This window comes from Silene latifolia, chromosome 2 (assembly GCF_048544455.1).
Source record: "Silene latifolia isolate original U9 population chromosome 2, ASM4854445v1, whole genome shotgun sequence".
Classification (NCBI taxonomy): Eukaryota; Viridiplantae; Streptophyta; class Magnoliopsida; order Caryophyllales; family Caryophyllaceae; genus Silene; species Silene latifolia.
In genome coordinates this window covers 13,364,027-13,436,115 of record NC_133527.1, presented here as the reverse complement: position 1 = coordinate 13,436,115, position 72,089 = coordinate 13,364,027, and the positions used below count along the sequence as shown (strand labels likewise).

At 38.9% G+C, this 72,089-nt stretch overlaps 2 protein-coding genes across 2 annotated transcripts; both read left to right on the top strand.

Annotated features, from left to right (window-relative positions):
* The first annotated feature begins 16,950 nt into the window (after positions 1-16,950).
* LOC141642297 (mavicyanin) lies at positions 16,951-19,877 on the top strand. The gene is made up of 2 exons (XM_074451069.1): positions 16,951-17,356; positions 19,247-19,877. The coding sequence occupies exons 1-2, from the start codon at positions 17,173-17,175 to the stop codon at positions 19,639-19,641; spliced, it is 579 nt and encodes a 192-aa protein (XP_074307170.1). The 5' UTR covers positions 16,951-17,172; the 3' UTR covers positions 19,642-19,877.
* An 11,617-nt stretch (positions 19,878-31,494) lies between these two features.
* On the top strand, positions 31,495-57,710 carry LOC141642296 (vacuolar sorting protein 18). Its single transcript, XM_074451068.1, has 23 exons — positions 31,495-32,018; positions 33,248-33,460; positions 34,714-34,853; positions 35,917-36,012; positions 36,755-36,822; positions 38,102-38,203; positions 38,601-38,745; positions 39,129-39,272; positions 40,268-40,387; positions 41,136-41,192; positions 42,151-42,210; positions 43,353-43,460; positions 44,069-44,208; positions 47,125-47,203; positions 48,902-48,964; positions 49,161-49,291; positions 50,819-50,924; positions 53,051-53,239; positions 53,589-53,816; positions 53,922-54,077; positions 55,878-56,039; positions 56,599-56,718; positions 57,325-57,710. The coding sequence occupies exons 1-23, from the start codon at positions 31,856-31,858 to the stop codon at positions 57,496-57,498; spliced, it is 2,964 nt and encodes a 987-aa protein (XP_074307169.1). The 5' UTR covers positions 31,495-31,855; the 3' UTR covers positions 57,499-57,710.
* Positions 57,711-72,089: the final 14,379 nt, after the last annotated feature.

The window sequence follows — 72,089 nt, the reverse complement described above, 5'->3', positions numbered from 1 at the left end:
TACTTTCTGCAAAGACTGGAAAGATCGGTGGGTGTACGTTGAGGTGCCGGATGACTATCCGCTGCCCCGGTCCTTTCAGCACCAAGTTAATTTGCGGTGCGAGACTAAGGCGGAGCATGACGGATGGGTCACCGGAATAAGCTCAAGATGGACGCCGACAAGGTCCCTCTTAATGCGGATGAGAAGCTGGCGATGAGGCTTTTTGAGGTGGACAAGAGTGGGCTGCCGAAAAGATGGATTCCCCCGACGCAGATCATTCTTCAGAATGAGCTGCTCTGCCATGTCGGCCTCATACCGGCCCTAGCACAGGGTGAGTGGGGTCGGTGTGAGGCCCATCTCGGCTCTCAATGTTTCTGCTTCTTGAACTTTGATTTATTTCTACTTAACTCTTGCTTTGTTTCCTTTGCAGACCACTTTGGACCGGACACATCGAGGATATCCTCCGGAGAATGGGGCGCACAAGGACAAGACCGTTGGTCTTGATTTGCATCCTAAGGCTCGGCCCGTGATCGCAGAACGTCGCCGAATGATCTCATGGATCAGCAGCTGAAAGGTTTGAATGTGGAGGCGGCCCAAGCGAAGGTTGCTAGTAACATGCCGCGCCGGACGCGCAAAGCGAAGTCTTCGGCGGCGACGACGTCGACATCAGTTCCACCTCTCATCCCTTCAGTCCAGAAGGAGACGGTGGTGATTGTTGACATTACCAATGGGGAGGACTCCGATGCGGAGGGATCTCCCCTTGTCCTTAAAAGGAAGAAGTCTACCCCTGCTGCTGCTGCTGCTACCGAGGGCGGCAAGGAAATGGGCCCTCCGACCAAGAAGTCCAAGCCTGTGCGATCTATCCTATGGCTCGGACTTAGCCGGTTCATTGGGCGTTCGATGACAGGGCTCTGGTTTGTCCATGAATGTTGACATGGATGATTTGATTGAATTTTTTGTAGATCAACCGCTGCCGTCCACCGGACACAATGTTGAACGGCGTGCCGAGGGGAAAGCTGCGCAAGCAAGTGGTCAAGATGCCACCATTGTCACCTCCTTCCCGAAGCCTACCCCCCTCCAAATTAAGTCGGAGGGTCTAAGTTTGATCAGGTTATTGGCGAAGTGGGCTGATACGGCCGGTGCTCTTATTATGGAGCAAGAGAAGACCATGGCTGAAGCTGCCCCACAGCTCGAGCGGCTAAGGCTTGAACTCGACGCAGCCAATAAGGAGGCTAAGAGGGCCAAGGCTGAGGCCGAGGAGGCAGTCCGTGCCGAGAGAAAACTCAGGGAGGACGCTGAAAAGGAGGTCCTTGCTGAGAGAGCCAAGACCGAGGCTGCGGCGGCTGAAGTTGCTAAGCTGCTGGAGGGGCGTGACCTTGTTCAGAAGCACGCCGACCTTTACCGTACGCAGAGGGACGAATTTAGGGGCTTGTTCCAGGCCCAGGGGAAGGTGGTCCGGAACAAGGATGCTATCATCGCCCAAAGGGAGGAGGACATTGAGACACTCCAAACCGTTCTCCTCCCTAACATGTGCGCCCAATACCGGGACCTGGCCGAAGAAGCTGCTAGGGAAGTGATTGGGGAGCTCTTCCCTCTTGATGGCTCCTTTCCGTGGGACAAATTTGACGAGCTGTTTGATGACAAGCTCAAAGCTAAGGAGGAAGCCGCGAAGGAGAAGGCCAAGGAGGAGCTGAGGGTGAAGAAGGAGGAAGAGGTGGCCGCGGAGAAGGCAGCCCTTGCTGAAAAGACTAAGGCGGCCAAGGAGGAAGCCGAGATGGCAAGGGCAAATGAGGTCACCGAGGCCGAGGCCGCCAAGAAAGCCGAGGCCGAGGCCGCTGAGAAAGCCGAGACTACCAAGACGACACGGGTCGCCCATCAAAGATGATGCTTTGCTAACGCTGCTGCGATGGCAAGCAAGAACGGGCATAGGGAGACGGGCGGTCGTCACCGAGCTCACCCGGCGTCTCGGATAGCTTCACTGTCGGGGCCAATTATTAAGCCTTTCCTCCCTGCCATCTTTTGGCGCTTAAATGATATGTCTGTAACCTTTTGCTTTTCTTTTCCTTTTATTTTGTACAAATTTGGTAGGTTGTGTTTTGGCTTATCCTTATGGGGACGGCCGTCGTCTGTATTTTCCCCACTTTGTAACCTGTTATCATTTTTAATAAGAGTTTGCTTATTCTACCTCCGGCTTGGCCGAGGTCTTTTCTTGTCTTCGTCTGAGTTGTCTTCTTACGTCATTAATTGAGCGCTTCTTTTGTTTCTACCTCGGCCTTGACCGAAGCGGTTAGAATGCGTATCTCAACCGTGTTTAACGTTCCTAGGGCGTCTTGATCGCTTTCGCGAGTATCAACCGCTACCGGGTAGTGACTTGTCATGAAATCTGCTTCCTTATAGTGATTGCCGTGGTGTCTACCTCTTGGAGTGAGCTGCTGCGGCGTCTACCTCTTGGGTTGATCTAGTAGCGTCTACTTCTTGGGGTGATGCGACGGCGCCTATTTCTTGATGGTGACTAGCCGTGGCGTCTACCTCTTGGAGTGATCTAACTGCGGCGTCTACCTCTTGGGGTGACTGCCGTAGCGTCTACTTCTTGGGGTGACTGCGACGGTGCCTATTTCTTGATGGTGATCTAGCCGTGGCGTCTACCTCTTGGAGTGATCTAACTGCGGCGTCTACCTCTTGGGGTGATCGCCGTAGCGTCTACTTCTTGGGGTGATCTGCGACGGTGCCTATTTCTTGATGGTGAATGCCGTGGCGTCTACCTCTTGGAGTGACTGCTGCGGCGTCTACCTCTTGGGGTGATCGCCGTAGCGTCTACTTCTTGGGGTGATCTGCGACAGTGTCGCTTCTTGATAGTGACCATGGGGAAAATGAACACTTTGATGGAAAACTTGGACGATTCTTCATTAGATAAAAACGTGGGTCGGGGTGCCCACAGTTGTCTTGGGCACCTCCGCCGCTTATACAAAATTTTCCCGAGATTGTCGGTGCCCTAATGGCTCATCAAAGGTGCACCCTCCATGTCCGTCGGGTGTGTCTTGAGGATCGTCGGACACAGGAATGTACCGTATCCGGAAGGACTTCAATTTGGCGGTGTCGGCTTTCACCCTTTCCAGGTATCTTACCATCCCGTCATCTCGAGCCTCATACTCTCCACTGATTTGGTTGGCCACCAATAGTGAGCATGTTTTCACCACGACGTGCTCCGCCCCGGCAGCCCTAGCTAACTCGACTCCATTTATCACCGCCTCGTATTCGGATTCGTTGTTTGAGGACGAGAGGGTAAGTTTCAAGGCGTGCTCAAACACGTCCCCGTTTGGGCTGGTGATAAGAATGGCGCTCTCCCGAGCCGTTCGCCGTGGGGACCCGTCGATGAGTTATTTCCCATACGCCGGGATGCGGCTCTTCTTGGTCGGTCGGGGTTCCTTCAACCATGCCGACGTCGGTATTCATCGGGTCGCCCTCCCCGCTGCAAGGATGGGCTCTTCCCCTTCCCGACTTCTTTGCCACTTTGAGGGATTGCATGTTGCACCCTCGGCGGATATCCGGGTGTTGACCACCTCGTCCTTCTCGTCCTTGGAGACGATCTTATGCGCTTCCCCCCGGTCCGAGACATACATCAGTGTCAGGGCCCGGATGGACATTACAGCATCAGCCTCGCTCAGAGTGACGCGGCCTATGAGGACGTTGTAGGCGGACGAGCCGTCAATGACTACGAACTCAGATAGGACATTCTTCGCCGCATTCCCCTCGCCGAACATCACCGGCAGTCTGATCAACCCCAGGGATACCAGGCCGGCCCCGGAAAAGCTGTACAACGGATTGGTGCAGGGGCTCAAGTCTTCAACCTTCAGACCGAGGTTGAGAAAGCACTCCCTGAACATGATGTTCGTGTAGGCGCCTGTGTCAATCAGGCACCTCTTGACCAGGTGGTTGGATATGTCCAAGTGGACTACAAGTGGGTCGCTGTGGGGGGCGATGACTCCCTCGTAGTCCTTCATCCCAATAGTCATGTCGGGGATGTTGGCAGCGGGGGCCGCTGTTTTGGGCACAAAGTTGATGGCCTGATACAGCTCGTTCAGGTGCCGTTTGTGCCCATGAGCGGACCCACCGTTCTCGTTGCCCCCGATGACAACATGGATCACTCCTATCCGTGCAAAGATGGATTTCTTATTTGAACCGCCGGCCTCAGCCTTTTGGCCTTTGGCAACATACTTGCCGAGGCTCCCCTTCCGGATTAGCTCTTCAATGGCATTCTTCGGATGCCGCGAGTTGTCGATAAGGTGACCGGTGTGGCCGTGGTACTCACAGTACTGGATCGTGTCACCGTCTCCCTTCGGCTTGGGGGGCCTTTCCCACTTCTGGCCCTCGCCCTTGCTCAGGGCGAAGACCTCGGCGGCAGATACAACCAGGGGGGTGTGATCATTGTACCGCCTTTGGTGGTACGTTCCCGAACTCCCCCCGGCGCCCACCGAGCGCTGCTTCCTGGTGGACCTGTCAGACCGTGACCTATTATTGTCACGGCGTCTTTCATCCGGGTTGTCCTCCCGGCGGCCTTTTCTTTCGAGTGCTCGGCCTCGCCGGGCCTACCCGGGTTTTGTGGTAGTCCTCCACTTTTATGGCTTGATCGGCCATCTTCCCGGCGGACTCCGAGTTCGAGCCGCCGCACTTGATGAGCTCATTTTTAGGTCTCCTCTCGGGAGGCCTTTCATCGCCGAAAGGTCGCCGGTTCATTGCTTCGGCTCACGAATCTGCTGAACCTTGGCGTCGAACCTCTTCACATAACCCGGAGAGATTCGCCTCCTTCCTGTCGATAGTCGGAAGGTCCGAGGTCTCCACGGCCCTCCTCTTGTTGCGGGAATACTTGGGCTAGGAACGTGTCCTTTAGATCGGCGTAACAAAGATATCCGACCCGTCGGGTAGCCCCTTGTACCAACTTTGTGCCATCCCATGCAGTGTCGTTGGGAAGACTCGGCACCAAACCTCATCGGGTTGCTCCCATACCGACATGTGAGACTCGTAAGCCTCGACGTGGTCGGTTGGGTCACCTTCTCCTTTGTATGTTATAGGTGGCAACTTGACTTAGTCGGCACCGGGGTATCTAGGACGTGGCGTTGAGGGGTCTGTCGACCACGTGTCGAACGACACGCGGCGATCGGCTCCTCACATCCCTAGTCCGGCTCCTCTCCCCGTGGCGGGAAGGGCTTCTTCTCCGACTACGGTGAGTCGGGCTTCTTCTCCGACTCGGTGAGTCGGACTTCTTTCACTCCTCCTGGGGGTGCCTCGTCGGCGGCTGGGCGACGCCGTCCTCCCGCGAGTGCGGGAAGGACTAAGGTCTACCACTAGCGCTCTGGGCTCCCCCGGCGTCTTGACAGAGCCAGCTTCTTCCAGTGCTCCATTCAAGTCTCTTGGAGTCACATTCTGGGCCCTGGTCTCCTGGACGGGTTCCGCCGCTCTTGTCGGTGTGACAGTGTGAGCCGACGTACTACCAATGAGGTCCAGGAGTAGCTTCAGTTTTGCTACATCAACCACATGTCCCATGATGGTGACCTGGTTGGCGGGCAGCGGCGTATCTGGTATTATCGGCATCCCGTACTCCGGTTGAATTACCCGGCCGGTGGAGGGTTGCGCAACCCCAGAGTTGTGGACGGTATCATCTTGGCAGAATTCGGTTTCGTTAGTTACGAATACCTCTTGTTGTTTCGACATCTTCTTAGCTTTTTGGGTGGGTTTTTGTTTTGTTTTTTTTTTGTTTGGGAATGAATGTGACTAGCTTCTAGTATCTTTTCCCCACAGACGGCGCCAATTGTTCCGGGTGTAATTCCAGAGCAGTTATACGTTACCACCCGTGCTTGTAGAATGACGTCTTTAGTTGAATCCTCCTTGCGGTCTCCTGAAACAATGAACAAACTGAGGGCTCGGCTTTGGACCGAGCGAACTCACTCCGACGCTCAAGTCAGTAAACTTAAAGGGATAAGTTGTTGTTACTTGGCGAAGTACGTGTTGTAGAGAGATAAAGAAGATATTACCAGATGAATAGTGTATTTTAGGTTAAATTGTGGATCTCTTCCTCAATGAGAGTTGAGGAGTATTTATAGACTTTCACCTTTTGTCACGTAGTGGCCAAGTGGCTAGCAGGTAGAAAGACTGATCTACCCCTCGGCCGAGGGACCCATGGCAGGCCGTCGGGCCTTGTTGACTCACCGCCGAGGGGTCTTGGATATGAGTTCGCGGATGTGTGCCTCGGCTGGCTAGTTGCCCCAGCCGGGACCCAAGAGACAGGCCGACAGGCTGCGTCGGTTAGGCTGTCTAAGCCGTTGACTTGCTGTGGATATTTTTGACCTTGCTCAATATGTTGACTGGTCAGCGGATGCAGAATATGCCCCATCAAATGAGATTAATAATTTCTAACAAGTACATATCATGTAAGGTATCATCGATAAAGCTCCATCGCAACCGATCATATGCTTTCTCCAAATCGATTTAAATGACCATATAACCTTTTTTCCCTTTACTACGTCGATTGTATGGATAGCTTATTGGAAAACGATATTGTTATCCGTAATCTGACGACCCGGGACAAACCCACTTTGATTCTCTGAGATAAGTCTATGAAGCAGTTTTTTAATTCTATTAGCAAGAACCTTGTTGACGATCTTTTAAGCGGCGACATTACACAAGCTAATAGCAGTGTGTAAAATATACTTATTCCAATTATTTGTTTATCTTTATTTTGGCACAAAGACCTAAAAAAGGGGAGGTGATCAGTTAGAGTGATGTCATTGAGTGACAAGTGGACAATACGTTTTGTGGATGTTTAAATTAGCCTTTCAAAATATTCCTAGTATAGAAGGTAAACAAATAAATAAGATATCTATAAACAGAATAGTTAATTCAACAAGATAATAGCTAAATTGGATGACAACAACGTACCTGGATTAGCTACAGATAATAGAATAAGATATGATATGAACCTCCTTATTATCAGATATAATACAATAAAAATCGATTAGAACCTTTTGATTATCAGATTTAAATTATAGATGATTGTCTGTTTCAATTCGTTTAGAGTCTCGTGCTAATAACGTGAATTATATAATGCAGTAGGTATAAACTATACCTCCTGCATTATATGAGTGATTTTTTTTATAACGAGCTTCATACATTATATCATCAATTATTGTTGATGTTGTATAGAGAGTCGTGCTGATAATGTGCTGTGAAATAAAGAGAAGGGAGAATAGTAGAAAAAAGGTAGAGAGAATAAAAGAGAGACATAACCATATTCTTATTCCATTATGAATGATGTATATACACATACAATATGTAGAGTTTCTATAAGATCATATATTCTATAATCTTATAAGATATAAACATATATATAATAATAATATTTCATAACAGTATGTTATTTGTTTATCTGTAACTAAAATATCTCCAACAAATAATAGAAATTGATGGGGCATATTCTGCACCGCTGACCAAGTCAACACATTGAGCAAGGTCAAAGATATCCACAGCAAGTCAACGACTTAGACAGACTAGCCGATGCATCCCATCGGCCTGTCACCTGGGTATCGGCATGACAGCCTGCCAGCCGGGACACATACCCGCGTACTCATATCCAAGACCCCTCGGCGGCGAGTCAATACGGCCCGCCGGCCTGCCATAGGTATCTCGGCCGAGGGGTAGATCAGTCTTTCCACCTGCTAGCCACTTGGCCACTACGTGACAAAAGGTGAAAGCCTATAAATACTCCTCAACCTTCATTGAGGAAAGGATCCCACAACTAAAACCTAAATATACTATTCATTTGGTAATATCTCCCTTATCTCTCTACAATACGTATCTAGCCAAGTAACACAGCTTAATCCTTTAAGTTTACTGACTTGAGCGTCGGAGTGAGTACGCTTGGCACACAGCCAAGCCCTCAGTTCGTTCATTGTTGCAGGAGAGGCCGAGAGAGACGATAGAAGCAAGAAGGGTTCAACTCAAGACATTATTCTACAAGTCACGGGTGGTAACTAATAACTGCTCTGGAAATTACACCCGGAACAATTGGCGCCGTCTGTGGGGAAGAGACACTAGAAGCTGGTCACATTCATTCCCAAACAAAAAACAACAAATCAACAAAAACCCACTCAAAAAGCTAAGAAAATGTCGAAACAACAAGAGGTATTCGTAACGGACGAAACCGAATTTTACCACGATGATGTCGTCCACAAATCTGGAGTCGAGCAACCCTCCACCGGCGGAGTAATTCAACCAGAATTCGGGATGCCAATAATACCCGACACACCGGTGCCAGCCAACCAGGTCACCATCATGGGACAGGTGGTCGACGTAGCGAAATTGAAAATACTCCTGGACCTAATCAGTAATACGCCCGCTCACACTGTCACGCCGACAAGAGCGGCGGAAACTGTCCAGGAGACTAGGACCCTAAACGTGACTCCAAGAAATTTGAACGGGGCACTAGGAGAAGCCGCCCCAGCCAAGACGCCGGGGGAGCCCAAAGTGGGCGCGGTAGACCTAAGTCCTTCCCACACTCGTGGGAGGACCGCGTCCCCGCCACACGAACGAGGCTCGCCCCGAAGGAGCCAGAGGAGTCCGACTCAGCAGAGTTGGAGAAGAAGTCCAAGTCGAAGAAGGAGCCCCTCCCGCTACGAGGGGAGGAGCCGGGTTAGGGATGCAAGGAGCCGGTCGCCGCGTGTCGTTCGACACGTGGTTAGGCAGCCCCTCAACGCCTACGTCTTGGAAGTCCCGGTGCCACACAAGCTCAAGTTGCCACCTCTGTCATACAAGGGAGATAATGATCCAGCCGACCACGCTGAGGCTTTCGAGTCTTACATGTCGGTATGGGAGCAGCCCGATGAGGTCTGGTGCCGAATTTTCCCAACAACTTTGCATGGGATGGCTCGGAGCGGTACAAAGGGCTTCCCGACGGCTCGGTGTACTATTACGCCGATCTAAAGGATGCCTTCCTAGCCCAATACTCTTGTAACAAGAGAAGAGCCGTAGAGACATCGACCTCCCGACTATCGAGACGGGAGGCGAGTCTCTCCTGAGCTATGTGAAGAGGTTTGATGGAAAGGTCCAGCAGATTCGAGAAATTAATCCCGAGCCGGCGGCCTTCGCGCGATGAAAGGCCTCCCAAGGGGAGCCTTAAAAACGAGCTCATCATGAGCGGGGGCCCTGGTTTAAACGCCGCCAGGAAGTTGGCCGACCAAGCCATCAAGGTAGAAGACTATCACAAGACCTGGGTAGATCCCGGTGAAGCCGAACACTCGAAAAGAAGAGTCACAGCGGGACAATCGGGACGAAGGACGCCGCGACGACAACGGTTCGCGGTCCGATGGAAGACGCCGTGAGAATAATAGATCACGGTCGGACAGGTCCGACCGGAAACAGACTCGGCGGGCGCCGGATGGAACTCGAGAACGTACCATCGGAGGCGGTATAGTGATAAAACCCCTCTCGTCGTATCAGCCGCCGAGGTCTTCGTCCTGAGCAAAAACGAGGGCCAGAAGTGGGAGAGACCCCCAAGCCAAAAAGTGACGGTGACACGAGCCGATCTTGTGAGTACCACGGCCACACCGCCATTTAACCAACGATCGCCGCCATCCGAAGAATGCCATGTAGAACCGATCCGAAAGGGAAGTCTCGGCAAGTACGTTGCAAAAGGTCAAAAGACTAACGCCGGCGCTTCAGACAAGAAGTCCGTCTTCGAGCGGATAGGAGTGATTCACGTTGTCATCGGTGGCAACGAGAACGGAGGGTCCACTCATGGGCACAAACGACACCTAAACGAGCTATACCAGGCCATCAACTTTGTGCCCAACTCGGGATCCCCCGCAAACATCCCCGACATGACTATCGGAAGAAAGGACTACGAAGGGGTCATCGCCCCTCACAAAATGACCCGCTTGTAGTCAATTTGGACATATCCAACCACCTGGTCAAGAGGTGCCCGATTGACACAGGCGCATACACGAACATCATGTTTAGAGAGTGCTTTCTCGGCCTCGGCACGAAGATCAAGGACTTGAGCCCCCGCACCAACCCCCCTATACAGCTTCTCTCCGGAGCCGGCCTGGTGCCGCCGGGATCAATCGACTCCGGTGACGTTCGGCGAAAAGAACGCGGCTAAAAACGTCCTAGCCGAGTTCGTGGTCATTGACGGCTCGTCCGCCTACAACGTTCTCATAGGCCGAGTCACCCCGAGCGAGGCCGACGCAGTGATGTCCATCCGGGCCCTAACACCGCTGTACGTCTCGGACCGGGGAAGCGCGAGCTCGTCTCCAAAGACGAGAAGGACGAGGTGATCAACATCCAGATAGCTGCCCGAGGATGCAACATGCAATCCCTCAAAGAGGCAAGGAAGTCCGAAAAGGAAAAAGCCCGTCCTTACAAAGCAGGAAGGCGACCTCATGGATGCAACTAGTGGTGATGGAGAGGGGTACTGTGATGAGCCATTAGGGCATTGGCAATCTCGTAGGAATTTATGTAGCTGCGGAGGTGCCCAAAATAGCTGTGGACACCCCAACGCATGTTTTTACCTAATGAAAAACCACCAAGCCTTCCATCAAAGCAAAGTTTTCACATCGCTTATCTATCAAGATACCGACGCCGCACACTGTCATACCGACAAGAGCGGCGAGCTCGAAAGAAGACATTAGCGCCGTCGCAGTCACCCCAAGTAGTAGACGCCACGGCAGATCACCCCGAGGTAGACTCCGTCGCAAATCACTCCAAGTGGTAGACGCCACGTAACACGCTATCAAGATACCGACGCCGCCACACCGTCATACCGACAAGAGCGGCGGTCTCCATCAAGACATTAGCGCCGTCGCAGTCACCCCAAGTAGTAGACGCCACTAGTCACCCCAAGAGGTAGACTCCGTCGCAGTCACTCCAAGTGGTAGACGCCACGTAACACGCTATCAAGATACCGACGCCGCTCACACCGTCATACCGACAAGAGCGGCAGCCTCTCCATCAAGACATTAGCGCGCGTCGCAGCTCACCCCAAGTAGTAGACGCCACTAGCGCACCCCAAGAGGTAGACGCCGTCGCAGCCACTCCAAGTGGTAGACGCCACGTAACACGCTATCAAGATACCGACGCCGGCTCACACTGTCATACCGACAAGAGCGGCAGTCTCCATCAAGACATTAGCGCCGTCGCAGTCACCCCAAGTAGTAGACGCCACGGCAGTCACCCCAAGAGGTAGACTCCGTCGCAGTCACTCCAAGTGGTAGACGCCACGTAACACGCTATCAAAATACCGACGCCGGCTCACACTGTCATACCGACAAGAGCGGCAGTCTCCATCAAGACATTAGCGCCGTCGCAGTCACCCCAAGTAGTAGACGCCACGGCAGCCACCCCAAGAGGTAGACTCCGTCGCAGTCACTCCAAGTGGTAGACGCCACGTAACACGCTATCAAGATACCGACGCCGGCTCACACTGTCATACCGACAAGAGCGGCAGTCGTTGCGAAGACATTAGCGCCGTCGCAGTCACCCCAAGTAGTAGACGCCACGGCAGTCACCCCTAGAGGTAGACTCCGTCGCAGTCACCCCCACGGTCATTCCGACAAAAGCGGCAATCTCCCTCGTAAGGCGGATACCGCGACAGTAACGGCCATCGCACACTACACGCAAAAACAAGCGAAGTGTCTTGGAAGCGTTGAAACACAGTTGAGATACGCACTCTAAAACGGCCCCGGCTAAGTCGAGGCGGAAACAAAAGGGGCGCTCAATTGGGAATACAGGAAGACAACTCTGACAAAGATGAGATAAAGACCTCGGCCTGGCCGAAGGCGAAAGAAATGAATTATTATTAGAAGATGTCACAAGGTTACAAGTAAAAAGAATACAGACGGCCGTCCCCACAGGGATAAGCCGAAACGTAGCCTACAAAAGTTGTACAAAAAAAAAAAAAAAAAGAAGAGATAGCGGGGAGGAAGGGCTGAGTAATTGGCTCCCAAACAGCTGAAGCAGATCTGCTGTAAACTTGTTCTCATCAAGCAGCACATGGCAGTATGCGAGGAGCTGAAACAGATCTGCTGTAGGCTTGCTCTCCTAAGCCTGTCGCCGCCGCCGCCGTCGATGTCGGTAGCCGCTTCTTCTTCAAGAGCAACCCAAAGAATGTCTTAGCGCCTCGCCTTCGCCTCGGCATCCTCAGCTGCCCTCATCCTTGCGGCTTCTTCCTTGGCCACCCTAGCCCTCTCAGCCAGAGCTGCTTTCTCCGCGGCCACCTCCCTCTCCATCTTCGCCTTCACCGCCTCCTTGGCCTTCTCCACCGCGGCATTCTCTTTAACCTCGAGCTTGTCATCAAGCAGTGCTTCGAACCTGCCCCACGGGAAGGAACCATCCGAGAGGGAAGAGCTCCCGATAACTTCCCTAGCAAAGCATCTTCGGCCAAATCCGGAATCCCAGGCGCACAGTTTGGGGAGCATGACGGTTTGGAGCATCTCGATGTCCACCTCTTTTTGCTTAATGATGGCCTCTTTGCCCCGAACCACCTCCGCCTGAGCCTTAAAAAGGCCCCTGAACTCATCCCTCTGCTGGAGATAGAGGTCGACACGCCCCTGAACAAGGTCACATTTCCTCAGCAGCTTTGCAACATCGGCCGCCGCAGACTCTGCCTTAGCCCTCTCAGCAAGAACCTCCTTTTTAGCGTCCTCCCTAAGTTTTCTCTCAGCCAGGAGCGCCTTCTCGGCTTCTCCCCTAAGCCTCTGCTCATTGAGGAGCTCAAGCTTCGCCGACGCAGCCACCTGCTTAGTGGCGTTACGCTCATGAACAGCCCGAGCCACGGCCTTCTCTTGCTCCATGAGACGAGCACCGGTAGCCACGTTCCACCTCGCCAGCTCCCTAATCAGCTTCGTGCCCTCCTCTATAAGCTCGGAGACGGAAGCCTTCTGGGATGAAGGGGCGGTGGTCACAATTTGACCACTAGCCCGCGGTTGGGAGACGAAAGCCTTCTGGGATAGAGGGTTGACGGCGGCGCCTTGGTCACCAACCTGCGCAGAGGACCCCACCGCCAGCTGCCCGACGTGAGCAACAGCCGACTGCGGCTGGTCTGCAGAAATTCAATTAAAACATCAGTGTCAACATTGACTTACCAAAAACACCTAATGGCACGGCTAAATTTAAGCCACAAGCTAGATAGGTACCGTGTTTGGCCTTCTTGGCCGGAGGAGGCACTTCCTTGCCGGTGAAAACTCCCCCTCTCCTCTTACGGATAAGGGGAGATCCCTCCGCGTCAGAATCCCCCTCATCGGGAATGTCAACAATCTCCACCTTCTTGGGGGAGGGGTTGGGAGCGGGAACCGCTGTCGACGCCGTTTTCCGCGTCCGACGCACTACGCCGCTAACAACCCTTACCTGCGCCTCCTCCTTGCTCAAGGCCTTCAGCCGCTGTTCCATAAGGTCATTCGGCGACGTCCTGCGATCATGGGATAGAGCCTTGGGATGCAAGTTAGCAACGGTTTTATCTTTGTGCAGCCCCATTCTCCGAAGAAGGTCCTCAGGTAGATCCGGTCCAAAGTGGTCTGCAAAAGAAACGAAGCAAGAGTCAAGTAGAGGAAATAAATCGAGGTCCGAGAAAACAGGAACATTGAGAGCGGTGCTGGGCCTCACACCGACCCCACTCACCCTGCGCCAGGGCCGGTATGAGGCCAACATAGCAAAGCGGCTAGTCCACCTCGAAGAGCCTCATCCCACTCTTGTCCACCTCGAAGAGCCTCATCGCCAGCCTCTCGTCCTCCTTCAGATGGACCCTGCTGGCATCCATTTTCAGATGTTTCCGGGTGACCCATCTGTCATGCTCCGCCCTAGTCTCACACCGCAAATTAACCTGGTCTTTGGAAGGAGCGGGCGGCGGATAGTCGTCCGGCACCTTAACGTACACCCACCGACCCCGCCAATCCTTGCAAGAAGAGAGTTTGTCGACGAGACATAGCCCCGCTCCGTTTGCACACTATACCATCCGACGCGGCCAGAGATCGATGGTTTAAGATGATGAAGTCGGCGGAATAAATTCACCGTCGGAGCCTCTCCCTTAAAGAGACAAAGCCGATTTAAACCGATTATGGTTCTCATGGCCAACGGGTGCAGTTGGGCAACGGCAACGTTCATAGCCCTAATTATAGCCATAACATACTCGTTCAACGGAAACCGGAGCCCGTACTCCAAATGCCGCATGTACACGCCGGTGTGGCCCGGTGGAGGGCAACAGACGGATGACCCTCCCGGGGACAACAATTTCATATCCCCTACCAAAGAAAAAATGGCCCTCGAAAAGTTTCTCGCCGGAACAACTGGCAAACTTATGGGACCAAACACGGTCAAGACCGATCTTACAGACATATAGCCGTGATCCATGACGTCTTGTCTCCCTCACTAGGACGAGATATTTCCTCCTCCTCACCGAAATCATCACCAAAATCACCACAAGAATCTTCATCCTCCCATTCCTCCGAATTTGAGGATCAACTTCAGAGAAGGAGACCTATGACCCTCCGACACGGGCCCACTAGGTCCAAAGATCGCGCGAAAGACATGCTCACAAAGAAATTACTAGCAAGATAAAAGAAGAATTCGTTTGTTTACCTTAAAAGGAAAAAGTGCGCGCCGGATCAAAAACTCTGAAGATTGGAAGAAAAGGAAGCCCTTGAAAGTTTAAGAAAGATGAAGATTTTAGGAAAATTTGAGAAAATAAAATTAGTGACAAAAATCACGGAAAAACGCCTATTTATAGGAAAAAGCCCATAAAGAAGGACCAATCGAGCACGACCCATGGAGCGACAACCAATCGGCGAGCGGACACGTGTCGAGCATGCAACCACGGAATGTCAATCGTCGCAACGGTTAAACGTCAATCAATGCAACAGTGACCAAGCGTCTTGACGCCCATTCACATCTCTTCGACTATTCATCTTCCTCAAACAAATTCCTAGGTATCCGGTCACCGCCGACCACCCGATCAACCAAGCCGGAAGCACGCGGGGGGCAATCAAAATCAACCTAAGACTCTCAAGATTGATCTCGGCCAGCCTCATGTTCTTTTCCACATCGGATGCCCTTTACGCATCCATGTGGAGGGATATGGTATACGGTGCGGCCTAACAAGAGCCACGCCGATGCGAAGAAGAGGCCGATCTGAGAAAAATTTTCGGATAATACTTGTGCGAAATATATGCTCAACGTACATCCGGAGCCCATACCACGGCATAGACTACGGCGGGGGCAAATTGATGGGGCATATTCGCACCGACCGACCAAGTCAACACATTGAGCAAGGTCAAAGATATCCACAAAGAAGTCAACGACTTAGATGCACTAGCCGATGCATCCCATCGGCTGTCACTGGTCTCGGCATGACGACCGCCCGGTAGGGACACATACCGCGTACTCATATCCAAGACCCCTCGGCGGCGAGTCAATACGGCCCGCCGGCCACCATAGGTATCTCGGCGAGGGGTAGATCGGTCTTTCCACCTACTAGCCACTTGGCCACTACGTGACAAAAGGTGAAAGCCTATAAATACTCCTCAACCTTCATTGAGGAAAGGATCCCACAACTAAAACCTAAATATACTATTCATCTGGTAATATCTCCCTTATCTCTCTACAATACGTATCTAGCCAAGTAACACAGCTTAATCCTTTAAGTTTACTGACTTGAGCGTCGGAGTGAGTACGCTTGGCACACGCCAAGCCCTCGCCTCGTTCATTGTTGCGGGAGAGGCCGAGAGAGACGATAGAAGCAAGAAGGGTTCAACTCAAGACATTATTCTACAAGCCACGGGTGGTAACTAATAACTGCTCTGGAAATTACACCCGGAACAGAAAAGATGAATAAATGATTGGAGTGAAGGAAATAAACTACCATTTGGGATGTTTCAGTCAATTGATATCTTTTCTATTTTTAAGATGAGCACTTTAATTATTTATACTCAATTTGGTCAACTTGTCATTTAGTAATTGACCCTTCTCTTTCCGTGATCATTGTGCCAAAATCAAAAGATAACAATTGACCGGGATAAAGAGAGTAAATTGTAATTGTAAAATTGAGTGATAGTATCGTGACATAGTTATTTACTGCAGCAAAAAAATAAAAATAAAAACAGTATAGGGACATACACAACAACTTGAGGACTTGAGAAATGAGTATTATATAGATGAATGACAAAGATTTGGATTAGTTAGAACTTGTTAAAATTGAGAGAATTTTATATAGTCAAACCACTCAAACTATAAAAAAATATCAAAATATGTAAATACGTATAAAAATAGTAGTGCGTAGAATATACTTCTTCGATTATATATTTATATTTAATTTTGACACAGAGACTTATAAAAAGATAAATAACATTTTTGGGTGATGTTATTCTCTGACAAGTTAACAATAAACTATACTCTCTTCTATTTTAATTAACTCTCCCTATTTTTTTTTCGTCTATTCACAATACACCCCATATTTCCTTATTTGATAAACTTTTATACTTATTTTAATCACCCACCCACAACAATACCCCACAATATTCATATTTTATTTTATTTTAATCACATTACCCACAATAATACTTATTTTAATCAATTTGCCTCACAACAATATTTATTTTAATCACACAATACCTTCTTTCTCTCCAATCTCCTAGCCCACTACAATACTTTACCATATAATACTCTCTCCCTTAATTCACGTGCCCTTCCATGAAAGGAGAGGATTATTAAGAATAGGAATGAGTATAAATGATCAAATTACACTTTTAAAATACTCTTAATTTAAAAAGGCAAACAAAAGTTTAAAATAGCTATAAATAAATAAATAAATAAATAAATAAATAAATAACGGGAAAGTAGGGAGTATCGGGGATATATACTATGTGCAATAGTGGCATAGTGCTCGGAATAGGACTGAACAACTAACAAAAGAGGCATTCCTAGAATATTAAAGTCGTTGTCAAAGTTTGAAGCAAGGACTAAGACACCTAACTTTACCTTCTCAAACTTGCAAGCCAATTCTCAAAGTCGTTAGTGTACTCACTCTCAAACTTCACCCAAATCCTCTATAAAAAGCAATATTCTAACCCATACCATACAAATTGATTTAATTCCCAATAAATCATAATCCTTAATTACTTCTCCAATCAAATAGATATACACAATAAGGAGCCAATTATGAGTAAGCTAGTACAAGGCCAAGAAATGGTCGTAGCTGCCATTGCATTGATCATGTTCTTCGCTTCGCCGGCGTATGGTGCGGTTTATAAGGTCGGGGACGCGTCTGGTTGGACTACCATTGGCAATGTTGATTACAAACAGTGGGCTGCTACCAAAACTTTCCATCTTGGTGATGTTGTTGGTATGTTTTGTCGCTTCGATTCGTTTTTTTATTTTTTAAGCTGGACTTATTGTTTGTGTGATTTTCTGGCGTTTTACTAGCATGATTTCCTACCATGTCTGTTCTGTTTCTTCAGTTTTCGAAATGGATTATTTCTATAGTTTTTTTCAACCAAATTTTGGCATTAGGAGTATATTTTTAAATTTCTGAAATTCCGTATCAAGTACTCCGTATGAGATTAACATCGTCTTTTTTTTAAACGGAGTCACAACGGGGTTCTTTTTAAAAAGTACTAGGACGATTTTAAAACTCATCATCGAACTTGTGACTTTAAAAAGTATGATTTTAAAATCCACATAAAGTGTTTCTTTTTAAAATTCTGTTAGGTATGAAATACTCCCTCCTATTCTAGATAAGTGTCTCATTGTGAATATGGCACAAGAATTAAGAAAGTGAGTTTAGACCACATAAAACGGACAATGGGACAATTATGTGAATAGACGAAAATGAAACTGAATTTGGACCACACAACACTTACCAAAAATGGACAATGGGACATTATTGTGAATAGACGAAAATGGACAATGAGACTGTTATTTAGAATAGGAGGGAGTATGGAGTATGTGGTATACATAATTAAAAAATAAAGAAATAAAAAATAAGCCATGTACATAAACTCGACTCTATCGAGTTTTGACATTATCTCCAACTCACTTATTTAAATTTTTTCTTGTCATGAAATTATCTCAATTTTTATATTTTTATATTTGTATTGTAAATTAATCCGTACTTTTTAAGAATTTTTTTTCAAAAGTTATTACAAGACGATAATTAGCGAATCCGACAAATTATAGGAGGCTTACCGACTAACGAGACACGAAATGATGCAAACATGCCGTTCCTTCGTGACATGTCTTTTCCGTAAAACTCAAAACATGACATTTTCCTTAAAAAAGACTACGCTACGCTTGACATTTTCCCTAAAAAAACACTAGACATGGCACTATCCAAAACTTGCTCTAGTTGTTATTGTTGTTTTGCTTCGGCATTTCAAAATCAACGCAAATTACATGTGTCTGTTGTGTGAAGAAACCCAAAGTCTCACATGTGAGGATTGTCCCACTCCCTCTACTGCCAATTGGTTTTAGAGTGAAACCCTCTTGGGCCTACGTTGTGGACTATTTCTCCTCCGTTTGGGTGCGGCCCAGGCCCGTTGTTGAATTTAACATATTGTGACCTATCAACTGATAATCTGGTAAGTAAAATGTTGTATTCCTATTTCCTAACCACTTGGTAGCCCTGGACAATTATATGGCATTTTGGATGATTTCGAAACCGACTATTTTCAGTGTCGAATCTTGGAGTAAAACAATAAGAAGGTTAAAGTTTGAACTATTGATTTCATGGGTGAATATTACGACTCAATCATTGAATCAAGGAGAGTCTACTATTAAATTTACACTGTAATATAAAAAGTCAGCGAGAACAAGCCCCAATCCCGTTATAAACTAGTGATAATGTTGCACACTTGGTATTGATTGGTGGGTAGACACAAAGTGCCTTATTTTTTGAATGGAATAATTTTACAATGGAGCATTAATTTAGTGGCTATATTTTTGTACCATGAATCTTATGTATGAAGTTATGATGGTGATCACTTGGCAAAACATGTCCCAATCAAACCCATGTATCTTATCTTCCGACTTTTTTAAAGTTAATTTTTTTTCGGTTTTCTTGTTTAGTTAATCGATTATGTTATTCGTTTACTCTTCCACCCTTCAATTGAATTCTATCTTTGTCGTTAAAGAGTCATTTATCCTTCCGTCATCATCATAATTTGTAGTATTTCTTAATATGACTATTTCTCAACTCGAAAAATGATGACTCTGATGTTTAATTTGACAATTACAGTGTTCCAATACAACGCACAATTTCACAACGTTATGCAAGTAAGACATGCAGAGTATAAGGAATGCAATGCGTCATCCCCGATTGCAACTCATACTACAGGAAACGACACCATAACAATCACCAAACACGGCCACTACTTCTTCCTGTGTGGGGTCCCTGGTCACTGCCAGACGGGACAGAAGGTTGACATCCACGTCCTCAACCCCGTCACTTCTGCGATTGCTCCGTCTCCTTCTTCAATTGCATCTTCCCCTGCTAATGCCGCTACAACCACAATATCCCCTGGCCCTTCTAGCTCTGCACCAAGTTTATGGAATTCCTCTATAGGACTTGTTCGTGTAGTTGCTTCAATCCTAACTGCATTTTTGACCGGGTTTCACGTACCATTGATTTGAGATGAATATCGCGTACTTGAGCCATTATTTTCTTGTAAGAGCAATTTTCAAACTTTAATTTGTAATACTTTCGGATAGATATGAAGTTACAAACCTATATTATCTCAATTATGCATTGTAATATACAAAATGACCAATTTGGCACCATGTATTGCCGTATGGCTGATTGGCTGTGGAATTCTTAGAAGATTGTTTAGAAATAATCAAATTTGGTACTCCATTGTTCGCTATAAAAAGTACATGACTACATGTAATGTCCAATGTCCGTCTGTCCATAACAATTAAGAATTTCAATATGCTCCATTCGTCCCAATCATTTGTTATTTTTTTTATTAAAATACTTTTCACAAATAATAAAAAAAGATAAAACAAATGAATAAGACGGATGGAGTAAGACTTCTAAATTAACTCAAGCTAAATGTAAGTACGAGAAATTTCTCCACCATTTTATTGATTTCTTACAGTTTGAGGTTGATAACTATCGAGACATATCATAAAACAAACCCGAAAATAAGATCAATAATATGATCTTATTATTTCGTAGTTGCTCATTCATAGACAAAGATTACTCTTTTATGTACTTTTTGTCATTATTTTTCCATACCTTACCCTTCCCCCAAAACAAAATAAACAAACTTTCTCTAATTCTCTTCCTTACAAAATTAATCAAATCCGTTAAATTACTCAATTATGGACTCTAGTTCTCATGTCAAACGAGTAGTAAATCTAATTTATTAACAATGTTATACGGAGTATCAAATTAGGGAGATTAAATTATTTAGACTAATAAAATTAGGGTTTGAGAAATTATTATTGTTAGAGAAGATTACGATATTATGGTATCAGAGCCTCACGCTCTTGAGGCTTAAATATACGAAATTCCGCTGCCTGCCGGTGGGGTTATGATTAATGTGTAGCACCCAACGGCGGGATGTCGTTTATTAATGAATCAAATTATTCTGATAATTACAAATTTATTCAAAAAAAAAAAAAAAAAACAAATTCGTTGGTGTTTCATTTGCGATGCTCAATCCTGATGCTTGTGGAATATGGATCTTGTGCAAGTGTGTTGTGAGAAGAGTTTGATCCAAGTGATTACTCAAACTACGTGACACGTTTGTGCGTTTTAGAGAACAAAAAGATTGGTGTTCTCTATTGTTCGAATTGACGGATGTTGTTTCCGTTAATTAAATTTGTCAAGTTCGAAAAATTGCGGCGTTTTTGACCATGAAATTTCTACGAATTCGAAAATTTTGAGCGTTTGATATTTTTGACGGGTTCGAAAAACGACGACGTTCCCGTTCCTATCGATGTGTTGAAGATCGGAGGTCGAAGAAGTTGAATTTTTTTCTTCTTACCTTTTTTTTTTGTTATTTGTGTGCAAACTCATGGAAATTTTGAAAAAATTTCCATGAGTTTGAGGGGGGATGTTAGAGAAGATTACGATATAATATATCGTAATCAGAATAATATCGATATTATTGAATAAATTATTATATTACTAATATTAGAAAATATTGTGATTGTGTTCAGATGCTTTCGAGTACTATAAATACCGATCAATGTAATCATTCGAAACCACGAACAATTATCAATAATATCACAATCGCTTTATGAATTCCTCCCTTCTCCGATTCTATTAATTATCAATGAAAAAAATGTGCATCAAATATGTAAGATGTGGAAATTCAAGTGGTAGTAATGCCTGAATACAAAGAAAAAAATCCATCGATAAGGACACTCTCAATTGGTGCAGCAAGAAAATCACCATCACTCGAGGGTAAATCAAAAGAAGACAAAATGGATGAAAGATTGAGTATTATACGAGTTTAATCTTATTATTCAAATTGAAAGTGTGAATCTTCGATGCCGTAAATTCGACCGTCAAAGATTGGAGTGAAGCTTGTCAGGCGCTGGTTTAGGTGGTGTGGAAATGGTCGGCAAGGGAATGGCCCCTGGTGAGGTGGCTAGTCCGATGGTTGGTTAGGGTGACTGAAAATCAATTGAATTGAAATATGATGGAAAATGAAGTTTGAAATGACACATGATGGCTATTTATATCCATAATTGAGTAAATCATGTTCATGAATTTATCCTATTATTTTAAGGATAATGATACGGCGCTACCCGGTGGCGCCCAATCTCGGCGCCACCTTCTCATATGCACCTTATATTATTGTGGCCCCCCATCACATGTTTGTGATGTACCCATTATTATTGAGACCCTCACTTATTGCATGTGAGAGGGTGACGCCGAGATTGGGCGTCACCGGGTGACGCTAACTCATTTTCCTTATTATTTTATCCGTTACTTCGTATTTTTTTTTTTTTGAATCGATGTTACTTCGTATTATTAAATTATTACTTTGTATTAATTATAAAAAAATAGAAAGTAGAACAATAATACTTTGTACAGCTACTCTCCTATAGGACCGTCCTATAATATATGACGGGCCCAATAAGAGATATTAGCCCAATAAAAAAGTTTTGGTTAGAAAGACCAGAAGTTGCACATTACAGTTTGAGATACGTGGGCAAAACAAAAAGGAATTGACAATTATCTTCACTTGGATCCCACCATGATCTAATTAAAACATTACGCAAGTAATCAAGTAGAAACTTGTTCATGATATTATTCATATACTCCATCAAGATCAGAAATAAAGATCGATAACTTTGACATATAAATATTGGGTTATTAAATTAAAATGTCTAGTTTTTAAGTTAAAAAAAACATGTGACTTATAAATTAAAAGGTGAGCTATTAATTTTAAATTAAAAAATTATATGTTAATTTCAAAATTCTGGATGTTTATTTATTTGTTTTATCATTATGAAAAACTTGAGTACTTAGTTTATAATGTTAGGTTATAAACTTAATACAGTATGCAACTAGTATAGTTCCCGTGCTACAACACGGTATTTTTTAGATTTGGTTTATAAAGAAATTTTCTTATTAAATTAATTGTATAAATTAACTATACTTGGAGTTTAATGTTATAATGTACGGAGTACAAATATAATCTTAGTAAGAGATAGAAAACGAAAGTTTACTACAATCAAAAGACACTTTATAAGTTATTTTTGTCTGAAATTGTTTTTAACTATAATGTTATATCGTTATATGATATGACATAAAATAAAATTAAGTGCTGTAAGATCTAATTAAAATGTGTATTACTTTATAACGAAAACAGGTAAAATTAGTATTCTACGCATTTAAAAAGATAATTTTAAATAATTATCTAATTTTTTTTTTTTTTATTTACATAAAAATTTGTTACGCCATAGAAAACCATATTTTGAATCTAACTGATGAAGGATAATACTACAAAAAGGAGATTTGCGTAACTTTAGAGTATAACTAATAAAGGATAACATTTATGGAAATGATTGTATACTAATAAATTAGGGATAATAATTGGTTTTTGTAAAAGAGATAAATATAAATGTAATATTGTTTCCATATATTGTTTCGAGAGTTATTTTCTTAGGCGGGAAAACTACTAAGAGTTTTATTTCTCTTAGTAGTCGGGGAAATAGGTAAAAACAATATACTACGCATTTAAAAAGACAATTTATAAATAATTAACTAATATTTTTTTATTTAAATAAAAATTTGTTACGTCATAGAAAACCATATTTTAAGTCTAACTGATGAAGGATAACATTTATGGGAATGATTGTATACTAATAAATTAGGGATAATAATTATTTTTGTAAAAGAGGTAAATATAAATATAATATTGTTTCCATATATAGTTTTGAGAGTTATTTTCTTAGGCGGGAAAACTACTAAGAGTTTTTATTCTCTTAGTAGTAGGGGGGATTTTCAAATACAAAATATTGAGTTTTCAACCTTATTTTATAATCACAATTAAATTTCAAACTAATCACCAATAGTTTCATTGTTAAAACCTTGAGTTTTCAATTTAAAACATAAATAAATAAATAAACCATACTTATAGCTTCAAGTTTTTAACTTAAGCCCTCAAGTTCTTAATTTAAAATCCAGAACTTGCGAAACCAAAAAATTTAAGTTTAAACCGATATTATAAAATTAGATCTCTGAGCATGAACATTTCAAGTTAAAATCAAGGGTTTTTAACATAAATTTAAGTTCGAATTTATAATTGACTTCTCAACTAAAATTACAACAATTGAGTTAAATACCTATAATTCTAAAACAAATTATGATTTAAATTTTAGGCCTTCAATGTTTTTGCTAAACACCAAGTATCGTGAAGCTAACGCAGGATTCGAACCCACACCTTATGCCATTGCACATGCTCTTCTATTTGAGCTAGTTAGCTTTTGACAAAAATGCAACTAAAAATCTGAGTTTTTAAATTAAAATATCAAGTTATTCGCTTAAAGAACAGAGTTTTAATTTAAAACCCGATTTAAGAAAACACATGGAAATACACAAACTTGGCAAAATTGAATGACAACTTATGCACATAACAAAACATTCATGTCACGAAAACGTGCACCAAGACACAAACTTGGAACCACCGATATCAAACCGAAATTTTAGCTAAATACACAAAATCAACCGAAATTTTAAGAATAAGGTTGCATGCCTAAAAATGTACGAGTAATAATGACCGAATTGGACTATAAATATACTGAGAACTGAAACGCAATTAAGAGATGTGAAAAGTTACTTACTTTAGTATAAATTCACATGAACTTTGTATTATTTAATCAAAATGGGTAAAATAAGCTTACGAGAAGTACCATAAATCATGAGAGATCAGAGATGGCATAGAAGAAGGAGACTAAAAAAACCTCGGGTTGTCTAGTATGAGCGAGAGAAGAGAGGGAAGGAGGTGATGAAAGAAAAACAAAAACCATAAAATGATGGGTAGTTTTTTTTAGGGTTATTTTATATGAATACTCTGAACTATTGCACTCCTTCTCAAAATACTATATACTTTAAATTAACTAGAATTACTACCAACTAATGCACCACTTCCCGCGTAATAGAACGAGTGGAAGGGCTACCTGTTACCCCGGTTGTCTTTGTTTAAAATTTATTTTTTCTTTCCTTTTTCACTTTTACTTTTCCTGTACCTTCATTTATCACAGTTTCTTCATCCTTCCCTCCTCATACTCTTCACATATTCATTTATCATTCTCATTATTAATCTTCATGGCCATTAATTTCTTTGCACAAATCAGAAAGCCTACTTTTAATTTTGCCCACATGCTTCGACAATGATGGTAAATCACCCAAGTTAAATTAAAATCTGGAAATTGATCAAAATCAATAGAAAATGGGAACGTTCATAGGCCACGCATGTTCCTGGTTTCAATGATCGGGTCAAATATTTGGAGCTTTACACCATTGTTATTGGTACTTTCATTGATTTGTGTGCTGATCTTCTGTATTCACCTCTTCCTAAGTAAATTGTTAATGGGGTCTTGGATTCTGCTCATTTGTATTGGTTTGAGCATGCTGGAATGATTGTCATGTTCTTCATTTTCGGTATCGTTTTGTTTGTTTCTATTAAGACCAGGTAATTTTGGGAAGGCAATGTTGATGTTTGAATGTTTTGAATATAAGGTTAGTGATGGGTTTGGATTCATTATGAATTTATGATAGTTGAGAATTTAGGATTTGTTAATTTCCGCCTCAATTGCCCATCGTTTTAGCATTGAGGATAGTTTTCTTGTCCATGGATGTCAAGACCATAGACTAATTTTGAGGCCTAGATCTATTGCGTATATGAGGGCGATGGTTGATTCACGGCGAGATTTCCGGAAAATTAACGGTGTTTTTTAGGGTGAAGGTCGATTTTCGGTAATAAGTGACAGTTCGCATTGTTGTGAGATCGTTTTGGGGATGAAGGTCAGATTCCCGACGAATTGAGTTTGGTCAGGTATAGTTTGTGATACAGTAGTATGACGTGGACTGGTAGCTATGAGTTAGTTGAAAAAGGCGGGAAATAGTTGTTGCCAAGCTGTTATAATTCTGTTACTAGTTTGTTATAAATAGTTAATAACAAATGTAAAAGCTCATTCATTCAGAAATATAATTCCAATACAATTACATTCCACCTATTTTCTCTCTAATTTTCTCTTACAAAAGTTCTTTAATTAGCTCAGTTCGAGTTGATCTTTCTCCGCCATTGTTGATCATCTCCACAAGCTAATTGATCAGATTCGTTTTGATCTTCTTAACCAATCTGTATCACTGGTATCAGAGAGTATTTTTCGAAATCTCTCAAAATACGCTTATAATTCCGCTGAAATTTTCATTAATCAAACATCAATTACCTTAATTCTTATAACATGGCTCCAACAATCAAGGATTTGGATGAAGCAATGGGTAAACGGTTTGCGGAGAGCGATGAAAGAATGGGTAAAATGGAGCAAATGATGGTTAATTTGACGTCCTTAATACAGAATTTGCAAGCAACAAATTCAGGTAATGATCAATCCCAATTAACTGGTAACCATCCCAGAAATGAATCTTTCTCAACTCGATGTACCAAGATTGATTTTCCCAAGTTTAATGGTGACAATGTTAAAGAATGGTTGTATAAGTGTGACCAATTCTTTACTATTGACAAAACTCAAGTTCATATGAAAGTTTTGTTAGCTTCTATGCATTTAGAGGGTAAGGCATTGCAATGGCATTATGCTTTAAGAAAGGATAAAGGAAATAATGATATTATGTTGTGGGAAGATTATGAGAAACTAGTTCTTGAAAGGTTTGGGCAAACTTTTGATGATCCTATGGCAGAATTGATGTCCTTAAGACAAACAGGATCTGTAATGGAATACTTGGAACAATTTGAGGTTATACTAACCAGATTGAAATTGTCTGATGAACACAAGTTGAGTTGTTTTGTTAATGGGTTGAAGCGTGATATTAACATGCATGTTAGAATGTTTAACCCAACCTCAATTCCATATGCTGCAAGACTTGCTAAACTGTATGAGAGTTCTAAAGAATATAAACCAAGACACCCATTTCCATCTTCTAATCAAAAATCTATGCCAATTTTACCCAATCCAACTTCTAAACCTTTTAGTTCCAAATATACCACAACTTCTTCCCAAGAACCACAAAAATTACCTACACAAGCTGAGATGACAGAAAGGAAGTCCAAGGGGTTATGTATGTACTGTGGTGATCCTTATACCCCTGGTCACTATGCTCAGAAACACAAGAAACCACAATTGTTTTACATCGAAGGGGAAGAAGAAGAGCAGGAAGGAATGGTTAAAGATGTAGACGATTTGGAGGAAGGTATGGCAGCTTGTATTTCAGTTAATGCCATGACTGGTGTTACTCATTTCCAGACGATGAGAGTAACCGGGTATGTACAGAAAAGGGCGCTACAAATCTTGATAGATAGTGGTAGCACTCACAACTTCATTGATGAAGCTACTGCAAAAAAATTAGGGTGTGTTACGGAGGAAGTCAAACCTATGTCTGTGTCAGTAGCAGATGGTAATAAAATGGTAGTGCATAAAATTTGCAGGAATTTTCAATGGAAAATCCATGATACAATATTTACAGCAGAGTGCATGGTACTACCACTAGGATGTTGTGACATTGTGTTGGGTGTGCAATGGTTAACTACATTGGGTCCTATTATTTGGGATTTTCAGAAATTGAGAATGGAGTTTCAAGTTAATGGAAGAAAGCATGTGCTCAGAGGGTCTGACACCAGCAATAAGCTCAAGACTATACCTTCTCAGAAGTTCCAGAAAATTGTGATGGACGGCTATGCCCAATTAGCCTTATTGCAAGTTTCAGAGTATTTTGGCAATGACAAACAGGAAGGGGTAACTTCTGATCATTCTTCTACCTTTTTTTCTGTCCAAATGTTAAATTCATGCCAACATGATGGAATTACTAGTTTATTGGACAAATACTCTATTATCTTTGAAGAACCTGCTGGACTACCTCCTTTTAGGGGTGAATTTGACCATAGAATTCCTGTAAAAAATGGGTCACAACCTGTTAGTAAGAGGCCTTATAGATATCCTTCACTTCAGAAGGGAATTATAGAAAAATTGATTAAAGAAATGTTGGAATCTGGTATAATTCAGAACAGTTGTAGTCCCTATGCTTCTCCTGTTGTGTTAGTGGGAAAAAAAGATGGATCTTGGCGTTTGTGTGTAGACTATAGGGAGTTGAATAATCAGACTATAAAGGATAAGTTTCCCATTCCCTTATTGGACGATCTATTGGATGAATTGGGGGGAGCTACTGTTTTTTCAAAACTCGACCTTAGAGATGGTTACCATCAACTAAGAATGAGTAAAGAGGATGTATACAAGACAGCTTTCAAGACTCATGAGGGCCATTATGAGTTCTTGGTCATGCCTTTTGGCTTAACCAATGCTCCATCTTCATTCCAAGGACTTATGAATCATATTTTCAAACCAATACTAAGGAAATATGTCCTAGTTTTCTTTGATGATATATTGATTTACAGTACAACTATGGAGGATCATATTATCCACTTGGATATGGTTTTTGGAATATTAAAGCACCAAAATTTAATTTTGAAGAAAAGCAAATGTGCTTTGGCTGTAGATAAAGTGGAGTATTTAGGGCATTTTATTGCTGCAAATGGGGTATCAACAGATCCAAATAAGGTGGTCAGCTTTGTCCAACATTGGCCTATACCGCTACATTAAAACAATTGAGAGGATTTCTTGGGTTGACAGGGGTATTACGGAAGGTTCATTAAGGGCTATGGTCAAGTAGCAAAACCATTGACTGATTTATTGAAGAAAGATAAGTTCACATGGTCTCATGGGAAGCTACAACAACATTTAATACCTTGAAACAACTCATTATGTAGTGCTCCAAAGATTGGTTTTGCCTAATTTCAACAAAACATTTGTCATTGAGACTGATGCTTCAGGTTATGGAGTTGGGGCTGTCTTAATGCAAGAAGGGCACCCTCTAGCCTTCTTTAGCAAAGCATTAGGTCCTAGAAATCAAGCCAAATCCGCTTATGAAAGGGAATTGATAGCTGTGGTTTTGGCAGTTCAAAAATGGAGTCCATATCTTCTTAACAGGCATTTCATTATTAAAACAGATCAAAAAAGTTTGAAATACTTATTGGAACAAAGGATTTCTAATCCGTGTCAGCAAGATTGGATGACCAAATTGATGGGATATGATTTTGAGATCCAATACAAGAAAGGTCAAGAAAATAAAGTGGCTGATGCTTTGTCAAGACAACTTCCTCATTCAGGGTCAGAAATGTTTCAAATAATGTTAAACCAAATTACTTCTGATCTATTACAGCAAATCAAGGATTCCTGGACAAACGATCCTACTGTTCAAAGTATTATCACAGATATACAAGGAAATATTGCTTCCCATGTTCATTACAGTTGGGTTAATGGCGAACTCAGACGAAAAGGGAAGTTAGTAATAGGATCAAATGCTGATCTCAAGAAACGATTGTTACATTGGAGTCATAATTCAGCTGTTGGAGGTCATTCTGGTAGGGATGCTACTATTCAAAGACTCAAGTCTCTATTTTACTGGTCTGGCATATTTAAGGATGTGCAGACTTATATTAGGTCTTGTGATGTTTGTCAAAGATACAAATATGATCAGTCAAGCTATCCAGGGTTGCTGCAACCTTTGCCAATTCCTGCAAAGGTTTGGTCTGACGTTTCTATGGATTTTATAGAGGGCTTACCAAAGTCCCTTGGCAAGGAAGTTATTTTTGTGGTTGTTGACAGGCTCAGTAAGGCAGCTCACTTCATGGCTTTATCTCACCCATATACTGCTATTCATGTGGCTCAAATTTATTTAGACAACGTTTATAAACTACATGGACTTCCTGCTTCAATTGTAAGTGATAGAGACCTGTCTTTCTCAAGAACTTCGGACCGAGTTGTTCAAACCGCAAGGGGTAGCACTTTTGAGGTCCACTGCTTATCATCCTCAAACTGATGGACAAACTGAAGTCGTCAACAGATGTTTGGAGAGTTATCTCAGATGCATGTGTCATGCTCATCCAGATTCTTGGAGCAAGTGGTTACCATTGGCTGAATGGTGGTATATTACTTCATTCCACACAGCTACAAAATCAACTCCATATGAAATCCTATATGGTCAACCACCTCCATTGCATTTACCATATTTGCCTGGGGAATCTACGAATGATGCTGTTGATAGAAGTCTACTTCAAAGGGAAGCCATGATAAAGGAACTCCAATTTCAACTACAAAGAACACAAAATCGAATGAAGCAACAAGCTGATGCTCACAGAACTGATAGGGTATTCCAAATTGGAGATTGGGTTTACTTGAAACTCAGGAGTTATAGGCAATCGTCTGTGGCTATTCGTCCAAATCAGAAGTTGGCACCTAAGTACTATGGTCCATTCCGAATTACAGATAAGGTGGGACAGGTTGCTTATAAATTGGCTCTACCTATATCTTCCCAAATTCACAATGTGTTTCATGTCAGTCAATTGAAGAGGTGCTATGATCCTACTACTGCTGCAGCACCATTACCTGCCTTCTTTCAAGACACAAGTATTCCCAAAGTCCCAGAATTAATTCTTGAAAGGAAGATGGTTAAGAGGGGCAACAGGGCTGCTACTGAGTTGCTTGTTCAGTGGCAAGGGTTACCAGTTGAAGATGCTACTTGGATGTGTGCTGATATTTTTTGCAAACAATTTCCTGACTTTCATCTTTGAGGACAAAGATGTGGAACGGGGGAGTTTTGATACAGTAGTATGACGTGGACTGGTAGCTATGAGTTAGTTGAAAAAGGCGGGAAATAGTTGTTGCCAAGCTGTTATAATTCTGTTACTAGTTTGTTATAAATAGTTAATAACAAATGTAAAAGCTCATTCATTCAGAAATATAATTCCAATACAATTACATTCCACCTATTTTCTCTCTAATTTTCTCTTACAAAAGTTCTTTAATTAGCTCAGTTCGAGTTGATCTTTCTCCGCCATTGTTGATCATCTCCACAAGCTAATTGATCAGATTCGTTTTGATCTTCTTAACCAATCTGTATCAGTTTGCGTGGGGTTGTGCGGGTGTTTGGTTGGGATCGTCCCTCGTGGGTGGTGGACTGGTGGTTGGTGTGGTGTTAAAGTGGCTGGTTTGTACTTTGGAAATGTTAGGTGAATTTTCCAACGTTGCTATGTGAGAAACGTGGTCAAGAACTCTTCAGTAAAGATGATAAATTTTGATGAATGGAGTTTGTAATTAACTATTATTGATGAATTGTGATCTTGGTATATTAAGATAGAGAATTTACAAATAAAAAAAAAGTTGCAGACATCCCTCGGAAATGCAAGAGGAAGAAGATGAAGCTTTCAAAGAAGAAAAGAGTGGGGTCACCCAACACATTACCTGTTGCATCAGGTTAAAAAGAGAGCAATTTCGTTAGAGGGGAGATGGTGTATTAGTCGGTAGTATTCTTAGTTAATTCAAAGTATAGAGTATTTTGAGAAGGGGTGTAATAGTTCAGAGTATTCTCATTAAATAACCCTTATTTTTATGCTATTAAAAAATATAATCAGAAAAATTGGATTGGGCTTAAGATAGAGAGGTCTTATCATATAAGACCGCCTCATAGAACAATTTGTGTACTTTGTATTAATTATAAAAAAATAGAAAGTATTCCCTCCTATTCAGAATAACTGTCTCATTTGCCATTTCCGTCTATTCACATAACTGTCCCATTTGCCGTATTTGGACATGTTTTTTGACTTTTCTACCCTTGACTCTTTTCTTTATTTACCACATCAACCACCCCTAAACCATCATATTCAATACTTTTCATTATCTAACTCCTAATTCTTACCCCTATACAATACTTTTCATCATTTTAACTCCATTTCTTAATTTCCGTGCCATTGTCCAAATAGGACAGTTATTCCGAATAGGAGCGAGTAGAACAATAATGGTAGTCGAACACAACCGCTAATCCAATCCAATTACGAGTACTATCTCATACGAACACCCTGAATTTCTAAATTTCTACGGTACTTTCCCTCTGTCTTCAACTATACACGTTCTTTATCGATCTCCCTCACTCTCCTAAGTCCTAACCAACATCATCATCTTCTCACATTGATCACAGCTCCACCGCACCACTAACCATCGCCGCCCTTCAACTGGACCATCGTTACCGTCACCGCCACCACCAATTGGACGGCGCTGCCCAATCGCCGTCGTTTTATATAGTTGAATTTCATCCATGGATTTCGGGAGTAAGGTCTTCGACGTCGATCTCCTCGAACGTTACGCCGCCAAAGGACATGGTGTCGTCACTTGTATGGCCGCCGGTAATGATGTCACTGTTTGGGGAACTAGTCAAGGCTGGATTATCCGTCATGATTTCGGAAGCGGAGAATCCTATGGTTATTCTCTCTATTCTCTCTCTGTTTACCTTTCATTAAATTACGTCTCTCAAAGAATAGAAAAAGTAAACAAATGATTAAGATGGAAGAATTATTTGTTAGGAGGTTTTTGTTTGATGTATAAGCTAATATTTGACCTCAATTGATTTGATTGAGTATGATACAATTGAGATTCTGGATTATGAAAGAATAAAGCAGCGTTGCTCATTAAGCTGATTGCTCTTTGTTTTATTGTGAAATAACGGTCGTTTGATGCAACCTTTACCGGGTAAGACTGCCTTCATCCGAATTATGCCTCATGATTTGTGGAAGTCCTTGTGACACCGGAGTTTGTTTTTGATTTTGCTTACTTTCTACTCCCTCCGTCTCGGTCATTTGTTGTCCTTTGGTTTTGGCACGAACACCAAGGAAAGAGGAGGGGGCCAATTAGTAAATGACAAGTGGATCAAATTGAGTCTAAATGATCAAATTGCTCATCAAGTTTATTCTTAAAATAGAAAGAACAACAATTGACTGAGACACCCTAAAATGGAAAAGGACAGCAAATGACCGACCGGGACAGAGGGAGTACATTATTCCGTGATATCATGGTTTTGGAGGGGGAGAGTCCTACGGTTGAAGCTATTGTATGGGGAATTATAGATGTTCGATTGATTACATGTTGCTCTATAGTGCTTGCTTTTGCTTAGTTCCTAGTACATTATTAGTTACGAGAATTCATGGTTTTGGAAGTGGAGACTTCTATGACTGAAGCTAATGTATTTGTATGGGGCATTATAAATTGTTGGATTACATGATTTCCAAAGCCGAGGTGTCTACAGGATTGTTCTTCTGTTTTATGGATTTTGACCGGGATATTTAGCTATCTTTGCTGCTGATTTATATCTGATGTGTCGTATGGTTTAAGAGCTACTCCTTTTGTCCATTATCAGCTGGTTGACATCTATATCGATCATAGATTGCCATAGCACTTTTACGTTCAATTTACAAACGTTATCTTTGTAACAAAGATGTTTTCGGAAAACATTATGAAGGAAAATTACTGTCAAATGTACTTTCTGTAACCACGTAAATGCACTTGGATGGAGGACTACCTCTCTAGCGTTGATCATGACGCTCGCCACTGTGTTTTGTATAGTTTCACTAATTTGTTATGGAGTGAGTACGTCCAGCAATTTGTTGTTTATGAAACTGATATTAAGTTTAGAATTCTTTTTTATTGGAAATAGGTACTGATCTATCTGGTGGTAGAACTGGAGAACAGACTATACATAGAGTTTTTGTGGATCCTGGAGGAAGTCACTGTATTGCGACCATTGTTGGTGATGGAGGTGCTGAAACATTTTACATACATGCAAAGTGGAATAAACCTCGTGTGCTGAGTAAATTGAAAGGCCTGACTGTGAATACTGTTGCCTGGAACCGACAGCAAATTACTGAAGGTAGGTGCTTTTGTTCGTATCAATTTCGTTTCTCTCCCCTTTCACCAGAAGCGTTTATGATCTTGTTTTTTGGATGGAAGATAACGCCTACCTTAATGGCTTGTTTGGATGGAGGGAAGGGGAGGCTTAGTTTAAAAAGCTCGCCTAAGACACGCCTTAGTTGAGGCACTAGCCAAAACACCTTGGTGCATTTTAGGTGCGCCTTTTAGACGGCTCACCTAACGAGGCTAACTAGTACGCACTTTCCATATCTTTTTCTTCTAGACCTTGATTATGCCATTTCTTTTCCCCATTATTCCTAACTTTCACGCCTTCACATGTTAGCCAACTTCAAAACTCCTGAAAGGGGTATTGTTACCCAAAGTTCTATTTGGAAAATAAAAATTTGTTACAAAACTTAGGGCACCTCGCATCCAAAAGGCACACGCCTTTGCCTTGAGCTTTTTTAAACTAAGAGGGGAGGGAAGGAAAGGAAACAATTTCATTGTTTGGTAAACAAATAGCCTTCGGAAGAAAAGGGAGGGATATGTTTTCCCCCCTTCACAAAAAATAAAAATCCCTCTTAACACATGAATTAGTTAGAGGAAGAATGGATTGCTATATTTGCCTTCCCTCCCCTCCCTCGTAAAATGCTATCTAAGCGCATCTTAAGGTTTATTGTTTTATAAACGTGTGAAGCTCCAAATTGAGAGGCCATCAAATGGAATAAGAATCTCTAGAGGGTGTGAGATAAATGTGTGCTGAAAAAATTAAAAGAACTTTAAAGGTCACTTTTTGATTCCATCAATACGTAAGTTTTCCATGTAAACCTGGAATATCTAAATGTTAAGGACCTTAGTTTAGAAAAGTGCGCCTCTGCCTAAAGACTAAGGACGCCTTGGATGAGGCACTAGCCAAGACGCCTCGGTGCATTTTAGGTGCCCCTTTTAGACAAGGCTCACCTAATGTGGCTCACCGGTACACACTTTCTGTATCTTTTTCTTCTAGAGCTTAATTATGCCGTTTTTGCCCATTATTTATAACTTTTACTCATTTACATGTTGACCAACTTGAAAACTCCAAAAAGAGGTCTTGTTGCCCAAAATTTTATTTGGAAAATAAAAATTTGTTGAACCTCGCGCCTCTTCAAACTAAGTTAAGGACGCCACAGGGGCGACATTCTTCTACCCCTTTTCTTTTTTGGGGTTGGAGGTTTTGGAGATAGTTTAATTTGTTCCCGTAATTCTTATTTACTTGCCTTTGCCCTGATGTAGCTTCTACAAGAGAAATTGTTCTTGGCACTGACAATGGTCAACTTTATGAAATGGCTGTGGATGAGAAGGATAAAAAAGAAAAGTACATAAAGCTTCTTTTTGAACTTAGAGAACTCTCAGAAGCTTTTACGGGCTTGCAGGTAGCTTTGTCATCCTTTCCCGTCACATTGGGCATTGTGTCATAACCGGTACATGGTTCAGATTTCTATTTCTTGATTTATTTTATGGAAGGACATTACATGCAAGGCATCATTTTTACTGCACTAATAATCTTTGGGTATATGATGACACACTCATCTTTCAAAATCCTGGCCGATGTGTATCGTATCATTGGAATCGGAAGAAGCCGATACATGTATCCTGGTACGTAAGGACAAAGTAAAAAGATAAAAAATTCACCTGAGTTGGCCGAGTTATATCGCTAATCAGCCAACTAGGTTTGGTATGGGCCAATGCGCCATGAAGGGCCCAAGATGTTTCTCAGGCGAAGTTTTTTTATTTTTATTTTTATAAAAGCTTTATTTTGGCCTAATTGTTTTTTATAATATGGTAACATTTGTCAAACCTTTCTTGCACTCTTTTTTTTTTTTGTTTTTCACATTTTTTTACTCTTTATTTTACAACCTATTAGTTCCTTTCATATTTATTTCATTTCACTAACTTTTTGTTTGTATCGAGCTTTCTGTGTGCGAATTATCGGACTCATGCCCAAGCGGTTTCAAATGATGATTCATGTTAGACAACCCCAAATCACTGTGAGACTAGGACTTTGTTTTTGTTGTTGATAATATTTGTCAAAATAGTTTTTGTAACTAAGATGATGCGAAATCGACAATAGACACTTAAAATAGCGGGCTTTCTAAGCTTCTAGGGACCTGGTGGCACACAAAAACTTACTGCTAAGTACTTGACTGTTGACTCTTCTCTCGGTCTAAACCAAACTTGATAACTGTGCTTAAGTGACACCAGTGTTCTATGTTTTTACGATATTGTTCATCCATTTTGCTATACACAGAATAGTTTGAACAGCAATTGCAACCACCCGTTTAGCTATTCACTAAGAAACTTTCCATAAGGCTTTAACTATGCCTATGTGTTTTGTCTTGTTCGGGTATATGAGAATTTGAGATGAACTTGGACAAAACAAATTGATTTGTGATTAGAGCATCATTCTAACTTATTTCTGTGATTGGCTTTTCATAGATGGAAACAGCCAATGTGAGCACTGGGACTAGGTACTATGTGATGGCTGTAACTCCGAGGCGGCTTTATTCTTTTACTGGTATTGGGTCGCTAGAGGTAACTTCTGCTGAAAAATCTCCTATTACTTCTCAATCTGCCACACTTGGACCTCATAAATTATATACTTCAAAGTTATCTGTTCACTACTTCAGTACAAGTAGTGGTACTATAGCTTACTATGCAGTACTTATACCACTTTATTGACTGAACTACACTTTCTTTGTTGTACCGTTTTAAAAGGCCAGGACCCATCAGCCATAAAATAGTCACTCATTCAATCCAGGTAGGTGTGATAGTTTTTCGTTAATGGCTGACCTTTCAATTTAATCAAACAAGCAACTTAGTCACCATAAAGTTCAGGTAGTTTTGTTGCAGAGAGATAAAGGGCTTGTTTGGATGAGGAGTTTTGGAGGGAAGGGGAGGGGGAGGGGGAGGGGGAGGGAGGGATACAAAATCACTTGTTTGGTTATCATTTGGGGTAGGACATAGGAGGAAGATTGGGGTGGGGAGTACAGGTATTTGGTGGGATCATTATCCCTCCTCCGAGAGAACAAAATCTCTCCCCCACAGAAAATATTTGGAGGGAAATTCTGTCCAAACACCCGTATTCTATTCTCCCTCCCCTTCTCTTCCCTCCATTTCCTTTCCCTCCATCCCCTTCCCTCCCCTCCCACTTTTCTACCCAAAAAGTGCCTATAAGGTAATGATTCAAGGCATATTTGAGCTTGTATGAATATGCTTTCTCTACTGGAATTATTGTATGCTTCATCAAGTATTCAACTCCACATTGTATTTATAGGGCGTTTTTGCCAGCTACCTGGACCGAGCTGTGCGTTTTATGGAGCTTCCCGGTGAGAATCACAGCAGGCAAGTATAAGATTCTAAAGTTACATTATCTTAGAAAATACTCTCATACTATTATCTATCAAATGAAATTCTCATAATTTCGTGGTGCTCACCTATGGTTTTAAAATTAGGATTTAAACTTTTGATTGTCCTTTCTGTCTTCTGGCCTGAATTTATATTTCTATTCTATGTTGTTCACACATTCACACTAGATTCATGGTTACGTTTTTAGTATCTGATAACATTTGATCTGAACCTTCTATCAAGCCACAACCACAGACTAGCCGAATTAGATTCATCACAGTTATATGACTATGTAAATCTACGATTTCACAGGACACACTCAGTGTTTTATGTGAACTTTGAAAAACTTTCTGTCAATGATTGTAAAATTCACGGTATTAAATATTGGTTGAGACACCGCATTTTGAGGTACATCACCTACATTTATGCCACAAAAACCAAGTTTAGGCCACAGCCAATTCTGGGTTTAAGGTGAAACCGATACATAATACCATCGTAGAGATCATGTTGCTGTTGGCAGCTAAGTAGGGTAAACACTTGGAATGAATTTCTTTTGAAAGCCGCCTTTTAGCGTCTGCGACCACGTGGATTGGCCAGGGTCTTCTTCAGCTAATGAGACCTTGATCTCGGTTTGCTAAGGCTAGTTCCCTTCCTTGGTAGTCACATATTCTTTCTTATTGGATACAAATGGTATGAGTTGCAGCTAGGTTACTAGAAGTGTGTCTCTGGCAGTTCAACACATACGACATTACTGAGAGATGGCACCATAATATCTAAGAATATTCAAGTGACCATTAGCTTCTTTTTTACCATTGCCAAGGTTTCTATGCACATATAACAAGGTTCACGCGTTGAATTCTTAGCTTTTTTATACACAAATTGATATGAAAGACCACTGCAATAACATTTATGTAATTGAGGGTCGTGATACTTTGGTCCTTGTGGCCTCTATTTTTTGTTTAAACTTTTAAGTATGGCTTTTTAAGCCTCTTTTAACTTTTGCTGGCCATTAATGAGTTGTCAAAATTCTATTACCTTGATGCTTTTCGTTTTAAATTTAACCTTGTATTTCTTTTTTATGTTTGTGACTATGTTCCATGACATTTATCCCTAAGACCCTAACTATGTTTTACATCTGTATTCTTCGTTCTTGGCCTCTTTCGTGAATGTTGGCGTCTTAAAATCTTATGTTGCTAGCTTGTTTGTCAGTCAACTTTTAGTGGGTGATTTGGCATGCTGCTGAACTTAATTGATTTCCCATTTTTTGTTCTTGTAGTGAACTGCACTTCTTCATTAAGCAGAAAAAAGCTGTTCATTTTGCTTGGCTATCTGGAGTAGGAATCTACCATGGTGACCTGAACTTTGGAGCAAGCCACAGGTGGAGAAACCATTAAAGCCTTGATGTTTTTATATTTGCCCTTTTGCAGAAATTTATCTGTGTAGGTCCGATTACTCTGCAGTGCTTGTTAGGGTTTTAGATTTGTTTCTAGATATTTACTAGTTTCACCTTCCTGACATAGCACTGCTTAGAATCTATTCCATGTTCTGCTGCCTGCTGGGCTATTCAGAATTTCAGATGCTTATTAGATTCTCTGAAATTTATAAACCGTTGGTAAATATCATAATTCAATAAGAAAAGTAAAAATGGCCCATATGGATGAAATAAGTTTAATGAATGAAGTAGATATTATCTATTATACAGCATTATGTTTTTCTTCTTAATGCAGCTTTTGTGTTCTCATATTTTATAAGATGTTTTAAATTTTCGTGTGTAGTTCACAGGATGGTGATGAAAATTTTGTGGAGAACAAAGCCCTTTTAGATTACTCAAAGCTGTATGATGGGGCTGAAGCAGTGAAACCTAGTTCTCTGGCAATCTCAGAATATCACTTCTTGCTTCTTGTTGGCAATAAAGTCAAGGTTGGTCTTTGCTACGTCTAGAACAATTTTGCTTTCTGATGATTGAGATTCATCTGACAATGGGAAGAGTCACTTTTGGCGGTTTCTAGGCATTGGATTACAATATACTATGCATGTGTTTTGTGACTGTCCTGGCCTCAATGTCTATATTTTGATTTAGCAAATCAGTTGTTTTTCTTTTCCTATTAAAACTAAAAACTCGTCATGGTAATCCCTCCATCACGTTTATCTATCTATGCTTCAAATGGGTGCCCTATTCTATAGTGCTTGATGCATTCAGCAGGCTAGTCACTTCAATGTTCTGACTCCCAAAGATGAGCAGGGTATTCATTTCTTGAAGGTTATGTATCTATTAATTTCCTTATAATGCCTGTGCCTGGCAGGTCGTGAACCAAATAAGTGAACGGATCATAGAGGAACTTCACTTCGATCAGACGTCAGATTCAGCTTCAAAGGGCATTTTATGTCTTTGCAGTGATGCTTCTGCAGGCCTTTTTTACGCTTATGACCAGAACTCTATTTTTCAGGTATGCAACCATTACTCGTGGGCTGTGGTGAGTCCAGGAATTGACACTTGGCAGTGATGTGTGTGTGGGGGGGACAAAAAAAAAATATTTGTATTAGGGCTGAAAAATTAGTAAGAACGCTTCACCTAAAAATTTGTAAAAAAGGCTACTAGTGGGCGCCGAACCTCAAACATTTTTCAGGTATGCAACCATTACTCGTGGGCTGTGGCGAGTCCAGGAATTGACACTTGGCAGTGATGTGTGTGTGGGTGTGTGGGGGGGGGGGGGGGGGACAAATTTTTTTTTTTGTATTAGGGCTGAAAAATTAGTAAGAACGCTTCACCTAAAAATTTGTAAAAAGGGCTACTAGTGGGCGCCGAACCTCAAACTTCTCTCATCAAATTACCACTGAAGCCAAAGAATTGCTTGAAACGTGTGGGTAAAATATTAATGTTATAACAAAAAACTGAGAAGTAGAGGTAGAAAATTAGAGTAAATTGGTAGCACTAGAAGTCAAACCAGCGAATACTCTGTCGTGGTGATAAAAACTGGCAGAGAGTACCACTGAAGCATGCTATTTTTTGTGATTCCTTTGGAAAAAATTATATTTCTCCATTTTGTTGAGGGACTTTTGATCTCCAATGACCCATCCCAAATCCGCCAATGACCATAACATACTGTCATCATTCCTTGGGTACTAGCCTAATATGTTCCATGTATTTCCTGACTACTCCCTCCATTCAACTCCACTTTACAAGTTTCTTTTATCACGTTTGCCAACGCAGCTTTTACACGATAAATATCATTAGCTGCGTATTTGCAAAAATTATAAAAGTTAGATATTTTTAATGTACTCTTAAAGACGAATCAAATAAGATCCCACATGAATATATTTTCACTTATATATCGAGAGAAAATTGAAGTTGAATGTCCGCTTGTGAATAGTGCGCAAAATAGAAAGTTGCAAAGTGGAGTTGAATGGAGGGAGTATTGAGCAACTGAATCATATATATCAGGTTTCTGTCAGTGATGAAGGCCGAGACATGTGGAAAGTTTATCTAGACATGAAGGTGTATGCTGCAGCTTTGGCGAATTGTCGTGATGCTTTGCAGAGGGATCAAGTCTATCTAGCACAGGTGAAGTGGTCTAGTGTTCATTATAATAAGCTGTTAATTTCCACTTCAGTGACCCTCATATCTTTCACTCGTTGGCAGATCCATAATTATCTCCGGGGTTCCAATTAATATCTAAAAGCTAACTTTACATAAAAAAGTAAATTTTATTTTATTTTTACCTAAAAAATTAGTCACAATACACAATAAATTAGTTTCTGGTCTCCCGGGTCCTTCTATGTGTATCCGCCATAAATTTTATTTTATTTTTACCTAAAAAATTAGACAAAATACACAAAATATCACTAGCATTGTTCTGTACTCTTCTGTTGCCTTTAGTGAAGATTAGATTTTGATGAAGTGATTTTATAATTTTGTTATCAGGTTTACCCATGCCATAAGTTGTCATTAGGTAATCTTAAACACATCTTTGCCTCCTGGGCTAGTGATATTATGGTGTTTGTAGAAGATAAATCAGTACTATAAATGATATGAAATCATGCACCTATCTGTAATCACACTCTTCTCTTCTCCATCATTTCCAATTTGGTGCCTGGAGATATGGGCTGACTGCACTTTGGTGTCATAGATTTCAACGATTTCATTTTATGACCTAGGTTTGAACACTGTCACTACAGTATCCAAAACCCCCTCACAGAAGTTGAATTAGTGAAACCTCAAGACAGTGAGGTGGAATTAGCTAAACCTTATGGTACCAAAGGTGAGATTTTCCTATTTTTTAGGTATGTTCGTGAACTTTTTTTTTTTGCAGGCTGAAGCAGCTTTCTCTTCCAAAGACTTTCTCAGAGCGGCATCTTTCTTTGCAAAGGTCCACTATCACTGCCTTTACATATTTCATCGGAAAAGTTTCTGAATGTATTTCATTTTGATTTGACTATTAGGTATTGATTTGACTATTAGGTATTAATAATGTCCTATGCAGAACAAGCGGATTAAGCGGATGTTACTTTTGTAAGTTATCACATGGGGGGAAAGAATGAAAGAAATAGTTGATTTTTTTTTCTTTTTCTTTTTTCCTTTTTAATCTTTTAGTATAAGCTTGTTATAGATTGTTCTGAGCAACCAATTCCTGGTTACCTGTGAGTTCTGACTCATTAGTCAGTCATCCAGTTGTTAGGCGTTCCTCAAATTCCCCTATTCAGTACATCAACTTCTTTCTGGCTCCCTTTCCAAGACAATAAACACTGTTTTCTCTTTCTTCTCTTTAATTGTATCGTGAGTCCCTAATTCCTAATTTCATAGTCATCTTTCGCCCTCCACCCCACTGCTGTCTAGTCATTATTATCATCCTCACTATATTCGTCTTAAATGCAAAATATTATGCGACAACTTAGCCCTTTTTTTTAGCCAGCAAAGTTAATGTGATACATATATAAATTAATATGTTGACTCAAACACGTTAGGAATTTAGAACTGCTATGGTATCAATAACCGTCATGTTATGGATAGATGAAGGGCGTATTTGGATAACATTTGAGGAGGGAAGGGGAAATAAAGCAAGGGAATTTTCTTTCCGACCTTATTTAATAACCAACAAAAGGAATTTATATATCTCGCTTCCCCACCCCCATGCCCTCCATCCAAACAAACCCTAAGATTGGGCCTACATTTTGTCTTTTCTGTTTCTTTTGGCATCTTTGATGTTCAGTTGTTTTTAAGATGTATGTTCGAAGGAGTATGTCACGTCACTCATGATTGTTTTTGTTTTTTTGTTTTTTGGTACGAATGTCACTCCCTCATGATTGTGAATTAATTGTTTCCTGCAGATCAACTATATTTTATCGTTTGAAGAAATCACCTTAAAGTTTATCAGCGCAAATGAACAGGTAATTCTGCAATTTTCCAGTGTGCACTCTCCACGCCATCTGTTAATTCAAGTTAACTAAGAACATAAATGTTTCGAGAAGCCTGAAAAATGGCATCGGTAAGGAATTTGTTGTTCTTCTATGTTGTAATTGAAATTTACAATTTGGAGTGGTGCTCAGTCAATGTTGTTGTTGTACTCCAATCCAATTGTCATTCTTTTTTTATCAGAGTATATGAATTGCAATGTGAATTTATTCCTTAGCTTGAGGCCAACCACCAAGTCGACCTTTTATCATTGAACTCTTCCTCCCCAGCTGACAGTCCACAGCTTGGTCTAACCCTTCTACACTGGTCTTTGTCCCCTCATCTGCACCTCCTGCCTTCCAACAATTTTCTCTCTAGCTCAACCTCTCGACTGCCTTCATCCGCATCTCTCTCATACCACTCACCTTCCGGTTGCTCAGAAAAGCCCCTTTTCTCAACCTTACCTTACCAAATTAGACTTGTTCCGGAGAACAATAGGTCAAGGACTCGTGGGTTAACATTCCAACCTCTCCATCTTACTTTTGCTTTTAAACCATTTCATCTCGTCATTTCCACGTTTGAAAGATATTTCAAGACTGGAAATTGTGTTAGCCAACACTTTTATGAAGAACACAAGACTTTCTCCTTAGTTGAGACACTCACTGAGTTCTTTAAGTTGCGGTTTTTTTGTATAGTCATGTAAAAAATTATTATATTCGTCTTTCATCTTGTCTCTCGCTAATATGGAAATCATAAGGCGGAGGAGTTTCTGTAGGCTACCTTCTGCTTGAGCTGAAACACCATGGTTGAGACCACGGATGTTTAATGAAATTTTCTTCCAAATGCCTTCAACATTGGGAACGTTAGAGCTCATCTTTTGTCCCTGGTTTCTTTCTCCTCCTATTATTAAGTGGGTTCTCCTTGTAGCCTGAACCTAGAGGGTGGAAAAATTATGGGTGGCAGAAATTTTGTCAATGTTTGACCCAAGTAGCTTGATCGACCCATTTTTTAGGGTGATGAACCCTTTAACGACAAACCTGAATCGTGATAATCCTCTATCATGCGTTTATGTTTATTTCTCAAGTTGTGATTACATACACTCACTGGCTTGTTTTTTTTTTTTTTCCTTCCGTGTCAGGATGCGTTGAGGTTCTTTTTAGTATGCAAGGTTGACAGCCTCTCGAAAGATGATAAATGCCAGATAACAATGATTTCCACTTGGGCTACAGAGTTGTATTTGGATAAGGTTAGCATTGTTGTCTCATCCTTTATTTAGAAACTTTCTTATGGCGAGATTTGGTCAGTTTAGCAACATTAATGGACTATCTCAGGTGACTTTGTTAACATTAGATAAGACCAACTGCGACCTTTAGACAAGGAAAAACTATGCTTACATATCTCGATAATAACTACGAATATCCACTAAAGTTTACTGTAAGCACACATCTTGACTTCCCGAAATCGGGCTTAGGCAAGATTAAAACAAGAAAAGAGTCTTGTGAGATAAGTTCATGCCGAGAAATTGAACAAGAAAAGAACCTACATGGAGTTATTTTTCCGGTCAAAACCTTATCAGCCAACCTTTTTTAAAAGAAATTAAAACCACCTTGGTGTCAAATCCTGTTTTCAGAATTATCAGGACTTTAGGTGCGCCTCTTTAAAAGGGCGGTTGGAGGGGAAGGGGGAGTGGGGGATGACAGAGAAAAGAAGGTAGGTCCTTATCTTTTAATGTGCCAACTCTTGTATATTCCTGTTCTGCTTTTACTGCACTATGTTGTCTGATAGCCAAGAGCAAAAAATTGCGCCATACCTGTGTAGCCGTATCATGTATTTGTATCCTTCCCAATTTTATAGATCAACCGGTTACTCTTGGAAGATGATGCATCAACTGATGGCAGTGCGGAATATAAATCACTTATCGGCGAGTTTACTGATTTTCTGAATGATTCTAAGGATGTCTTAGATGAAGCAACAACGTTGAAGTTGTTAAAGAGGTAAGAATTTCATGCCTAGAGAAAACGAAAACTTTTGTGCATCGAATGTACTATTTTGTCTTCATTGTATGATCGTAGTACAAGTTTGTTAAGTTTAGAAAAGTCATCCTGTAGTTATTAAAGAAAAGAGTTAGGGAGTATATATTTGTGTTATGATAATTATTTAGCTGTTTATTTTTGGTTACGCAAAGAGTGCTGGTTCTATAGAATCTATACCGACACATTTTACTCGTAATTCCCGTCCCATACTGTGCCAAATGTAAGCTATGAATCCTACCCCACTTTTACTATTGAGAAGATTAAGATTGGTTAGAGGGGAGACTGCTTTCTTAGTAAGTTAGTTATTTGCTTAGATTGCTGACAATTCCGATAGAAGGTGCTCATCATGGTTTCTTTCATGATAATGTCACTTAAATGCTGGCTCAGTAGTGACAAAAATCACCTTTTTTCTGCTTAGGAATTGCTAAAGTTGTTAAATTACAAGAATTTGTAAGATGTCTTTGTAGTTTTTGTCGTATTCTCCGCTAAAACATTCTTTGACATGTGAATGAAATTTCTTTCCATTGAGTATTATATTCATATGATGAAGTTATAGGAGCGGGTAATCGAGCAAAGGCTTAGGAGATGTGTAGACATCTCGGAAAACCAATTTGGATTTATGCCCGGGAGATCGACTATGGATGCGATTTTTATCATGAGACAGTTGATGGAATACCATCGGGACAAGAAGAAGGAATTACATATGGTTTTTATTGACTTGGAAAAGGCATATGATAGGGTACCAAGAGAAGTACTTTGGTGGGCTTTGGCGAGAAAGGGTGTGTCGCGAAAATATATTGACCTCATAAAGGACATGTATGAGGGGGCTAGTGCAAGTGTTCGCACTAATGTTGGGAGAACGGAAGAATTTCCTATTACCATCGGGGTGCATCAAGGTTCCGCACTTAGTCCTTTTCTCTTTGTTATAGTTATGGATGAGTTGACAAGGGATATTCAGGACGACATCCCTTGGTGTATGATGTTTGCTGATGATATTGTGTTGATTGATGAGACAAAAGAGGGGGTGGAGAGAAAGTTGGAATTGTGGAGGCAGACTTTAGAGACTCGTGGGTTGAGGTGTCAGTTCACTACACTAAGGTGGCGGAGTTCACTACACTAAGGTGGCGGGGTTGAGATCGACAGAGGCGGGGAGTATTATTTTCGATGGGAATGTTGTTGAGGGTTCGGATTTCTTCAGATATCTAGGATCTATTATTCAAAAAGATGGGGAGTTAGACGGAGATGTGGCTCACAGAATTAAAGCGGGATGGTTCAAATGGAAGAGTGTTTCAGGGTTTCTATGCGATAAAGATATGCCCCAAAGATTAAAGGGAAAATTTTATCGCACGACAATTAGGCCTGCCCTACTTTACGGCTCCGAGTGTTGGGCCGTGAAGCATTGTCACATTCAAAAGATGAGTGTGGCGGAGATGCGCATGTTGAGGTGGATGTGCGGACATACAAAGAAAGATCGGTTAAGGAATGAGGTGATTAGGGAAAAGGTAAAAGTGGCGCCAATAGAGGACAAGATGATGGAAAACTGACTAAGATGGTTTGGCGATGTGAGAAGGAGACCTATGGACGCACCCGATTAGGAGGCGGAGACTTGGAGAATGAAAAAAAGGTCCCTAGAGGCAGAGGAAGACCGAGACATACATGGTTGAGAGTGATAGAGCACGATATGAGAGTTCTGGGGCTTGAGGAGAGTATGGTGACGGAGACGGCAGAGTTTTTTTGGCAAACACTACCTAACATTTACATCATTTACAAAAATACTACCTAACATTTTCAATTTTGCAACAAACTACCTAATGTTTTTAAAGTTTTGTCTAAAACTACCTAAAGCCAATCACCCTGAAATATGTCTTAATTTTCCGTCTTTTGACCTATTTCACACGTGATAAGTCTTTGACTATATGTTTCCCTACATATATTTCTCACTGTATGCATTTTTTCCTTCCAATACACAAAATAAACATATTTATTTCCCTCGAATTACCTTCTTTCTTTCTCACATTAATCAACAATTAAAGAGAGTAAAAGTATACCTTGATCAAGTAGGGGAAAAGATGGGCTAGAATTAGTGGAGAGTGAAGAGATTATTAATTAGTTGAGAGTGAAGAGATGAAAGAGGAAAAACGAGATGGGTACATTAGAGGAAGAGGGTTAAACACAATACTCATTTGAACAACTTCACACGTGTGAATATAGATTAATAGTCGGAAAATTGACTTAATTCATCGGTGATTGGATTTCGGTAGTTTTAGACAAAAATAAAAAAATATTAGGTAGTTTGTTGCAAAATTAAAAATGTTAGGTAGTATTTTTGTAAATGATGTAAATGTTAGGTAGTGTTTGCCAAAAAACTCTTTTTTATTTAATTTAAAGAAATTAAATTATTTATTCTTCTCTCCTTTATTACATTTTTTTACCAACCACTTTCTTATAGATTTTACCTGGTTCATTCCGGATCCTTAACTCTATTTCGGTTTTTAAAAATCGTTTTAATCTTTTCTCTCGATTTAAATTTTAAGTTTTTATACAAGAAAGACGGAATTCGATTTTTAAAACCCCTAAGTTTACCTTGACTTTCCATTACATTTTCGTTCTTCCTTTTTGTTTTTCATCTTCCCTTTTTTATTCGCATTTTGAGGCGTGCGTTCACCCATGGACGGTTCGAAAGGATGATTCATGTCAGCCGACCCCAAATCATTTTGGGATTAAGGCTCTGATGTTGTTGTTGTTGAGTATTATATTCATATAAGTTATTGTCATGAAGACAATGTTTTCTTTCGTCGTGTTTTGAAGTGTACTGATATCATTTTTGTTATTTATGATGCGTTGTTTTTCAATAACTAACCAGCACTTGTTGTTCAGCCATGGTAGGGTTGATGAGTTGGTTACCTTTGCGAGTCTGAAGGGGCAGTATGATATTGTTATTCATCACTATATTCAGGTTAGTTACTACTTATCATATATATATATTACATCAACAACATTACCCCAGTGCCTCAATGGCTCCCGCAAATTGCGGGTTGGGTGGGGGTGGTGGGGGGGGGGGGGGGGGGGGTACGCAGTCTGACCCGTGTGTTAACAACATAACGCAGTCTTACTCTTGTTATCATATATACATTGTTTAGCTTTATCATTGTTTGAGAAGCACTAGCAATGTTTTTCTGAGTATGGAGCAGGTCATGGGCTGTGTGATCGGGGTATTTGAAAAACTAAAGTTATTAAATCTTTATATCTGTTTGTCAGGGCATTCTGTGTCACAGCGGGGTGTGCATTGTCGCCATTTATTGCAGCTTATTTTTCCGTATTGGTTGTATAAGTATCGGCCTAGTGTTAGTTGTTTTTTTATTGACATGATACTAAATCTAGTTTGAGTCTTACTCTGGATATTGTGGCTTGTCCGTGATTGTTTTGTCATACGCGTGTCCAATATTAGCATACCACCTTAAATGCAGTCACGATAACCCTTTGTAACCGCGGTTTGAAAACAATTTCATGGCCCTGATTTAATACCTTTTATATCCGCTGAATATTGACTAATTTTTTGTAGTGGCGTGTATAGAAAAATGTCTGAGATAAGGCGAGAATTGCTTACATAACAGCCCATACCTCATATGACGCGGTTAAACTCTAGTGCCATGCAGTCATGCACTGACTCGCTGTGTTGTAAATTGTAATAGTTCATAGAGATCTCCTAGTTGTTTGTTTAATATATATGTGGCAAAAAATAATAAATATCTCAGATGTTCTAGGAAGTCTCTGCTTTGGTGCTTCAGGTTTGAGCTAAACTACTTTGGTGCCATGAGATTTCACTTATTCAACCTTTCAACTTTGATGACCTGTCATTGGAGCAATTTCTCACTTGGATAGCTGGTAGTTTGAGCAATTTCTTGCCTTAGTCAATTACAGTATAACACATTCCAAAATCTTCGAAACTTGACGTTTTTAAGCATAATGAAGTCCAATAATCGAACTTAAATTAAATGTATATAATTCTGTGAACTTTCAAAAAATGAACAAAAGAATATTTTATAATGCTAAAAACATTGAATGATGAAAATATGGTACCATTGCACTTAATGTCACCCAAATGGAGAATAACCCATAGCTCGAGTCACCAAAATGAATTCAGTGGAACCTCATGGGCACGAAAGGGTGTAAATAGATTTCAAATGAAAATCTTAGTATGCTTTACTTAAAAATTCCCATAAAACTGTAATTGAGTTCACAGTCTCGCAACCTTCACTGATCATCAATTCATTCCCATAGCTTTATGGACACAAATATTCGAAAAGTTGGTAAAAATTACAATCTAAAGATCATGTAAGATTGAAGGAGAAGTTCGATGAATTTGGGACAGCCATATAGGCTGAATTATGGGAATTGTTTGTGGTGTTACCAACCACTCTAACTTACTTGAGAATACTGCATACTAATCCTGTTACTAACTAAGCTGATTGTTTCAATGTCTGTCAAGTGTCACCTTTGTAGCTAAATCATTCTTCGGGATACTGGAATGTTTAAAATTAATTTGTTGGACTTGTATATCAACTTGTTTGGAATGCATTGCAGATTTCTGTATATGTTTGTTAATTTTCTAATTATAGACTGTCTATCTGGTTGTCTTATTTTCTATCCCTAGCAAGGAGAAGCAAAGAAAGCCTTACAAGAACTCGAAAAGCCTGGTATTTCGACAAATCTTCAGGTATAGGATAAGCTACTTCTCCTTTCACTTTCACTTGAAAAATTGTTGATTGGTTGATGTGCATTACCTTGTTTTTGTTTTTTGATGTTTGACAGTAATTCAACCAAATAATCCCTGTTGCCTGGTAGTATAGTGCTTTCTTTTTATCTATCTGAGATTGCTGACAACTTTAAATGGCGATTTTTTGTTGATGCAGTACAAGTTTGCTCCTGACCTAATCATGCTCGATGCCTATGAAACAGTAGAATCATGGATGACAAGGAAGGACTTGAATCCTAGGAAATTGATTCCTGCCATGATGCGTTATTCAAGCGAACCACATGCAAAGTAAATTTGGCTTGTACCTTTGTCGTTAAGTGTAGAACTGTCTACATTAGGTCCCTTGTTTTTATCCACCATAAAGCTCAGTACCAAAATTTTGTTTCTGTTGCTCCTGAATATTGCAGATTCATTTTTCTAATTTTAGATTGATTTCTTTTGTTGATCAAGAAGCCAAACTGGCCATTAGGATTATCTGAAAGTCCAGTTGTAAATTCCGGTTTAGAGTGGACCTAATGGTGAAAGTGATGGAGATGTGTATGCTACATTGGATGTGTGGCTGTACAAGAAAATATCATTTGAGCCATTGAGGAATGAGTTTATGAGGAAGAAACCAGAAAGGGGTTAAATTATTTGAGGATAAGATGTGGGGGGATTCCATAAGATGTGGTTTAGCCATTTGTGATGGTGACCAAGGGGTGCTTCGATGGAGAAAATTGAAGGGGCAAATTGAATTGTAAGGGGCCAAGGCATCTCATAGGAACTTAAGAGTCTTAGAGAGTGGTGATTTAGATACATAGTTGATGCAGATGATAAATTTTGACTTATTTTGTCTTACCTTTTTTTTATATCTCTCGGAGTTTGCTTCTCATCTTCTTGGGTGTTCTCTTTCGTAGGGTTTCTCCTGCTTTTTATTATTTTTTTTGGGCACATGCTAAGGTAACTAAAAGGAAATTTTAAGAAATTAAATCATGGAAAATTGTACAAAATCACTTTTTCAAATTTCGATCATATATTTAATGCCCAACTTTGATTTTCATGTTACTTTAACATGTGACCTTGGGGCACATGTTAGAAACCGATTTATTATTATTATTATTATTTTTTTTGCCTTTGTCTTTCCTCTTAGGATTCGCTTGGGATCTGAGTAATTATTACTTGAGTAACAGTGCTTAAAACAAAAAAGGAATGGACAGAAATTGGTGGTTACTGGTTAGTGATGGTAGTGGTCTAGCGGAAGTGGAATTTTCTGCCTTTGTCTTTCCTCATTTCGATCTTCCTCCACCACCACTATCCTCTATTTACTTGTTCATTTGAGCTCTATCGCCCTGATAGTTACCCCTAATCCATGCAAGCCCATAGCGTGCTTTGAAGGATTTCCTCAAACTTAATTTTTATTTGTTTCTTCACATTATTTTCCCATTTGCGGATGCCTCTTTCGTAAATTTTTTCTTCGGTGTCTTTTTTCATATGTTTTTCTTTGTTTTATCGCATCACAATTACTGTTCCATACGATGGTTTCTGCTTACTGACTTAAATTGTTTTGACTGACCCGCATCAATGTCTTTTCTTGTGCGCTCAAGAATGGGTTTTTACTATATCCAAAGACTTCGTTGGTAGTTTAATTTAGATCATCTTCAAGACCATTTAGTTGGGTACCATTGGTGGAAAGGGATTTCAAGACCTCATTCCCAGTTCATGGGTCATTTTATCATGTTCACATCCTAGCATGGGTCATTAATCCTGTTTTGTGCTTGATTTAGAAGTTAAGTTTATCGACCCTGATCTGTGATTTGGTTTCTTCTTATGGTTCAGGAATGAGACACACCAAGTCATCAGATATCTGGAGCACTGCGTACATAGTCTGGATAATGAGGATCCTGGAATTCACAACCTGCTGCTTTCTCTGTACGCTAAACAGGTTATATACTTGGTTGAGTTTTTGGATTATCAGTTAGTTCTACTGAACCTTCTACATTTTCTTGCCTGTTATTGTTCAGTTACTCTGTAATTCACAAAAGATCTGATAATTCTTTTCCAACAACTACGTCAACTGTTTTATATGCATTGTAAAGCAACTTGTACACTTGTTAAGCTTTTTACCAGCTCTGGGCTCCACTGCTCAAGCTTCTCTTTGTCGCCCTATGCAGTTGGGCTTTTGAAGGCGTGGGATAGTGTTAGATGGGAATATATGGAAGGTCTGTCGCAAACTTTGCAAGTTCCATCTCAGTCCACAAAGTAGTCGATGGCTTGTTTTTCAACCCCCTCTTTATCTTTTCCTGGTTAAGTTTAAGGATGGGGTCCCCCCCCCCCCGTGTTTGCTTTTTATACAAAGTACTTGCGTAGAATCTGAGGTTGTGGTTACTGGTATACTAAGGTTCTAATTGCACCCTAGGTGCGCGTCTATTCCTATGACTCATCTTTGTTTCACAGACGACTTGTTAATGGTCTTCATTGAGGAGCCATAGGATACTAAGTTCATCCTTGAAGGATTCTCCACTTTTCCAAAAGCACGATCCGTACTAGGAATGTGGACAAATCAGCTATTTATTTTGATGGAGTCAGAGATGATGTCGAACAGGTGTCAGGCTTATCTTTTCCTGAACTTCCCAATACTCATCATCATGGGGCTTCCAGTTTGCTTCATAACAGAATGCCTCCAGTACCTTGAGATTTTTTTTTTCAGCCTAAATCTATACAAATTCAGGGTTAATTCACTTAATTGATTACATCAATTGGAATTAGGCTGCTATTGCTAAGTTTAGTTGAGTTGTCACTCATGAGGTTGATTTGCTTTGGATGATGAAAAATCCATATAAAAGGTAGTGGGTGAAATTTAGGTGTAGAATGAAGTCTATATTTAGGTGTCAGATCTGCGGGGATGTTTTAAAGCAATGTAGACATGATTTTTTTGTTGCTTTCATTTGATAAGATTGTGCATTGACTGAGAAAGGATTCAGTTATTACTATCAGATCTGTCAGTAAGGAACTAAGGATAGTAATTTAGGTGAAGATATGAGCAGCGGTTAGCAGAAATATGTAATTAGCTTGCTGATGGGACCAGTATTCTGCTCTGGGCTGTATTTAGTGATGATACTCCCTTTGTTGCAGAAATACTTCAGTTTTCACATTTGTACATAATTTAGGAATACATAGCTAGATTATAAATTGAGGTTAGTGATGTAGTTTCATTTAAAAAAAGAGACACAAATGTTACTTTCCAACTAAAACCTTTTTTGGAAGATATTCTTTAATCACCCAAAGTCCCAAATAGTGAAAAAATGAAGTTAATTCTGAATCAAAGTTCGAATTAGATTCCTACAAAAAAAATTGTAAATACCTTGTAGCTAAGTGAAAAGGATGGAATGGGGTCTTTGAGAGTCAGTCACAATCGCTGAAGGCTGAACAAATTTAAATGCATAAATGAGGCAAGGAGGAAAATTATGAATTTTGATGTTATGGTGTAGGGTGCTTAGTAACAAATGTGATTACATGAATGGAGTTTGAGGGGGTGTTGTGGTGAAAAAAGATTTTGTCTAGAAATTTTGGTACACGGTCCTGTTTGATAAGGACGTGTTCGTAGTTCTATGCTTAGGTGGTTTAGATAGGAAGATGGTATTAAAATGCTACTCTACGTTGCATAGTGCCTGTTATGTTACATAATTTCAAGCTGTCTTAAAATTATTTACTGATATATAGGTCCTACTGAAGAACACTAATATTTCGGCCGCCTCAATGGATATTTCTTATTGCCGTCACTGTATCAACTATATTTTACCCATTTTCCCTCGATTTTTAGTATCTACGATTCCCCATGCTGGCTCATGTTAATTGACTGCAGTTTAAATCAGGACAACGGCTTTGTTTTTACTTTTGACGACTAGGTGATACCCTTATGGACGTTTGAGTTTGGTGGAATTTTCCTGTTTTTCTGTCAAAATTGTTCAGTGTGTAATGTAATAGATGTAACAACAATGGTAGCAATAGGGTGTGGTTGAACTGATGATGAGATTACTGATTGTGGTCATGTCTATTTTATCTATTCAGGAAGATGATAGTGCTCTTCTTCGTTTTCTACAATCCAAGTTTGGCAAAGGGAGAGAGAATGGTCCGGACTTCTTTTATGATCCCAAGTATGCTTTACGTCTTTGCCTAAAGGAGAAACGAATGCGTGCCTGTGTTCACATATATAGTATGACTTCAATGCATGAAGAAGCTGTTGCGCTTGCTCTGCAGGTTATGCATACCATCATTCTCTTAATTTCTGAAATGCTGGATCCAATTTTTCATTGCTCTTTTCGATGCGGCTATGTAGCTTGTAATGTGATTGAACTACTTTGAAGCTATCTTTTTATTTTGTTCATAATTTGTGTAGCACATTTAATCTGCACTCTTTGTATTTTATTATTTCACTAACTTGATATCTATACGTAAAAATTCTCTCTTTTTGTAAGACATTTGATGTGCACTGTTTGTATAATTTGTCAAAGTTGTAACATAACAATCGAAAAACGAAGTAACTGACATTGGCACGTTTTGCAATCTCATTAATGATTTTGGTCATTCTGACCATGATGTCTTTTAGGTTGACCCTGAACTTGCTATGGCTGAAGCCGACAAGGTTGAAGATGATGAAGATTTGAGGAAGAAGCTCTGGCTCATGATTGCAAAGCATGTAGTAGAGCAGGAAAAGGGAACTAAGAGGGATAATATACGAAAAGCAATTGCTTTCCTGAAGGAAACAGATGGCCTGTTAAAAATTGAAGATATTTTGCCATTCTTTCCAGACTTTGCCCTAATTGATGATTTCAGGGTATTGCTCCAGTTCTCTTGCTCTTTGTTAATTTCGGCTTGTCATAAATGAAGATCTTGGATGGTCTTTTATTGCCAAGACTATTTATGTGATCCTCTTCAACAGGATGCAATTTGCTCTTCTTTGGAGGATTATAACAAGCAAATTGAGATGCTCAAACAGGAGATGAATGATGCAACACGTGGGGCAGACAACATTAGGAATGATATCAGTGCCCTTGCTCAGAGATATGCAATCATTGAACGTGATGAAGAATGTGGGGTAAATATTCTCTCATTAATTTTGGCACACTTTTGATGCTCTTTTTGATGCTGAAACACGATGATTAAATATATTGTGTTTTGGAAACTGTGAGGCCTTTCAACTGCTTATGTGCCAGTATATTAGAACATATTAATGCTTCGCTTTAATGGTATGTACACACGTTTACCCGGAAATGATGTTAAAATTTCTTTTGTCATCAGCTATGAAAATTAGTGTAGACCCTGTGAGTGCACAGTATGTATAGATTACGAAGTATTACTTTTTTGGTATATTATTTATAGTTTTTCAATTGACAACTCATTAATTGGCACATTTCCCATTCTTATATTTTCACATGAGAAAAAAAAATTTGAAACTGAAATCTTAATCAAGAGAGTTAACTAATGTTGTGAGATTTATATTTTAGTGATTTTTTATATCTCGAAAGAATGATTTCATTTTATAATTTTTTTATCAAATTATTTAATGAAAAGTTGTGTCACGAATATAATTATATTGTATAATATTTTTTTTTTTTTTTAATGAATTGATATAATAGGCTTTTATTACCAATAGTAGAGTTTTCTTAAATTGAGCATTTTGGAGGGAAATTTTTCACTCAAAACTTAGGGTGTGTTTGGATTGAGGGGTTTGGAGGGAAAAGAAAGGGAGGGAGAGTAGGGGATATGAAATCTCTTGTTTGGATAGCAAATAAGGGTCAAGGGAAATGGAGGGGGAGAGATTTGGAGGGATCTATTTTCCCTCCTCCAAGGCAAATCAAAATCTCTCCACAATAGGCAAGATTTGGAAGGAAATTGTATCCAAACACCCACTCCCCATTTGCCCTCCCCTTCCCTTACCTCCCTTTCTCTTTCCTCCTTCCCCCTCCCTTCCCTTTCCCTCCACTTTCGCTATCCAAACACACCCTTAATCTCTTAGTATATAGGGGATGTGATGGATAATTGTATGATGGATGTCTCTTCTGTAAACTTATAGTATTAGCTAAAAAGCTTTGCGCTAGTGATTGAAGGTATCACCAGTCTCTATGAGAATTGTATATTCTCCCAGTTTAGTTTTCACATTCTCAGTCAGTTGTCAGTAGGCCTTGCTAGGTACTGTCTCAAAATTATGGGTAACACATGTAAAGGTACTGAGATAGTTGGTGCTTTAAATTTGTAGAATCGCAAAAACACGCAGAATCAGGTACAAGTATCTAGTAGCTTTTGTTGAAGTTAGTATGCGCATCATTCAAATAGACCATTAATGTGGAATTTTTAGTTAGCTTTTAGAAATTCTCACGTTTACCCACTCGTTTATGGACAAGGGTGGCTGCCTTTGGACTTCAGCTAGATGCTTGTGTGAGAAGTGATGTTCACTTATAATTTACTTATATTCTACCGAGTAGTTAAGGATTTCAGCTTGAGCCTCAGATGGTTAATCTCCTTATAGCATGATATTTGAGGAAAGATAGTTTTCTGAATATTTATTTTTTTGTCAAAATAGTGATTTATGCAATAACAATTGGATGGTTAAACTTCTAGTTAATAATGCAGACTTAAATCTATTGATGCTGTTTCTTGTTTTCTATGCGTACCCTTTTTAAATGTAAGGGAATTCTCACGGAATTATCATAGTGGTGTTTATCTATTTAGTTGGGGTATGCCACTAGCATTGATAACAACTATTTATGATGTATGTGCCAAAGTCCAAACCGTAATTGTGAATCTATAATCCAATGTCAAGTTGGAGTAAAATATGGTATAGCTTAGCATTTTCAAAAATTTTGTACATATCCTTCGTCTTTTTTATTTATTTTAGGTTTGTCGGAGGAAAATCCTATCAACAGCTGCGGATTTTGGGATGTCAAGAGGCTACGCATCAGTTGGACCAATGGCTCCTTTTTATGTCTTTCCATGTGGCCATGCATTTCATGCCGAATGCCTGGTTGCCCATTTAACAAGATGTACTGACAGGGAACAAGTAAGTACAAGTTGGATAGTCTTGCATAATCTTGTTACAGTTGTGAGACTCTGCTTCTTTCAAAAACATGTTTGATTAGGTGTAAGGATTCATGTGTGTTCAGGGCGGACATAACAGAACATCTTTGAACTTGCGCTATTTTGTCACGAAATTTGCCAGGATCCACCAAAAAAACACAAATAATTGTGCGAGGGGTCTTATATATGAGAATAACCCGTTAGCCATATTACTACATGAGAAATATTAAAAGATTTGGGTTGGTCTCACACGTGAGACCATCTCATTCTTAATCTCTACCTTAAAAGTTCCTCTATTAGTAAAGAGTCACCTAAAAGGATGTTGAACCACCTGAAATGTACTTCCTCAAAAGAAGTTTCGCCTTAACAGGTCGACTTTTTTTATTTATTTAGAATTACCCTCACTTGCACTTCATGTGTCATCTTCAGTTAGATCTTTTTGTTTGCTCTGCAAACTTGATATGGCTGGCCAATCTTATTGCGAATACTCTTGTACTATTTTGGTCTCTGTGCCCCGACCTTGACCATATACAAATTTGCAGGCTGAACGGATTCTGGACCTACAAAAGCAACTGACCTTAGTCAGCGGTGATACTAGAAAAGATTCTCATGGCACACTAGCAGATACAGAATCTGTTACTAGTGCAAACCAAATTGATAAGGTCTGATCTTTTTGTCCATCATACACATACTGCTAGTGCTGATTGTTCATAGACAAGACAATAGTATTAAACCTCGGTTAGGTTATCAGGTCATGGTTGCGGTATCAGCCATCACGGCAAAATCTCGATTAATGTAAATAGTTTTGTGTCAAAATGTGGTCGTCTTAAAGAGCTTTACGAAAATGCCATGTTTCGGTGTCATGACCTTGATTTAATAGTGTTAATACTTAATACTATGAGTCAAGCACACTTGCATATTCCATTTCCAGAGGAGCTGTAGTCTCACACCTTAGTGAGGGAATATTATGGAATAAAGCAAAATGATTTTCTAAATCGTCCACGCTTCTTATATTGTGAAGTATTCGAGTTGGTCATGCAATCCTCCTCGGATGCATATTTAGTGTGGTTTTTGAAACATTGACGGTCATATTTTTTTTTTCCACGAGTACGCTTTGATCAGATAAGAGGTAATGCTCTTGTTTAACTAGGCACAATATAGAGCATTAGCAAAAAGCCAAAGATTCTATAATAGCGTAAATCCTATTTGGTGCCCTATCCTTTATTTGGTTTACTAAAGTGGTTTTTTTTTTAATAAAAACTTGGCAGATTCGCTCTCAATTGGACGAAGCAATAGCTAGTGAATGTCCATTTTGTGGATTTTTGATGATTAAAGAAATATCATTGCCTTTCATCCAAGCCCAGGAAGAACAAGAGGCCAACTCATGGCTGATTAAACCAACGAGTTCTACACTTCAGAAGAGCATTTCTTTGTCCATTTAAGCATAGATGTATATTACCCACAAGATCATTTAAGTAATTAAATGAATTTTCTCCTCATTCCAAATATCTTTTAAAAAAACAGTTGTGAATAACCTTGTCTGTTTGAAATTAATTTTTCATATCTTTATATTACATTTTACAATAATTTTTCATATCTGATCCGAAATCTTTGGTTTTGGTTTGGATATAGATATTAGAATTAAAACATTTGGATATCCGATCTGGTCCGAAATTATAATTTTATAGTATAATTTCAAGAAAATAAAATTTGTTTTGATACAACTTAATTAATGTTTAAAAAAATAGAGAAATATCTAGGTGGTACTTAAATTTTATAGCAAGAACATTGGAATAAGAATACGAAAGAAAATTATCATGTATAATCGTGTTTCAAACTTAATTTAAAAGTAAATTCAAAAGTATGGATATCCGCATCCGATCCGATTATTTTGGATACCTGAACATTGGATATCCGAGACATTTGGTATGGATATTGGATATCTAGCTTCAGGATTTCTAATATGGATATCCAATCGGAACTAACACTTTGGATGAAATACCCGATCCGTACTCTGCCCTAAATTATCCAGGGCAATAGGGTGACAATAAGCTTGTTGAGAAAAAAGAAGGGTGGTGCTCATTTACGGGTTTTACTTATTTATGGGCATAAATGACGATAATACCCCTCTTATTTTAGTGATTTCATTTTAATACCCTCTTTCAGTCTCTCTTTTCTCACTCTAAATCACCATCCAACCACCACGCGTCAGCCACCACCCTCACCGCCGCCTCCTTTGCGCCACCGACCGCTCTTGACGACCTCCTCAGACCGGCCATCAGACGATCTCACAGATCCGTCTCCCAACGATGATCTTAATCCGGTTCGATTCTCGTCACTTGTTTATTCGTTTCGGTTCAATTCGATTAAATTACAGTTGTTGTTCTTAGATATTTGAATTATTTGCTTATTTTGACTACTTCAAGATTACTGAATTAGGTATGTAAGATTGCTGAAGCCTGCTTCTTCGTGATGGATGCGCTTAGAGAGAAATGAGCTTAAATGAAGCCGCTGTTGTGTGCTTGTTTAGCATAAGAGCAGGATAAAGTGTTGATTGTTGGTGTGACAGCGAAGCCGAGACTTGGGGCAGACAAAGGAAATGCACTTGGGATGGCTTTTAAGAATGCTGCTCAAGAAATTGGTGTAGAGTTCTTTCACGAACTCTTTGAATCTTCATGGATAATTGAGGTTAACAGGAAGGCTATAGTATCCAAGTCTTGGAGTTAGACCTCACAAAACTCACCCAACCCAAACTAGAAAAGAACAGATCAAAACTGATCTGAACTTGAATTGACGAGAACCTGTAGGACACGACCCCAGCTTGACTCCAATATCCGATTTATTGTACTTCGATTACCAAATGTATTCTAGAGCTGCTGTAAAATTACCTTGTTACTCTTGTTACATTCACCGATTCAATACCGTTTACATTTTTAGGGTGAGCTTTGTAAATTTTGCATGTAAGTGAATTATCTATTTCAAACTCATTTTCTTCCACCATCTCGGTAAATTCTCGAGTCATTGTTCAATTAAAAGATGTCAATGAATCGGAGGAATTACAGTACTGTATCTTTTTTTGATTTGGATGAACTAGCCATAATTTCCAGATAAGAAATATGGAAATATACAAACAAAGGTCCACCATCCACATAATACAATACAAAAAGGAATTCTAAAGTTTCTTCAGAAAAATAGCTACATATCTTGTATCAACCTTTAATAACATTCTGATTTAACATCCGGTTTCCTGCTCTCGAATGCACAGATAATTCGTTTGTAGGTCATAATCACTCCAACAATTCATATTCTGGCTTTCATAATATGGCGCAGTAACTCTGAAAAACAAATAACGTCGATGGACGCCTACCCTGCCACCACCAACGTCACCGCCACAACAACCGATGGCCACCATCCCTCACCCAACGCCGGCGACTGTTTAAGCAAACCCTAATTTAATTAGTGTAAATTAATTCCTTAATTTAATGTGATATAATTAATAAAATTAAAAATTAGAATAATTAATTGATACGAGAATTAACATCTATAATTGTGTAATTTGACGGATTTGATTAATTTTATAGATTTGATTACTTTTGTGAGGGAGAATTAGAGAGACTTGGAAAGAATTAGAGAGAGAATGAAAAAAAGTTCATGAAATAATAAAACTCGTCCATGAGCTACTACGAAAAAGAAAAGCAAACAAAAAAAGGAAACAAAAACAACCACGGCCAACCAAAAAAAGGCAAACAGTAACGCCCACAACCAATTACGCCGCCGCAACCGGATTGGCATATAGCTCTAAAATAATAACGCAGTTGATTTGGTCACGCACATTAATATATTGATTGTGGTATAGTTCAGCATAGCAAAAGTCAAGGTGGTTTGACCAGGAAACCTCCCAAACCAACCGAATATTGCGACGGCACCCGGCCAAAAATTTAGGACGGTGACCTCATTGACTGGTGGGACGTGATTACCGGGAAGTAGCTCCAACTCAGCTAGGTTCACATTGGGGTTTAGCTGGTGATAGATAGGTCGGATTCTCTGCCCGAGTGAGTCCCAAGACGGAAACTCATCCGGGTGAATATCCGGGAACCGATTATGGTTAACCATCACGAGTGAGAGTCGCGGACCAAAGCTGTAGCGTAGTATATTTAGAGACTCTTGGTAAAAAAAGTGTTGTTTGTAAGGTTCGAACACGTGTTGCATTAGAAGAGATTTAGTTTTTACAAGTATACTGGTAACCAATTAAGCTAGGGGGATCAACCGAAATCTAATTAAATCTATTTCATTATATAACTTGTTAATTAATCTTAATTTATAAAAAAAGCCAAACTTTCCTAATATATTGCCCTAATTTTCGCCCATCATTTCCTTTATGTTTTTTTTTTTCATATTTGTTATTTATGTAAATAAATTATGTTAGGAATTTGTTTTGATACAATTTATTTAAATTTATTCTTAAATTATAGAAAATCCAATTTAATTAATCTCTATATTTAATTTTTAAATTACATTTTTTTAAAACTAAATATATGTTTGGTATATTCTCTAGATTTTAAGTTATGATCGGTTTAAGTTAGTATGTATTTGAATGAAATGTCGATTTTAAGCTATGATCGGTACAAGTTAGTACGTATTTGAATAAATTATCGATTTTAAACTATGGTCGGTACAAGTTAATACATAGTGTTTACATGAATCATAGCTAATAAGCTATGATCGGTTTTTACATGAAACTAGTTTTATTGCCCGTGAAATTCACGGGTCTAGCTATGTTGGGTGTTAGATTGTTAATGTGTTATGCAAATCCATGTTTGCGATCGCACTGAATACTGAGGACAAAAAGACCTTGTAAGAAGAAAAAGATCCATTAATCAATACGTATATTTGTATATTGCCACTAATATTGCTACGTTTATTAATGTTTTACCACGATTATTGTTATTATTGTTGTTGTTGTCTTTGATTTTTTTTTAAGTTTTTTTTTATTAAACTCCGTCCATTCCAGTCATTTATTTTATTTTATTGTTCTTTCATTAAAAACAGTTGAGCTACGTAATTAATTCAACCAAAAATAATTTTTCAAAATAGAAAATTTTATATTTTTATTTGCGAACTACTCCCTCATATTCTCTAACATCTTCCACATTTTCTACAACGACCAATTTACTAAGATCTTTCAGTTTCCTTATTAGTTTATAATTTGTGATTCTTATGACTTATGATCCCATATTTTCTCTCTTGCTTTCCATTTCCTCCATTTTGCACCACAAATCTCAATTCTCTTAAAAACTACTTAAAAAACAATGTGAAACATAATAGTGAATAGGAGGTAGTATAATTCAAGGTAGATTAATCGGTCAACATTGTGTTGAAAGAATATGGTGCGGATTATAAACGTTGAAAGAATAAATATTATTTTATCCGTAAAATTTATTCTAACAAAAAAATTTCAAAATTTATTTAGTATTTATTTTGATGTTTAACGATTGTTTAATTAGTTTGAAAATGAAAAGCCAATTTTAATGATTGTGTTTAATCCTATAAACTCTTACAACAATTTATCTTTTTTTGCTAAAATAAAATAAAATAAATGCATAACGATGTGGTTTGAAAAAATTCTGTCAAATGGAATGTGATGCTTTACCATGTCTTTTTTTAGTATATATTAGTTTAATTTCTCGTGAAAATCACATAAATTATTTTTTACTACTTTTGTAATAGCTTGATATTCACATAATTATGTTGAGTTTTGTGTGTGTGTGTGTGTGTGTGTGTGTTATTGTAACCTATTATTCTTTTATTCTTATTTTGGCTTTTGTTACGGAATTATATAAATTTTGCTCGATAACTGAATTATATTTTTCTTAGTCCAACTCTATCAAAATGATAATAAGAAGTGTTAATCATAGGTATATACTTATTTTTATTTTTTTCTGTACGTTTGGAAATAACAATGATATTTTATAAAGTTAATTATTATTTTCCCTCATTTTCTATTAACCGTTGCAACGTTTAATCAAGCAAAAACAATTTAAATGAGAAGAGTGTAATAGACAAAGCAACATCAATACTCATGCAACCTTCTTACATTAAAATTAAAAGCTATACTATTTCTACAAAGAAAGTATAAATTTATTTTTAAGTCACTTGATAAAAAACATAAAGAATACTATATTCACACTAATGCATTTGTAATATGTTGTTAATATCAGTCTCAATAAATTAAATACACATTAACAGTTACGAATATATTAAAAATATCCCAAAACATTCCATTGCTATTAAAAATGTGAGACTAAAAAAATTTATACAATTTGATCAAGTTAAGGTTTTATTCAACAAAGTTGGACCTTCATTCGGCATAATGGATAATTATATTTGGTTATCGACAATCTTAAGTTTCTTCAACAACATTCGATAACGGCAATAGCGAATTATACAATACAAATACGTGTCATATTGTTCTCTTTTTTATTCTAATTCCCTTTTATCTCTTAATTTCTCATCCATTAATTTGATTCCAACTCACCACAAAGGAAAAATATGATTTTTTTTTTTTGAAAAATCAAACCAAAATAAAATATATAGGTGAAAATAGACAACCTTTTATGTTCTTTTTTTTTTCTAGGAATGTGTTAGAGTTCTTATCAATTGATCATCTTTTAGGCAAAATTTTATCGAATTGATCTCATAATTATAGAATATGAAAAGTTTGACATTAAGTAGAGATATTGTGGTTATGAAGTGAAGTAATGCGTGGAAGATGATGGTTTACATAATGTGGAAAATTAGTATATTAATTGCTACTTTGCCTTTTCATGTTTTTTTTTACTTTTTTTATTATCTTTTTTAGGTAAAGCTAATTTTGTTACCCGTGAAAATCACGCGTTATCTCTAGGAAAATTACAAATTTAGATAGTTGATTTTTTTGGTGAATATCAAATGAAATCGGCATTTATTTCATCATTGATCATATGCCTATTCTTTAATTTTGATCATCAACTAATAAAGATTCATAAATTTTAGAATTTGATTATGTACGAATTAGAAAACTTAAAACCAAATTAAAATATTGAAATTGCTAGCTGTATAAAAAGTAAATTTACCTGTGGAGTATGCATGAGCATGGCATCAAGAGTTAGCCGCTAACCATACGACTTCACCACAAGGTTTTCCTTTCGTATTGCCTACAAAACAAAAGTACAACAAAAAATAATACACAAATTAGTATTTGGTCATTCCAAATTCAAGTTAAAGAAAATACTGCAAATTTTTACCATCCACAAATGATTGTTTTGGAGGAAAATAAATGAGACGTTCTTAAATACGAGAGGCTAAATAATGTTAATTTGGAAGTTAAATAATATACACTAAAATTAATGTTCACAAACTTTAAATGACATAAATATTAATTAGGAAAAATATAAAAACATTCAAAGGGTTGTATATAGTGGGTTGCTTTATACAATCTTTATGGTGGTAGGAATTATTGCAAAATTAGTATGAGAGTTAAATGGAATAACGGTTAGGGTAGGGTAGGGAATTAGAAGAGACTTGTGAGAAAATTTGACGATGCTTTTAAGAAAATCATTGGACTTATGTGAAAATTATCGTGGGTTGAACTTAAATAATGGTTGAATATAAAATGCCATAATTTTACGTTTAAGAATATTATTAAGCTCATTTATTTTTCTTTTCAAGTTTGTGTAATTTTAAATAAATAAATAAATGTATAGGTTTTATGAGCTATATTACTATGAAAAATGTTAATCGATTCACTAACATTTCTTTTTATTGTAAAATGGGAATTTTAATTGTAAATTAAGAAATTTTGATGTGAATTTTGATAAGTTACATATTTTTTTTTTTTTTAAAATTTTTTAATTCAACCATGAAATATAGTTTGTAATTTGGAAGTTCATGAGTAATAGTTATTAAATAGAGGATTAGTGAATGAAAACTATTGTATGTTTAATAGCCATTATAAACTATTGCTTCCCATCTTTTAATTTGCCTTTTCATTTATTTTTGAGTTATGAGTATTATTAAATAAGATAATTCATTAGTGAGAAGCTCAAGAGGTATAACAAATAGGAAAAAAATGTTAATGAAAATTACTATTATTATTATTGATCTTAAATAGTGGTTGAAATAAAATGTCATACCTTTACTTTTAAGAATATTATTAAACTTCACAATTATTTTAGTTTTAGTTAAAAGGAATTGTATAACGATCTTAAATAAATAGATGTAGGTGTAAATTTTAAGTGGTACAATTTCAGGAAATTTAAGTTTTAACTTTTTACCCAAAAAAAAATTACAACATTTTCAACCAATATTTCATCATATGAAAATAAATTAAAAAAAAAATATGAAAAACTTTAATCAATTCATTAACATGTTTTATTACAAAACATTCAATTAAAATGTTAATTTTATAAGTTAATGTTATGTTGTCAATTGTCATTAATCAAACAATATAAATTAAAATTAATTAATATTAACCAATCTAAAATAACACGTGGAATAAAATTAAATGGTATAAGTAGCATTTTAACTATATAGTATAGATGCCTGCGCGGAGAATGGTTGGGTAGACGTGTGTCAATCTTAACCAAGATGGCAATGTGAATGTCTATGTGGCTTTTCTACATCCTACGTGGCTTTGTCTAGTTGGCATTTTTAGGATGCTTTTTTAATAGTATTTTATAGATTTAGCTAATAACCTATGCTCGGTATATATAACTAAGTAGGTTTTTACATGAAATGAAGTTAATAATCTATGATCGGTATAACTAAGTAGGTGTTTACATGAAATAAAGCTAGTAAGCTATGATCGGTGTTAAGTTAGTACAGGTTAAGACTTATACTTGACCATAATTCGTTTAATTGCTTTCACTATTGCCCTATTTTTAATTCAAACAAATGAAATACAATAATTAAAAACACATTGAGGAAATAACTATTAAATTTATTTCATTAAAAAATTATAGAACAATTTAATAATACTAAAATAAGTTATAAACTATATAATGAATTACTCAAAATAAAAATAAGAGATTTTAAAACAGAACAATTTTGAAATATTTAGAATGTAGATTCCTTAAATAATTTGATCCATATTTCCTTAAAATAAAATCATAAACCATAAATGAAAAAATAATGGACGAAAATTAGGGATTCAAAATAGGAAAGTTTGACTTTTTATAAATTACGATTATTTAACATTATATAATGAAATTAAGTTGGGTAGTATACGTGCTGATATCCCTTGCTTAATTGGTTGCGAGTATACTTGCAAACATTAACACGCTTCTAATGCAAAGCGTGTTCGAACCTTACTAACACCGTTTTTAATTTTAAATTTTTCTTCTCCCTTCCCCCCCTAATTCCACACTAACTCATGCAATTCACACAAAAATTATATTAGGGTTCATCATTAATAATAAAAAAAATCGAATAAAACTAGGGTTAATCCAATTAAATGATTTCAATTAGGATTCATCAGCAATTAAATGATCGATAGTTCTGTTTAATTGAATTATGGCTAAACTAGTTTAGATCCCGTGCAAAATGCACGGTATTTTAGATTGTAATATATAGAAAAATGAGCATTATTAATAATTACACTTTAAATTTACTGTTAAATTCTACAATATTGATGTGTTATATTAATTATTAAGATAGAAAAGGGAAAACGTGAGGACAACTTTACATACGAAAAATCAAAATATCATTACATTTACTAATTTTAATAATTATAGTGTATTTGATGTTGTATTTTAGAGAGATTTTCGTATTTTATAAAATCACACTAGTTAGTATTTCGGTGATGTATTTTTCATATAAGAGATCGAATATATTTGTGATGGAGAAAATTCTTAAATATAATAATTAAAATCTATTTATGGTTAAAATGTGATAATAATAATATGAGTAAAATATATAGTAATCTTACAAACTAACATATATCATGGAATATAACATATGTAAAATATATGGTAGTCTAAAGTATTTAAGGATAATATATTTCTCTACAGATATTGAGAAATAAGAATTATAAAATAGGCCAACATTTGTATAGAATAGAATAAACAAAAGTTTAAGCTCAATATTTGTGAATAACAAAACATATTTACTATTAAGGCCCAATTTATACTAAGGGTGATTTGAGCGGGAAAGTTCCTAGTTTCACCTATTCATTTAGTAAATAGAGGATTAGGGCTATATTTGAAAAACTTAAATTAGGAGGAAAATGTTGAGCGATTTAGATTAATTGTATAAGGGATAATCAATTTTATTAATAGAACTAGATTAGGGGGGGAAATGTTTGACGAAATTTATTTTTATGATCCCTACTTCATTTTTGGATGAACTCTAATTTACTCGAACTTATTTAAAAGTCGGGTTCCGTTAATTTGATGCAAAACTTTGATTGATGCAAAAGTTAGTCAGATGTAATTGAATATAATAATTAGATTTTGCCGAAATTGATTTAATTGTATAATAAATAATTTTATTTTTAAGTAATTGACTAAATTTAAATGGAAACAAAATAAATTAAATACGAAAATAAAACTAACCATAAATTAATTAACTATATATGCAAAATGACTAGCCTAACCTTAAATTAATCTAACCTATCTAACTATATATGTACAATGACTAACCTAACTCTAAATTGGTGGAAAACAAAGCCCTTACCATTGAACCAGAAGATGTTTATTGTATATTTAGTGGAATAATATCCCCTTATCTATTGTTCGGCAATAATTGGGGTAACAAAAATCCGTCTTGCAAACCATTTCTTTTTTATGTTTGGGGTAGAGGACGCCACCCCTTGCTACTAGGTAGGTCTGCCCCTGACGAGTAGTAAGCCGTTATGTGTAAAGATGGTGAATCTGCTAAAGGAATCTTATTTTTGAGTAATTCCTTAATCTTTGTGTAGCATTTAATGTTCTTGATACCCGCCTATATTTTAATTTATATTTATTTTATTTTGTTTATTATATATATTTGAGGGTGTATTTTTACAACTTTTCTTATGCGTAAATTTTTTTATTTTTTCAAGCGTATTTTCTACACCCGGTATTCTAGGCATACTTTTTATACATTTATTTATTCTTTACTTTCTTTCTCTTACTTCTTATTGAACACATATATGGGCCGACCCAGATATGTGTGACCCCTTCATAGATCGTACTCCATTAAATAATGGGCCGAAACTCAAAGTTACACATCAATACTTTGATTACATTTAAGTGATTTTACCCAATTTATCTACTATACTCCCTTATATAGAACAACAAGTCTTCTCTGTGAGGGGCATATCCGTCATAATATTGCGACGAGTCAAATATTACCCATGTGGGTAGATAAGACAAAACAGATTACTACTCTCTAGGTACTCTGTTATTGTCTGATCTACCTCACATGTATACTACTTGACCCGTCGCAGACTTGCGACGGATATGTCCGCCACAAATGAGAATTTGTGAATATGGCGTTTTTAAGAAAAAAAGTGATGGTGCACATGATAAAGTCCCTGCAGGGTCAGATGATTCCGACACGGATGATTCCGCCACGTCCTCATATCATCGGCGAGATTATACCGACCTGGAGACCCTGGTGTGGATAGGCTGTTGGACACGCTATTGATACCGTCGTAGAGTACCAAAGATAAATTTATAGTTCCAAACTACTACTATAGCGAGTGGCAGTCAGGGTCGAACCACAGAGAGAAGATGCAATTATTAGTCGTCTGATTTTAGTCTAAAGTCACAAATGTATGGGGGTTTGTTTTGAGTTGGTCTATCCTAATGGCAATGAAATTAAAAGAAAACTAAAGAAATGTATGAAATCAGATATTAAAAGGGTACTAAGATGGTCGGTTCACTGTAGTTTCGGCGGCAGCATGCTAAGTAAGTGTAAAACAATCACGTGAGACGAGAAAATAAGAAGTCCTCTCGGTCCATTCTTAACAGGTAGCATCTTTCGATCTAGCTACGGGTCCGTAATATCACTAATATTAACTTTCATCCTGAAAAGTGATTTAAATACCTAAATTAACTTATCTTCCGATCTCATTAATCTAGTCGTCTTATATAGGTAGTCTATCTCCCTCCCCTATCTTTCGATCTTATCGGGTCGGTCAATTCCTAAGCATTCAACTAGTCGCGTGCACTCGATTCGTCAAACATAGCAATTAAATTAATTAAAACGAAACAAATCTCACGTGGTCGGTCGATCGACTGGGGTAAGCGGTCGATCGACCATGGCACGATTTCAGGTTTACAAAACTTACGCCGCCTACACTACAGATTCCCTACATCCTAACACATGGGGTTTAGCTACTCATACTGGAAATAATAACAATAATACAATTAACTAATAAAGCAATAGAATTCATGATCGAACAAACTGAATAAATAATTAACAAGGAATCAATAATTTGGCTTTCGAGAAACTACTCTAGCAATTCTAACTACGAACGAAATAAGCAATAAAACTGAATATTAGAACAGAGAATACCGTAAAAGGAATTGCAGAGAAAGGATCAAAACCGAATGCAAAAGTAAACTTTATTGATTACGAAATAATCTCAAGAACCCTAATTATTGATGATAAAAGACTTGATAAAAACTTGATGATTATTCTGAAAACTAAGGTTACGTTATATAGGAATATAACGTAACACTTATTCCTAAACCTAATATACAATGGGCTTCTAACTTCCCGTCCTTTTAATTTGCGTCAGAATCAACGGTTTGGTCGATCGACCATGCAAGGCAGTCGATCGACCGGTCAGCGCTGAACAGGAGCTACTAGAAGTCGTGCTCTGGTCGATCGACCATGGGCAGCAGTCGATCGACCACTATAGCTGGTAGTCCGCTTCTAATTCTTCATAAAGTTGTCTTTCAGGCCTCGAAATGCGCACCAAGTTCGTTTCTTGTGTAAATACTTCATGTCAAATGAAATGCAAGATACTCGGGGACGGATTTAGCTCAATTTCTACTCATTTCCGCATAAATCTGCAATATTACATAAAAATACGAAAGTAGACGAAATGGGGCAAATAGTATCATAAACTACATAATTGAGCTCTGAAATGCGTATAAAATAGGGTGTAAAACATCATATAAAAGACATGCATCAAACTTCCCCAAACCAAACCCTTGCTTGTCCCCAAGCAAGAACTAGACTCGATCCTAAAACCTAATGGAACGAGTTCAATCTTAGAGCGAAATGCAAACTGTAAAGCCTAAACCAGTTTAATGCAATAACTAACAATCAACTAGCAATATGAATCATGCAAACGAGTTATGTAGCCGTTAAAAACTGCTGAACCGTCAACTATAGAGACTTATCATTATGGACTCTCACGGGGTTGCTCGAATCACACATAAGCACAGGTGAGTATATGTAAAGATAGAAAGAAGTAATATTGTAAAGACTCTCACCTAACTACGACCTATAAGAACATGCATGCAATCTAATATGAAAATAATCTCTACAACCGTACATATGCATTCCAACCAAACAAATGACCATGACACATGCCGAGGTAAATATGGATATGTGAGGTAATGGGTAAGAAGAGGCAAAATAATTATGGGAATGTGGAGGCATAGGTGATCAAGCTAGTGCCTAAACAAAACCATATGACAACATCCAACTTCTTGCTCAAGATTAAACGATAGAACGGTGCCAATTGCAAGCACAAATCTCACAATCTCCGATATAATTGTAATTCCCCAAATGATGATAATAAAGCATGGGAATAAAATCATCAACTAATCAAAACTCCAACCATGTGATTTTATTCTCTCTTTTCTCGGGCTTCAGTCGATCGACCAAGATGGCCAGTCGATCGACCGCCCTCTACAGTACAGCACGCGTTCCTTTTTTTCTTTCAATTCTATTTTTTCTTTATTTCCTTCCTTTTTCATCTTCCCAACATTATCTCAAAATGAGCATTAGCTACCAAAAACAAAGTAACAATCCCAAGAACATAAACTACTAGCTTGACAAGGGCAGGCTAAGTGTAGGATGTAGTTGACGGGACAAAAAGGCTATTTTGGCAGTGTGGAGCTTATGGGCAAAATGAATAAAGGAAACCTCTTCCACATGTGTCAACAAACCACAAACCGAATGCATACAGGTATTAAGCAGATTAAGTTCATATTTATGCATATTGATGTAACATGTCTCATAAGGAGTAACTACTCACAATCCTAGATAAACTGGTCATGAATGACACCAGTTATAGGCTCTAAACCTCAGAAAAATGATGTAGTTTGCCAAAAATCAAAGTCAAGTCTAAAGCTCAGCAAGATATTTAACGAAAACTCGTAGACTATGCATATATGATTCTACTAATAATATGTCAATTAGAAAGGCTTAGGCGTAAACAGATGAAAATGCATTGTCATCATTGAAATACTACCGTTCCGACTCAACCTATATGCTAAAATAAACGTGCAATTTTTTTTGAATTTTTGAAATTTTTCAATTTTTTTGGATTTTTGATATATATATATGAAATGAAATAAACAATGCAAAACTGAAATGCAACAAACGTGAAACGGAAATGCAATAAAACATATGAATGCAATGCAAAACCCTTCCCCAAACCAAATCACACAATGTCCCCATTGTGCAAAATCATGTAATGAAATAAAAGGGAAACGAGAATTTGCGTTATTATAACTAAATAAGACATAAAGTTAGGACTCGGAAACTTACAAGACTTTAAGCGCAACAAAAGGAAACCTCCCCAAACCAGCGTGAGCTAGGAGGTTTCAGTAGCCAGCAGTGCTACCAAAAAGTACCTGAAAAGACAGAAAAGTACCGCGCGTAATTCCGAGAAAACAATTTATTAAACGCAAAATTATGTGTAAAATAAAGAAACGGAAGAAAACAGAAATGAGTCGGAGAATAAAGTGGAGAAAAGACTCCCTCAACTCCGCAAATCGACCAAACACAGCAGGGGGATGATCGAAAACAGGTACAGCAGTGCTGGGCGGTCGATCGACCACAACACCCAGTCGATCGACCAGAGTGAACAGGAACAGAAGCTCCTGGAATTCGCAGCTCAGTCGATCGACTATAGAAGGCAGTCGATCGACTGGAAAACCTGCTGTAAGTTCTGATTTTCTTCGAATTAGCTCAATAAATTGAGCTAATATGGTCTATAAATCTGCAAATACACATAATAACGCACCCAAAATTGCGCAAAACCCAAAGTAACAGACTAAAGTATTTAAATCCTAAGCAAACTTATTAAAATGCGAAGTCTCGCGCACACAAAAACAATAAAAAGAGTCTAACGAAAGCAATAAAATGTTTTGTTTAAAAAGCCTTAATCAACTAATAGTTGATCAAGAATGGCCACGGAATGGCCCACTTGCTAGGCTCCTGGCTACAAGAAGTAGCCTCTACAGTGCTCATTTCCTCAGCTGCACTCCTATCAACTTCAACATCCGCAGAACTCAACGGACCAACAGCTTCAACAACTCCCCAATCAATGACTTCATCTGACTCGTCAAAATCCAAATCGGACTCTGTCACTTTGACTGGCTCCTCATCAGGCTCCTCATCTGTGCCATAGCTAAGACATCCTAAACCGCCTCTTTGAACGTTTGGATCCTTCTCAGCTGGAGCAACATGCGGCTCTTCCTTCCCCAAACCATTTCCTGCAATATCTAAAACAGAAGAATCTTCCTCCAATTTGCTCCCAATCTGGGGCGGAGGTGTTACAGCAGAAATAGGCATAGAGGTAGGCATATCGGAAAGCACAAAATAGGATTTCTTTTCAGAAACCACATTACAAGTTACTGGCCACATGGGGTCTTTCTTCTTAGCTGTCTGGGCAAAGACAATGGAATGTTTCCCTACCTTAAAGGTCAATGTCCCTGAGCCAACATCTATAATCGCACACAAGAAAGGTGTGCGAAATGGTCTACCCAAAATGATAGGAATGTGAGCATCCTCGGGCATATCTAACACAACGAAGTCAACTGGGAAA

Coding starts and splice junctions, on each gene's coding strand:
- LOC141642297 (XM_074451069.1), top strand. CDS start 17,173: ATGAGTAAGCTAGTACAAGGCCAAGAAATGGTCGTAGCTGCCATTGCA. Junction 17,357..19,246: donor CCATCTTGGTGATGTTGTTG/GTATGTTTTGTC, acceptor TGACAATTACAG/TGTTCCAATACAACGCACAA.
- LOC141642296 (XM_074451068.1), top strand. CDS start 31,856: ATGGATTTCGGGAGTAAGGTCTTCGACGTCGATCTCCTCGAACGTTAC. Junction 42,211..43,352: donor TTATCAGCGCAAATGAACAG/GTAATTCTGCAA, acceptor CTTCCGTGTCAG/GATGCGTTGAGGTTCTTTTT. Junction 53,817..53,921: donor CCCTAATTGATGATTTCAGG/GTATTGCTCCAG, acceptor CCTCTTCAACAG/GATGCAATTTGCTCTTCTTT.